Source organism: Lepidochelys olivacea, assembly GCF_965140295.1.
Source record: "Lepidochelys olivacea isolate rLepOli2 genome assembly, chromosome: 16".
NCBI classification, from domain to species: Eukaryota; Metazoa; Chordata; order Testudines; family Cheloniidae; genus Lepidochelys; species Lepidochelys olivacea.
This window is the reverse complement of record NC_140426.1, coordinates 4,984,819-5,046,313: the sequence shown is the minus strand read 5'-3', so window position 1 is coordinate 5,046,313 and position 61,495 is coordinate 4,984,819. Positions and strand designations below refer to the sequence as shown.

Genomic DNA, 61,495 nt, shown 5'->3' with positions numbered 1-61,495 from the left:
TGGAGGGTTTGAATTCCTCTTATGCGGGCTGGCAAGATTAATAGTGTTGCTCCCCTTCCCCCAGCAGCAGGCTCCAGGGGCTCCACCCCCATCTCCCCACCTGCAGTTCACATACCAGGTCTGTCTTGTCACTAGCAGCAACAACTGCCCCAGAGAGCAGGGAGTTTGTGTCTGCAAATGGTTTGGAAAACATGGATACTTCCCTTGGAGCTGTTTGACCATTAAGAAAACTAAATTCACTCCCCCAGTGTGGGGATTTTTTAAATAGCTGGGAGATTGTGTGAACCCTTCTCCTGCTTGCTGCATTGGGCTTAGTGCTGGCTCCACACTGCCTGGGCACGGCAAGGTGGTCTGTTTGTTCAGACATTCTGCTCTTCGCTGCAGAGTGGCTTTCTACTACACAGGATCCAAGCTCGAATCGTCAGACGGCCTCATCTTTAGATGAGGTACAAGCCCATGTTTGTAACTGCCCAAAACAACCCCCTCTAGCCAAGAACTCTAGTACAGAGGCAATACGCTAGGTGGGCCTGTCCTTAGGATCCAGCAAGGACTTGAACATTGCACTGCTGACTGGGGCAGTGCCTGGAATAAGGAGAGACCCTCCTGACCCCCCACTGTGAGTCACAAAGTGTGGGTGAGTGGCCTAGGTGCCATCTGCCCATTCAGCATAGAGAGAGGCCCACCTTAGACCAGCACAGTAGGCAGGGAGCTGAACCGGGGTCTCCCATATCCCAGCTGTGTCCTAACCAGGGCCTGAATGGTTAAAGTGGGCCATGATTGCTGCTGCTGTTCACGTAGCCAAGCCCCTCAGCATGCCATTTACCCTGGGCTGTGGGGCTTAGGCGGCAGCTAGGCATCTGGCTGCCTAGAGAAAGCCAACAGGGCCCAGGCCCCAACCTAGCAACTTTAAGCACTGAGTGAGTTTAAGCTTCTACAGCTTTTTGTGGGAGTTTCATAGATGGCTGTGGAGCCCAAATGGGGATTTAGGTACCATGGGTGGAGCTTGGTGTCAGTGGCCAATGTTAGGCTGGGGGGTGATGTGTGGAGGGCTGGAGAAATGAGCACGGTTGTGGGAGCTGAAAGTAGTATGCTGAGGCGCTGGGAGTCTGAGCTGTGTTCTTGCCACAGCCCCATGATGGTGATGGCTGCCTGTTTTCCCTTCCCTGAAATGGGGCAATACATGTATTTCACATAGGCCATGAGTGGCTGCTGGGGCAGTGCCAATGAGCCATGACTCACAGGGGCAGGTTTTTTCTTTTGAACAAAAGTTTACAGACTGGTGGGGCTTTAGGCAGGTAAGCCCCTTTCTTCCCAGTCCCACATGCACATGTTGCAAAGTAAACTTGCCAGGGTAGGGCCTGCATCTGAACAGCTCTCGGCACCTCCAGGACCCAGTATATGCTACCACAGTAAGGGGGTGGGGGGGAGGGTTATTTGTCCTGTTCTTTAGCAAAGGGAAGGGAAGGGAAGGAGGCCATGGCACACAAGGGGTCCCGCTTTCAAAGCCTCCAGCCCATCAGTTTCACAGGAACGGTTTCTAGTTCCCATTCTTGATGGTGCTGCATGTTGTCCCATTACTGTCCAACCTTCCCTTATGATACAATACTTTATTAATGGTCTCACTCATACAACAGCACAGAGGACACTTCATTTCACATTTAGAGCCTGTGCTGTTTGGACACATCCATGAAAGGTTGGAGCCTAGTGCTGGTTCTAGAGAAGGTGTTGCAAAGCTGCTAATGGAGGAAATATTGGTATGGCTAAGCTAGCACACCGCAATCACCAAGCAGCTCAGGCCCCTGGAAGATTCATCAGCTACATCAAACTAAAGACATTTCCACAAGTGCCAAACACCCACACTGAGTTCTGAACACAGTCATGCCTCAAAGGAGACACTCTGCAGAAGTAAAACCCCATCTGGGGGTGAGGAAATGCTATGATAATGAAGCCACTTCTGTATATGGCTGTGTAAAAAATGGAAGTGTGGGGCAACCTTAAAGCCAGGCCTCATTCCTGCTAGCTGTTTACACTGCTGCTGGCTGTTGGAAAGCAGTGTGCCCATCCTTGGGTGCGCTGCAAAGAGCTGTGTTAGCATCTCCAGGCGGAGAGCTCCCGCTCTGTCTACATAGTGCTAGTGCAGCTAAACAGGAGGACCCACACTTTTACAGCCCCTCTCACCAAACTTGTTCCTTCATCATAAGGCCGCCTCCTCTTACCCTCAGCCACTCACGGGCTGCCTGCAGGTGGCCTGGTTTCAGAGCTGCAAGAGCTCGGCCCCTGAGCTCCTCACACAGGAGCCTGGCCTACTGCACTTCTGTTTGATTAACTGTGGGTATGATTTGTTTGCTTTTGACTTTTGCTCCTGAGCAACCCTACCACAACAAGCCCTCAGCACTGATTTCTCTCCCCCGTGACTGGTGTACTAGCCTAAGGTTTCTTTCCCTCACAGGCTTGTGGGTAAAGAGGCTTGAATTTTACAAGAATCCTCCCCTGCATGGCTTAGCAAAAGACTCCTGGATTAAGTTTAGAACCATGAGCAACAAGGGTGATGTCGTGGTGGGAGTCTGCTATAGACCACCGGACCAGGGGGAATGAGGTGGATGAGGCTTTCTTCCGGCAACTCACGGAAGTTAGTAGATCACATGCCCTGGTTGTCATGGGAGACTTCAATCACCCTGATATCTGCTGGGAGAGCAATACAGCGGTGCACAGACAATCCAGGAAGTTTTTGGAAAATGTAGGGGACAATTTCCTGGTGCTAGTGCTGGAGGAACCAACTAGAGGCAGAGCTCTTCTTGACCTGCTGCTCACAATCTGGGAAGAATTAGTAGGGGAAGCAAAAGTGGATGGGAACCTGGGAGGTAGTGACCATGAGATGGTCGAGTTCAGGATCCTGACACAAGGAAGAAAGTAGAGCAGCAGAATACGGACCCTAGACTTCAGAAAAGCAGACACTGACTCCCTCAGAGAACTGATGGGCAGGATCCCCTGGGAGAATAACATGAGGGGGAAAGGAGTCCAGGAGAGCTGGCTGTATTTTAAAGAATCCCTATTGAGGTTACAGGGACAAACCATCCCAATGTGTAGAAAGAATAGTAAATATGGCAGGCGACCAGCTTGGCTAAACAGTGAAATCCTTGCTGATCTTAAACACAAAAAAGAAGCTTACAAGAAGTGGAAGATTGGACAAATGACCAGGGAAGAGTATAAAAATATTGCTCGGGGATGCAGGAGTGAAATCAGGAAGGCCAAATCACACCTGGAGTTGCAGCTAGCAAGAGATGTTAAGAGTAACAAGAAGGGTTTCTTCAGGTATGTTAACAAGAAGAAAGTCAAGGAAAGTGTGGGCCCCTTACTGAATGAGGGAGGCAACCTAGTGACAGAGGATGTGGAAAAAGCTAATGTACTCAGTGCTTTTTTTGCCTCTGTCTTCACAAACAAGGTCAGTTCCCAGACTCCTGCACTGGGCAGCACAGCATGGGGAGAAGGTAACCAGCCCTCTGTGGAGAAAGAAGTGGTTCGGGACTATTTAGAAAAGCTGGACGAGCACAAGTCCATGGGCCCAGATGCGCTGCATCCGAGAGTGCTAAAGGAGTTGGCAGATGTGATTGCAGAGTCATTGGCCATTATCTTTGAAAACTCATGGCAATCGGGGGAAGTCCCGGACGACTGGAAAAAGGCTATTATAGTGCCCATCTTTAAAAAAGGGAAGGAGGAGGATCCTGGGAACTACAGGCCAGTCAGCCTGAACTCAGTCCCTGGAAAAATCATGTAGCGGGTCCTCAAGGAATCAATTCTGAAGCACTTAGAGGAGAGGAAAGTGATCAGGAACAGTCAGCATGGATTCACCAAGGGAAAGTCATGCCCGACTAATCTAATTGCCTTCTATGATGAGATAACTGGCTCTGCGGATGAGGGGAAAGCAGTGGATGTGTTGTTCCTTGACTTTAGCAAAGCTTTTGACGCGGTCTCCCACAGTATTCTTGCCAGCAAGTTCAAGAAGTATGGGCTGGATGAACAGACTACACGGTGGATAGAAAGTTGGCTAGATTGTTGGGCTCAACAGGTAGTGATCAATGGCTCCATGTCTAGTTGGCAGCCGGTATCAAGTGGAGCGACCCAAGGACGGTCAGTCCTAGGGCCGGTTTTGTTCAATATCTTCATTAATGATCTGGAGGATGGTGTGGATTGCACCCTCAGCAAGTTTGTAGATGACACTAAACTGGGAGGAGAGGTAGATACGCTGGAGGGTAGGCATAGGATACAGAGGGCCCTAGACAAATTAGAGGATTGGGGCAAAAGAAATCTGAGGAGGTTCAACAAGGACAAGTGCAGAGTCCTGCACTTAGGACGGAAGAATCCCATGCACCACTACAGACTAGGGACCGAATGGCTCGGCAGCAGTTCTGCAGAAAAGGACCTAGGGGTTACAGTAGACGAGAAGCTGGATATGAGTCAACTGCATGCCGTTGTTGCCAAGAAGGCCAATGGCATTTTGGGATGTATAAGTAGGAGCATTGCCAGCAGATCGAGGGACGTGATCATTCCCCTCTATTTGGCATTGGTGAGATCTCATCTGGAGTACTGTATCCAGTTTTGGGCCCCACACTACAAGAAGGATGTGGAAAAATTGGAAAACGTCCAGCAAAGGGCAACAAAAATGATTAGGGGACTGGAACACATGACTTCTGAGGAGAGGCTGAGGGAACTGGGATTGTTTAGTCTGCGGAAGAGAAGAATGAGGAGGGATTTGATAGCTGCTTTCAACTACCTGAAAGGGGGTTCCAAAGAGGATGGATCTAGACTGTTCTCAGTGGTAGCAGATGACAGAACAAGGAGTAATGGTCTCAAGTTGCAGTGGGGGAGGTTTAGGTTGGATATTAAGATAAACTTTTTCACTAGGAGGGTGGTGAAATACTGGAATGCGTTACCTAGGGAGGCGGTGGAATCTCCTTCCTTTGAAGTTTTTAAGGTCAGGCTTGACAAAGCCCTGGCTGGGATGATTTAGTTGGGGATTGGTGCTGCTTTGAGCAGGGGGTTGGACTAGATGACCTCCCGAGGTCCCTTCCAACCCTGATATTCTATGACGATATGGTGATATGCTGCTGGCCAGGCAGATTTGCTAGTGTCTTTCAAGGCAGTTGTGTGAAATGGACAGCTGGAGCTGTGATACAGCTATCCCATTACTGACTGGACTCAGAGGGGAGGTTGTATGAGGCTAGGATCACAGGCCATCACTGGTCTGTTTCCCAGCTAAGAAGCAGGTATCCACAGCTGGCTCAGTGAAATACACATACAGCACATTTCAAGCTGGTAATTCTCAGTGCATCCATGCACAAAACAGCACCACGGCAGGAGCTTCAGTACAAGTCTCAGCTACCTTCCGCCTGCCTCGTCCATGCGTACTTTACATCCTCTGAACAGCAGCACTGGGGAGGGAACAGCTATGCCTCCATTGGCTTTCCAGCCCCCACCTTTTCACAAAGTGGGTGCTGCATGGCACAGGTGCCATTTAGCTTCTCAAGCACTCTGGAATTTTGTGGACACAGACCTTGCTGCAGCTGAATGCATCATAGCCACCAGCAGGGGGAAGCCAATCAATTCCACTGACAGTAATTGAAGGGAGGCAGTAAGCTGAAATAATTGGGGGGTGGGGGGAGGGTAGGCAGTCCTGCATGGAAAAGCCATCAACCTTAGCACAGCTGGTAAGCGATGGGGTGGGACTCTCAGCCCTCTAGAGAACAACATGAAAAGCAGGAAATCTTTCAAGTGACTTCCTCAGAAACTAGGACCCCTTCTCTCCCCCTCCACTCTGCCGTGCTTAAACAGGCAGCAGCCCAACTGTGCCCTCAGCTGGAACAGGCTTGCTCATGCAATAGGACCCTCTTCCAGGAGATGGATATAACAGGTGGTTCCTTCTGTGCCAGAGCCGGGCTCCTCTGGTCAATATTACAGCCTGGATGGAACCAGGGGGTCTTCTCCAGCATGGGAGCACTGGGGCTCTAGCAGGAAGCCAGAGCAGGCTTTTGGGTGAATTTATACTAGGAGGGAAGGTGCAGCAGTGACAGCGCAAGCATCCCCCAACACCTCATGTGTCACACAGGGATCAACGGGGCCACTAACAGCATCCAGGCCTGTGCAGCAGGGCGCAATCGCTTGCTGGAGCCACCACACTTTGCACAAAATGTGGTCTAACAAGCACAGCAGCAGCCATTTGCTGCACAGCAGGGGAGTCTGGATGCTGCTCTCTTTGGAGTCCTCTCCCCTCACTGTTTAGGATAGCAGCTCCTGGGGGCAGGGGCCCAGCACGTGTCTGTGAAGTCCCCAGCACGATGTGGAACAGGGCTGTTTCTGCAGTGCCAGTCCCAGCCATCCTAGGGAGGCTTTGAACCTTGGCAAAAAACTCATCCCAACACCTCTCCACAGGGAGGGAGAGCCAGAGAGCTCCAGCACAGCACCTTGGTCTCTCCTGCCACAAGCCCTATATAGAGCTGGCTTTGGGTTCCACCCCAGCCACCAGACTGAATCTTGGACAGAACCCACAGCAGATGCCAATATACAGTATGTGCCAGAGACGCCTTTCAAACCTCGGGGTCCCTGCTAGGGCTTTAGGCCAGAAATCTCCACTTGTCCCCTTACTGCCTGACTGCTCAACCCCCCAAAGGCAGCTGTACTCTAAATCCCCAGAGCTTGCTGTGGAGGGACAAGCCCAGCAGTGACACTGATGTTTCTCAAAAAGCAGGCCCCGGCCACTGAAGACAAAGCTAATACTTCCCAAAGCAGGGGAGAGCTCACCTCCCACTACCTTCTGCTGCAGCAGTTTAACTCTGCCATGGCCTTGTCAGTGGACCCTCCCAGGGCTGGAGGACGGTAGTACAAAGAGTCAGGCTGGCCCCTGCGAACAGCCAATCAGCTGCTCAGTCTACAGGAATGTGTGGTCTCCAGCCTCCTCAGGTAGGGAAAGCACTCTTAGCAAGTGCCCAAAGGCTCAGGAGAGTCACTGCAAGGGGGATTTGGAGAGTGCACGTAACAGAAAACAGGCTCCTGGCATAAAGGGGAACAGGCTGGAGAAACAGCTAGTTCCTGAGGGGTTGGGCCCCATCTGGGCAGTGTTCTGAAACTGAACAGCCCCCAGGCCTGTTGCCACTGGGCATGCAGCAGCACTGCCTCAGGGCAGGGAACAGTGGCTGGAGTCAATGCAGGGCTGGGAGAGCAGAGAGACCCAGACAGCTTGCTGTGGAGTACTGTACAGACTGGAAGCCTGGGGCAGTGCAGGCACTCAGACCCCAGCCTGCTCCAGTGACCCTCCAGTATCTAGAAGTTGGTCTTTAAACTGAGCTGATTTAATTCCCTTTGACTCCCATGGAGCGGCTGTTTTACATCTGTTTATTGGCAGCTGGAGATCATGGAATTGGCACCTCTTTGGATGGGGAGTTCTGCATACAGATAATCCTTCCCCTGCCCCCATCCCTAGAGAACCAGCCACTGCTCCTGGCCCAGAAATGAGAGATGTGTAAATAACGGCTCAATAATAGTGGCCTCTCAGCTGGGGAGCAGTGCAGTGCTGGAGACCCCTGCTGGCTTACTTCTCTGTGGGCACGAGCCAATATGCACCCCTTTAGTCCTGGCAGAAGCTTCCCGTCACCCTAGCCTAGAATCAAAACTCATCTCCACTGACTGATTTCTGACCTCAGCTGAGGTGTCAGGAAGGGCTGGGAGGCGTATGGGGCCAAGTGGACCGAAGCAGGCAGCTGCCTACGCTTGAGTGGTGGCCTACAGTGAGACAGCCTGTCACTGGTCCAAGCTAGGACAGCGTGAAGGCAGAAGTGTCTCAGCTCTGTAGACCAAGTGGGGAACACACAATTTCTCTCTTTAGAGGACACATCAGTGGGGCTATGGCCTTCCTCCACGGAGAGGGCCACAATCTCACAACCCTGGATTCCCTTGCATTTGCTAACTGGTGATCGTTCCACAGAGAATTCCTTCCCCTGCACACAGGCAGCGGATCACTGATGCTAACTGGAAGTGGGGCTGTTGCTCTCTGGGGGCTCCAGCCAACCACCGGGAGCACCTCTGACATGGGCAGCAAGGCCAGCCTCTTTGCCTGTCCTCCAGGCCAGAAGAGCAGGGGAAGGGTTGGACAGGGCTGGGACAACACCTGAAGGATGGTTCAAAAAACAGCTAGCTGGGTGCTTTGGCCAAAGAGAACCTGAAGGTTTGTATTGGTGGGAGAAAACAGGACCCATGGGGAGAGGAGACAGAAAACCACAAATAAGGCTCTGAAGTGACTAATGGCCACTCTGGAGTTACAGGTGACCACCACAGAGTAACTCTGAGGGGCCAATTAGCCACAATGGCAACACACTGAGGGGGACCCATTCTCCACGAAATAGAAAAACAACTGGGGCCACAGTGCAAGGAACTCAGGGAGGGAAGAGTACACAGGGAAAGCCCTAAGACAGTTTCTAACCAAGCAGTTGCAGACTGGCTGGCTGGAGAGAGCACACTGAGCTGGCCAGGCTGCTCTGGAGAGCGTGACCGCGAAGGAAGCCACCAGTCAGTGCTACTGAAAAGCTACACACAGCAATCAGGGCTGCAGTGGCTGTTAGTCCCCCAGCCTTGTAAACAACTAACCCCCCTTGACAGAGTGAAGAGCCCAAGAGTTCACATTCAAGATCTCCTGCCGCCTGGGGGAGGACACTCGGTGGGGGACCAACGACTCCAGGAGAGGGAACACCAGAAGGGGCCTGCCTGCAAAGGCAAATGGAGAGATGCGCTAAGAGCCAGGATGAGAGTGGTGGGGAAAGGAGCTAATGAGCTCACCCCAGGAATGAGGGTTTAGCTGAGGGGGTGCTAACCAGCTCACACACGGGGTACCAAGGCTGTCCTGCCCTAAGCCCAGCTCCCGGCGTTAACCATTAACAGGCAACAAATTAGATTCCAAGGCACCTCTCTGACTGGTCAAGAGCCGCTCCAGAGAGTTACAAGACTCATCTGTTTGGTCGTTAAAAACACAAGCTATGCCAAAGGCACCTGGAGCACCAGAGCAGTAGGTTCTATAGGACACCTACACTGAAAGAAAGGAGGAAAATATTCCGCAGGTGCTGTCCTCCCTCACTCTACACTTCCCCTCCCATCAGATCACTTACAGATAAAACCCAGGCAGGGGTTTGGGTCTCTGACATGGACACTGGGAACAGCTTCCTCTTGCCCTACCGACATATGGCCCCACTCAAAGTGCCTCTGCAGCTATGTCTGCCAAAGAGAGGCCAGTGAGACTCTGCTAAACGGCTTCCCTCTCCCGGAGAGCTAACAGCTATCTCTGCCGTGCCAAGCCCACATACCTCCTCTGCCTGCTCCTAGGCCACGTCTTCCCTCACACCCTCATGTCAAAGATCAAACCAACCAGCAACACAGAATTACAGAACCTTTAAGCAAAAACACCAGAGAGAAACCAGCTCCCTCTAACACGGAGCTCTCCTAGGAGAATGAGAGGGCCTGGCCAAAGGGAGATGTGCAGTGATGCTCTGGGCAAGCTGAATGCCTGTTCCATTGTAGGAGTTGTGCATTAAACAAGTACATAAGAGCTGCCTTCGTTTTAGCTTGAAATCTGGGTGCAGGGAGCCCTGGTAGCTGATTCCTGCAGGGGATCATCCAGTCCCCATTGATCATGGATCAAACTCAAACTAACTTCAACACAAGCCTCTTCTCAAGGAAGATCTGCACTACAGCAGCTGGTGTTTTGACACCAAGGGAGGGTTCCCATCAGACACTGCATTTCCACTCAGCGGAGCAGGTCCCTTCAGGGACGGGGCCAGGTCTGGACTTTGCCCCTGCTTTGGGGCATGCTGAGGGTACAGCACAGGGCGAGCCCTGGTCGGCTAGCACTGTGCTCAGTGCTCCTGGTGGGGAGGAGGCTTTAGAGGCCTGTGAGATCTACGATGGCTTTAATAAAGATGGCGTCGTCACGCACGTAAGAGTTCTTGGCCTCCATCTTGGAGACTGGGCAGAAGAGTGGGCAGCCACTGGCAACGTTCATCTCGGTGACGGGTCGCTGGAAGGACGACGACGTCACATCGGGTCGGAAAGCGTCGATAATGTGCTCCCGGTTATTCTGATCCAGCAGCATCAGGGTCACCTAGAGGTGAATACAAAAGAGAAAGAGCATGAAGCAATATAGCAAACATGCAGCCCCCTGTCTGTGACTCCCATTCATTTTAACCTTTGGAAAGCTGCAGACACACACACAACCTTACGCATTCATGTAGCGGCAAGCTGGGGTAATACCTGCGTTCAGGCTCAATTCCAAGCCCCAGCAAGATCTACACCCTGCAAGAAGGCTCCCTGCTTTCTCCCAGTCTCTGCTGTGCCACAAGGGAAATTCTACACTTGGTTCAGAGGGACTGACAACTAGGGACTTTGCTAAATTCAATCCGAAAATGAAGTCTGCGCAGCAGCCCGGGTAGCCAGCAGCTGCAGATTTTGATATTCAATTTGATCCTGTCCCATCGCATGCATGTCCCTTTGAGATAAGCAAGGCACATCACACTGCTCCAATGGGTCGTTTCAAGCACCGCATCAGTTTATACCTGGTTCTTATTTTTAAAGTTTTCTTCACAACTGCCAAGGTTTAGAAATTTAATTTAGAAAATAAAGATGACAGTTCAGATTAAGGGAGCACAATTCAGGGTCCCTAAATATCGGAGAACACAGAACGTGGTTACTATGAAAGTTCTGCTCATTCTCCAAACACATCCCACTCCTGACTGTATCTTTGTCCCTCTTCCCCTTCCCCTCTCCTCTGGGCCTCTCTTGTAGTACTCTGGGCTTTCATCATGACAGGAGCCTGCATTGAAGAGCTCCCCCAAAGGCAGTAATCCTCAAACTGTGGGTCGGGACCCCATTTTAATGGAGTCGCCAGGGCTGGCTTAGACTTGCTGGGTTCTGGGGTGGAAACTGAAGCCTGAGCCCCACCACCTCGGGTCAAAGCCGAAGCCCGAGGGCTTCAGCCCTGGACAGTGGGCCTCAGGTTACAGCCCCACCTCCCACCTCTCAGGGTGGCAGGGCTTGGGTCTCCCCTCCTGGGGTCATATAGTAATTTTTGTTGTCAGAAGGGGGTTGTGGTGCAATAAAGTTTGAGAACCTCTGGCCTAGTGTCAACGATTGCATTCTCTGCCTCTGCTTGCTGGAGTGCCAGCTCTCTGGTGTCTAGGAGAGCAGGCATCTGAGGGGCCGAGTGGGGCTAAAGCCAAGGGAAATACATCAAGAGGCCTGGCAGGCCTTTCAGGCACCAGGACTGGTTCTGCACTAACTCCCAGCACCTACCTTCTGATTGAAGGGCCATCGCAGAAGTGCATCGTTGGGTCCTTTCATCACCACAAAGAACAGAGACAAGTGGGTCCCACGTCCAGTGCCGTCCCCATTTAGGTACACACGCAGGCACATCCTATAGCCATATTTGCTTGTGTAGAAAGCTAAGTGATGCAAAACATTGAGAATAAACAGGGGTGCAGAACAAGGGTTAGGGCAGCAGGGGAGCCCAGATGGTTCCCAAACAGTTTCAACTGTCTATTGACTTTGGCTTTTGAAGCGTAAGTAGGAGCAGCTCCCTGAGCTGGGGTCCCACAGGAGCAGCTCCATTGGGTGCAGATAAAGGGGGTTAATAAATGATGGCACATGTATTTAAAAGCACCCAAGACACTGGGGACCCAGTACATGAGGCACTAGGCCCAGTTAACATGCGTCCACTGTTACAAGACAAGAACAAGGAGTTTGCTGACCTTTAAAGGATTTCCCTCCACTCTTCTGCTGCCCTGCAGAGACAACTCCACTCTGACAGATGGAGCTGGAGCCTATACCTGCTTAGGAAACAATCCCACTGCTGCCTATGTTCCAGTGACAGGGCCAGTCACACCTGTGCAACCCTGTTAAAGGGAACAAGGCTGAACAAGTGTCACTGAGGGCCTAGTCTGGCCTACTCCCCTTCATTATTAGCAATGAGTGTACAAGCAGGAAAGAACCCAAACTGTGTTTGAGATCTCAGGCTGGCAGACAGAACACTCGCTCAGGCATCTTTCTACTTGTAAACTAACTACCATTGACCTGGAGCTCAGATACTGAGCCCCACCGTGCCAGGAACACTCAAGTTACTTTAAAACAGTGCAGAGGTGTAGTTTTACATTCAGCCACCGCCTTTTGTTCCCTCTTTCTTTAAGCTATGCATCTCCTTTTCCACAAGGAAGGGGACAGCACACTGCGCGTAGCTGCGGCTATATTGCACAGTGTGCCTTTGAAGGAGTCATGCAGGGAACAGCCCGTTCATAACGATGCACCAATGTGGATACACCAGCGTGCTAACGCTGGCAGAATGTGAGGGGAATGGGTAGCTTGTGTGCACATGGAGGGTAATACGATCAGGCCCGTCTCTAAGGGACTGGGTGCACTGTTCTGACGGGATGCACAGGGGCAGTGTGGTCCAGTGGGTCAGACACCGAGCTGGGACTTAGGAGAGCTGGCTGCTACTGTTGGCTCTGGCACTGACAAGTCACTTCATCTCTGTTCCCCACTGCTCCGTCTGTCGGTGCAGACTGTAAGCTCCTGGGGACAAAGCCTGTCACTTCCACTATGGAGCTGTGCAGTACTCGGCACAATGGGGCCTGAGCTCAGCTGGGGCCTCCACGCATTACTGAGATGTTCATAATTCAAAAACAAACTGAGGGAAGAAGGGGAAGGACAGCTGAGCAAAGTACGAGGCAAGCTCAGGTGAAGACAGACCAACCAGCAAAGTACCGGAGATATGTATGCTAGAAATCTGCACCAAGTGTCCATTTAGCTCAGTAAGGAAAACTACGCACCTACAAGGCAATTTTTAACCAATCCTAACCTCTGTTTCTCTGCCTCATTTCTGCATTGCTAAAGCAACATCAGGACTGCAGCTTCCTGCCTGGTGGTGGGTCTAAGTAACATGCAGGAAACACAAACCTTTGAACTCAGGGCCTGGCAGGTAAGTTTTTCCTTCCCCATAAACATTCTCTTCTCAAGTGTTTTTCCATGAAAAAACCTCTCTCTCTCTTTCATTTCCAGTCCCTTTCAAACCAAGCACAACACATTGCTTTTCTGTGGGCCTTGGGGCTTGAACAAAAAGAAACCCAAACCCTGTTTGTAACAGGATCCACAAATGTCTATGCTCCCTTTGTTGCAGCAATTTTAAAAAAAACACTGTTCCCACAGCTGTGAGATCATCCTGGCTCATTAATAAAGATGTGACACAGGATGTACGAATTAATATCTTATATAAAAAGAAAAGGAGTACTTGTGGCACCTTAGAGACTAACCAATTTATTTGAGCATAAGCTTTCGTGAACTACAGCTCACTTCATCGGGTGCATACTGTGGAAAACACAGAAGATGTTCTTATACATACAAACCATGAAAAAATGGGTGTTTACCACTACAAAAGGTTTTCTCTCCCCCCACCGCACTCTCTTGCTGGTAACAGCTTATCTAAAGTGTGGCGGGAGAGAAAACCTTTTGTAGTGGTAAACACCCATTTTTTCATGGGTTGTATGTATAAGAACATCTTCTGTGTTTTCCACAGTATGCATCCGATGAAGTGAAGTCTCTAAGATGCCACAAGTACTCCTTTTCTTTTTGCGAATACAGACTAACACAGCTGTTACTCTGAAATATCTTATACAGCATCTCCCTCCAAAGTGTTTCCTACTAAAATGCAGCTACTTCTGGGGAAGAGTACAGGCATCAGCCAGCATATAGCATGTTACACAAGAAGGGAAGTGGGGGTGAGAGAGGAGACATTTAGGCCAAGGAAACTGGGTCAGACCCCTCCAGGGCTGTATGAGTTTAGTGCCCAGAGAGCAGACAGGATGTAAGATGTTCAGGTCTCATCTCAAAGGCGCACACCAAATGGCGTGGAACTCAGTGCGTCTGCTTCGGAAATACAAAGGGCAGAGTTGACCCTGCTAGAACGTGGAGTCTAGGGGGTTTCAAGGCTGATCACTGTTTTTAAGAGGAAGCCTTACTAGATCAAACACAGTTATGGGAAAGCTTCAGTTCACTGAAAAACTGGAGAAAAGGGATTTTCCAAGGGGCAAAAATGTTTTTGATAGAGAATAAAAAAGTCCCCATACAATATAAAAATAACCACAACTGGTGATGTAAAACAGTTCTTTAGATTGTCTGTTTAAACTAGTCTGTCTCTGGCTTATGTGCAATTCCAAGGACTGGCTGCTTTAAAAAGGAATCGTCCTGCTGCTTTAGAAACAGAGCTGTTCCTGTCGGCACAGACACAGATTCCATAACCCTCGCTAGGGCACTAGCAACGCCGGGGCTCATTTAGTACTGAGCCCCTCCAAAGAGATGGGGTCGGGAGTGCTGGGATGCTGCTGCTTTAGCAAGTTCACAGCTCAAGCAAGACCAACACGGGTAGTGATCTGCAGACTCTCTTTAGAAGACCTGGAATGCTGCATGGCTGGGGTGAGCATGCTGACTATCTGAAGAGCAGGCAGCTGCGCAAGCCTCGCTGGAGATATGCATGTTTCTCAATCCCTGTGCAGTAACACAGTTTAGTCTTTGGACACACTGTATATTGTCATGTTATGCTCTAGGTACCTCGATTCCTTCCCTTGCTTACCAGCTCCCTGATGGCCCTAATTTTGGTTGTGCTGTGTAAAAAGGGCTATTATTGCCGGACTATTTCCGGGCCTAAGAGGGCTATATTTCCTGATGGGAAAGAAAAGTCTTCTGTGTACAAGGAAAAAGGGATATCTTATAGCAATGCAATTTCACTTATCTCACTGTAACAAATCAGTCTCTAATGCATTCTTGGGGGTGAGGGAAAGAACTTGGGAGGAACAATCTCTGCATGCCACATGCCCCTTTCAACACTACTCAAATGACTGGGCACAGCTGGAGCATGGAAAGCCTCACAGTATTTTGCTAATGTCTAGGTAACAACCTGGAGAGAAGATGGCAGGACAGCGGCCAGCTATCGCCTCCTGACGTTTTCTGGCAAAGTCTGAAATCTTCCAGATGAAAACGCCATCATAGGTGGAAGCTTCCATGTCACGGATCTTTTGCTCCATGTCAGCCATGGCCAGATCTTTCAGTCCAGTGCTCCTTTCCAGCTGCCGGACCTGATCAGTGGAATACACAGTGCACCTTGTTTAGAAATATAAGTTGGTAAGGGACCCAGGAAAGTCAAGGGATCCTGTGAACCTCATTCAGGCCTGATCTTTGGGGGGGAATGTTCTCCAGATGTGATGGTGGCCAGGAGAGGGAAGAAATCCACCACTATTGGCGAACTCACTAAAAATAATTTGAGATTGCCCTGCTGCTCTTGAGCAAACAGTTAACCAACACCTCTCTTCACTGCCAGAGCAGGGCACTTTCTAGCTGTGATGGCAGAATCCGGTCAATGAAGGATGAGACGGCCTAGAGCCAGACAAAGATTGCAGAGCATACTGTAAGGGATCAGTTTTGTACTGGTAGGAGGATGACCTACGTAACAGGTCTTTTCCTGCTCTAATGTGTATGCGGTTTTGAAATGGCATCTAGATCAGTGGTTCCTACACTTTAACAGCCCGCGAACCCCTTTCACTAAATTGTGAAATCTCGTGAACCCCCTCCTAAAAATGAATATTTCCAGGGATTTAAATTTAAATGTCCTCCGCACTCCGTGGGGCTCCTGCTGCTGGACCCCGTTGACCGCCCTGGTCAACTGAGCTCCACTGAGCTCAGGTAGCAGGTCCTGCTGACCACCAGGGCTCAGGCTGTCAGCCCCAACTGCCTGGCCCCGCTCTTCCTAGGGCTCGGGCTGCAGCCCCAAGTGCAGTGCTGGGGTTTGGGCTGCCGGCTCCCCCGCTCACGGGGGCAGGGCTCAGGCTGCCAGCCCCAACTGCCTTGCCCTGCTCTCCCTGGGGCTCAGGCTGTCTGCCCTGCAACTGGGTCCCACCTGCTGCCTCCAATGCCCGGGGTCCTCTGGCCGCCATGAGTGAAATTTTTCTGGTGAACCACCCGTAATGTTCTGCGAACCCCAGTTTGGGAACCACTGATCTAGATACTAGGGTGATGGACACCCTGAAAAAGTCTAAGACTTAGTCTACACTCAAAACTTGTGTAACTATGTCAGTTGGAGATGTGAATTTTTACCAATATAGTTATACCAGTATAACTTCTAGTGTGGACACATGTACACCAGTATAAAGATGCCTTATTAGCTTATTTTGGTTCCCAAAGCAGAATAAGCTTTGACAGTATAACTGCTTCCACACTAGTGTGGGGCAGGGGGAGGTTTGCTGCTTTAACTACGCTGGAACGTTTCAAGCAGAAAACCTTTCTAGAGTAGACAAGCTGAGGATGCAGGTAAGACTGCAGAAATTGAGGTTCTCCCACTATAAGGGTGAGGAGCTGACCAGGCTCAGGGGTCATTACAAATACAGGAGGGATCTTTCAACATCCAGAAAGCTGAAATGCTGCCTCCTCTGTATACCTCACAGGAGTACGTGTCCAGAGAGCTTTTTCTCAGAACATCTCAAATATACTCATAGCTTGGCTCCTGATAGCCGTGAGGTCATATCACAGACCCCTGCACACATTACATTTGCACTAAAGCTAAAAACTTTAATTACTGGGACAATTGATTTGAAAGATGTTCATAGAACACAAAGAATCAGAAGCCCAAAGCCAGAGGTTACAGACCTTGTTACTGAGCATTTCAATTTTCTCCTGATCCAGCCGATGTTGCCGACTATACGCCTCCACTGTCAGAGACACCCTTTCCACTTCCCGATTCAGCACACACACAATATTTTCAAATGTGATCGTCTTCCTCTCTAGGGCCTCGCACCTCCCCTGCAGCTCCAAGGACTCAGAGAGCTCTGATTCAGAGCACAGCGAATTGGTTGTTAAGAGCATGGAGTTGTCCTGCATTGACCCACGGGTTGGGTGGTGCTTTAAGTCTCCAGACTCAGCCTTGAGGCGGAGCACAAAGCCCAGCAACATATACAGATGCTCCCCCACACATTTGCTTTCGTGCTCCAGCAGCTTTTCATTTTCCACCTGCAGAAAAAGAAATACTCATTCCCATTTGCAGCAAGTTAGCTTCCCACTATGGCACGAGATCCACAGGACCGATTCATCCCCTCCGATTTACAACTGTAACTAACATAAGCAAAGGGTAATGCAACGAAAGACACAGTTACAAACTTGTTGTTCAACAGCAAGCAGGTTTTTTTTTTTTAAAAGGAAAATTCTAATCTTACACAATGACAGATGTTGAACATTCACCCCACTGTAGATATGATAAAGCTTTGCCCCCCTTCTATAGCACCTTCAGTCCAAGGATCCCTCAGAAGCACTTTACAAACAGTAGTGAATGAACCCTCTCGAAACCTCTGGGACGGGATGTATTACTATTATTATCCCCAAACTGCAAAGAGAGAAAGTGATTTGCCAAAGTGAGAACCCATGTCGGCTGATACCCTGTCCTGTGCTTTACCCATAAGCTCAGCCATCACACAGAATCAGGAGTCATTTATTTATAAAATCACATCTGTAATAACACCATCCTCCCAGCTACTCAGGAATTACATGAAAACCGTCTAAGACCTACTCTTTGGCATGTTCTGAATGGAGGTGTTTACTACTCTCCAAATTCTCACTGTCTGAAGAGTCCACACTACGAAAGACTGCCCCATCCCTCCCACACACACGCACCCGAGCATGGCTTACTCCTCAGGCATTACCAACCTCCTTTGGCACTTGCCTGCAGCAGTGTGCTATGGCATGCTACTGCATAGCTGAAAGTACCACTCAGCTAAATTGCTGCAGGCAGATGCCAAAAGCATTCCTCTGGGTTCTGGCTCCAACACCAAAAGGATCTAATAAACCAATCCTGGTCCTGATCCAGGAAGGTTTCTTTATTGCACTCAGGCTGATTTGTACTTTCAGCTCCTAAAGGCTGCTGGGCTGCCTGGTCTTGGATCTAGTGAGTTACAGACAGGCTGAAATTATTTGCAATTGTGTAGGGTCAACAGGAGGGTCGTGTGCAAACTGCTTGCAGGTTAGGGCCCAGAATGAAAAATGTGTCCTATTCCCAGGGAGATAAGCCTCATTGGGCAGAGCCTCACAGTCTTTAAAGGTAGATTATCACCGTGGTTTGGTATCCAGGAGCGGCAGTCTGACTTTAAGCACAGGGAGTTTGCTATTCACCGCCCGGGAGAGCTTACTGAACGGCTTCTCTTCCATTCCCACAACACCCGGCTCCAGAGACAAGAGTGACTATTAGCCTTCATTGGCCAAGCTCAGAAGCCTGGACACACTTCCCCACAAAACAGTCTATAAGAAGATCCCTGAACCACGCTCCCAGGGAACAGGAGCGCCTGCTTTCTCTGAATATTAGCATTCTGCTATGAGGAATTTTTCTGCACTGAGGAAACAATCACTTCAAATCAATTAATTCTCTAGATACATCCAGCTCTGGATACTGGACAGAAAATCTTAGACATAAGTTGCGTTCCCACTGCTTAGCTAGAGCATCAGCAGCACTCAAATTTCAACCCCCCACCCCCACCATAGGCCAGCTACATTTCACTTCACTCCATCTAGAGCTCTGTGTGTGTGGATGCAAGATGAGCTGGGGCAACACTCAAGTTATACCAAAAACTAACACTGCAGTGAAGACAAGGCCCTAGACAAATATTAAGAAACTGGCCTTACCATCTCAGTGCAGCCGACAACGTGAAATCTGCAAGGCACTTTACATTTGCCACAAGTCTTCACATGGTCCTGAAACTACAGAAAAGGGAAAAACAACATGACAAATATAAGCCTAATTCTTCCATTTTACACACCCCAAGTAACTCCACGCCCTACACCCAAGACAAGACAGAAAGGTGAAGATGAACTAGAGGATAACTGACCCTTCTTTACTGATCATGACACAGTTGTGTTCCATGAAGCTGATCCAACAGTGCTTAAGGGCCAGAGAGTTGATTCACCCAATGGTATTGATCGGGCACTTCCTCTTTAGGTGCCCCAACAGCACAGGACACAATGCAGGGATTGGCAGGGCCCAGGGGGAGCAGGGATAATCCCACTTGCCACTTCTGCATTTGCTCCTTAGTGAAGATACAATTGACCATCGCCTGCATAATGAGATCTGTCTTCAGTGACTGTCCAAGGGAACAGACAAACATGGCAGCCTAGAATCTGGCCAAACAAAGCTGTACAGGAAGCTCTGGGATTACTTTGAAGTGGCCAGTTAAAACAAGATGCCACCTACTAAAGGTGGGGGCCTCATTGCAGCTCTCATCATAACTCAAACATTCCTTTGCAACTGAAATGAAGCTCCTTTAAAAAAAAAAAAAAAAAAAAAAAGGCTTCCCAGGAGCACATACAAAATGTGCCAGATCAATGGGGATTAGTGTGACCAATGACACACTCTTTCAAAGTGATGCCATATGGCAAGCCCATAAACTTTGTCAGGGGTGGAACAGCCATTTTGGACAGATGGACATTCATCCAACTTTGTGCAGGTTTCACAATCACGTAATTGAGCAAATAAAAAAGACAAGCCAACAAATGCAAGAAGGTTTCAAGAGTAAGAGTGACATTCCACCCTTAGCAGTCCTGCTGCTTCTTGCAAGCACTGCATGAAGCCATGGGAGTCCCAAAGCTTCCCCTCTCCCCCGCATATTTCCAGTTCACTCCTTTGGTGTAACTGTGCCTGCGGGCTGTTGGAGATGATGCACTGTATCAAATCCATGACTTTATACAATGATGGCTCCCAAGGCAGTGTGCTGAGATCACATCACAGCTTGATATTTTTATTTCCAGCTAAGCATAGAAGACCTAAGAACTAGGAGCATGCTCATGTTATTTCTTGTTTGAATCCCTACTGCAAACACTTTGCCACAAGCAGGTGCCCTCTTTCAGGGTCCACTAATCCTTTCATAGAATCATAGAATATCAGGGTTGGAAGGAACCTCAGGAGGTCATCTAGTCCAACCCCCTGCTCAAAGCAGGACCAACCACCAATTAAATCATCCCAGCCAGGGCTTTGTCAAGCCTGACCTTAAAAACTTCTAAGGAAGGAGATTCCACCACCTCCCTAGGTAACGCATTCCAGCGTTTCACCACCCTCCTAGTGAAAAAGTTTTTCCTAATATCCAACCTAAATCTCCCCCACTGCAATTTGAGACCATTACTCCTCGTTCTGTCATCTGCTACCACTGAGAACAGTCTAGAGCCATCCTCTTTAGAACTCCCTTTCAGGTAGTTGAAAGCAGCTATCAAATCCCCCCCCATTCTTCTTTTCCGTAGACTAAACATCCCCAGTTCCCTCAGCCTCTCCTCAGAAGTCATGTGTTCCAGACCCCTAATCATTTTTGTTGCCCTCCGCTGGACTCTTCCCAATTTTTCCACATCCTTCTTATAGTGTGGGGCCCAAAACTGGACACAGTACTCCAGATGAGGCCTCACCAGTGTTGAATAGAGGGGAACAATCACGTCCCTCGATCTGCTGGCAATGCCCCTACTCATACATCCCAAAATGCCATTGGCCTTCTTGGCAACAAGGGCACACTGTTGACTCATATCCAACTTCTTGTCCACTGTAACCCCTAGGTCCTTTTCTGCAGAACTGCTGCCGAGCCATTTGGTCCCTAGTCTGTAGCTGTGCATTGGATTCTTCTGTCCTAAGTGCAGGACTCTGCACTTGTCCTTGTTGAACCTCATCAGATTTCTTTTGGCCCAATCCTCCAATTTGTCTAGGTCCCTCTGTATCCTATCCCTACCCTCCAGCGTATCTACCACTCCTCCCAGTTTAGTATCATCCGCAAATTTGCTGAGAGTGCAATCCACACCATCCTCCAGATCATTTATGAAGATATTGAACAAAACCGGCCCCAGGACTGACCCTTGGGTCGCTCCACTTGATACCGGCTGCCAACTAGACATGGAGCCATTGATCACTACCCGTTGAGCCCGACAATTTAGCCAGCTTTCTATCCACCTTATTGTCCATTCATCCAGCCCATACTTCTTTAACTTGCTGGCAAGAATACTGTGGGAGACCGTGTCAAAAGCTTTGCTAAAGTCAAGGAACAACATGTCCACTGCTTTCCCCTCATCCACAGAACCAGTGGAGACAGGAAACACTGTACCTCAAACACAGCAAAATCTGCTACTTCTCAGCACGGCAATGGCTTTTTGGTAGCTGCCCTGCAGGACCATGCACACGCTTTGGAGAGAAGCACGAACAGCTACACTGGAGCATGGAGTTGTTAGTGCTAATCATAGCGCACATGGGAGCCCGAACAGCACTGACACACATCATCCTGTTTTTAAACCTTCCTTCTACCAGTTAGATATGCTGGACCTTTACCGGATGACAATTCACAGCCACATGCTTCACTATGTGGAAATGAAAAGGCGTTTGATTAATTTGACAAATACTCCCACACCCAGGTGACTCACTCACTTAGGGGGCTTGTCCACACTGGTGCATTGTGCACTAACTGGCTGTATGGACCCTACTGGTGCACACTAAAAGTTCCCTAGGTATTACACTATGACCTCGGGGGGAACTTTTAGTGTGCAACAGCAGGGACAACGTGGACCAGTTAGTGTGCAACATGCTAGTGCACACTAGAATTTACACCCCTCTAGTGCAGACTAACGTACCAGGTAGATAAACCCTTCGTGATTCAAGTTATTCTCTGAGTTATGCGCAGCAGCGTGGTTACGCTGGGACAATGTCTACTGTGGAGCAACAAAAAATTTGGAGAGAAAGGAAAGAGAAATGAACTTTAAACAACTGAAGGTCCCACTCCATATTGGTACAAGTCTGGGTCAGCTGTAATGGCTTCAGATTTCAGACTCAGGCAGATTGGCGTCCAATGATCACAATGCCAGGGCTATAGGATAGAGGTGGGCAAACTACAGCCCACAGGCCACATCTGGCCTGTGGGACTGTCCTGCCTGGCCCCTGAGCTCCCAGCCGGGGAGGCTAGACCCCGGCCACTCCCCCGCAGTCCCCCCTCCCTCGCAGCCACGCGGACAGCGTGGCTTGCACCCGCCCACCTCCCAGGCTTTCCAATAAACCTGTCCTGCCGCTCTGAGAGGCACGGTAAGGGGGCAGGGGAAGAGGGGGTTGGATAAGGGGCAGGAGGTCTCAGGGGGTAGTCAGGGGGCAGTTGGATGGGACGGAGGTTCGGGGGATGGCAGTCAGGAGAAGGGGGGGGGGTTGGATAGGGGTTGAGGTCCCGGAAGGTCAGGGGGTCCCAGAGGGGGGCGGGACAGGGAGCGGGGGGTTGGATAGGGGGTGGAGTCTTGGGGGGGCAGTTAGGGATGGGGGTCCTGGGAGAGGGCGGTCAGAGGACAAGGGGGGGTTGGATGGGTCAGGGGTGTGGATAGGGGTTAGGGCAGTCAGGGGACAGGGAGCAGGGGGGGTTGAATAGGGGGTGGGGTGGTTAGGGGCAGGGGGTTCCGGGGGGGGGAGGGGGCTGGTCAGGGGACAAGGAGTGGGGGGGGTTGGATGGGTCAGGGTTCTGAGGGGGGCAGTCAGGGGGCAGGAACTGGGAGGCAGTAGATAGGGGACGGGGGCCAGGGTGTTTGCGGAGGTACAGCCTTCCCTACCCGGCCCTCTATACCATTTTGCAACCCCAATGTGGCCCTCGGACCAAAAAGTTTGCCCTCCCCTGCTATAGGTGTTGAGGCCTCTACTAGTGTCCACTTTGAAACCTTCTTTACCCAACTTTTCAGACTCTCTCCTGTTCCCAGTGGGAAGCCCATCCATTTCAGCTGCCTCAAGGCAGCTTTCAGTTATTAGATGGGAGAGTGACCGAGGAGTTCACTTTTCCAAAGTGACTCACAATCAAGGTTTTAGAACTTCAGTGCCTCATCACTTGTCCCAAGAGTCACTCCTTGGGCAATCGCTGTGGAGTCCAATGCTAGGTCTGAAGGGTTGTAGGTCTTTCATTTAGTGGAATAGCGGTGTTCCTTCCCTACTAACTACAGCAGTTAACGTAACTCTATCATCTAGGATACGTGTTGCTGTGGCCATGTTGGTCCTAGGATATTAGAGAGACAAGATGGGTGAGCTAATATCTTTTATCAGGCCAACTTCTCTTGGTGAGAGAGACAAGTTCTGAACTCTGTGTAAGCTTGAAAGCTTGTCTCTCTCTCCAACAGAAGTTGGTCCAATAAAAGATGTTTACCTAAGATAAGTTACCCACTATGCAAGGATGAAAGAGTCTCTCTGGTCATTGTGGTTAGCACCCAAATACAGCATTAATCAGAGTCTGATTTAGGTGGAGTTACTCACTACTCATGAAAAAACATCAAGTAATTATAGTGCATCACAAATTGAGATAACACCAGTGCTAAGAGCCTTATGGAAAATTGTAACTGGGTGTGAATGGCAGCTGCCTCTCAAAATTAAATGTGTTCAATTGTTTTCCTTCACTCCTCAATACAGACTGAACACTCTCATGAGCTAGCTCAAGGGTCCCTCTTCTATGCTCACAGAATTCAAGTCACATTCTGTCAGAACTCAAACCACATGCAGCGTGTGCTATGAAACAAGAATGTTCAAATACCTTCTCTCTTGGAATCTTCTTTTTCCCACAGCCCTCACAACTCAGTGGAAATTTAGGGCAGATCTCATCGTGAGCCTGTAAAAGAAGTGACAAGGGGCCATTTGTACACCTAAAACAGCTTTGATAAAGCCACTGTGAAGAATGCAACTCAATGAACCCAATACTTTATTACGAATACATTTTACTAGCAAAAGGCCTGTCATGTGACAGCACATAAATCAAATCCTGGCCTAATCGTGGTGTTTCTTTATGTCAAGTCATGTTTCTACATTGCAGTTTCCAGGCTGTTATGGTGTTTGAGTGCCTTTGTGCCTTTCCAAGTACTCAGCATTGATTTAAGAGTGTTAGTTTCAGCTCATACTAATTGTGAGAAAAATCAAATTACTTCTTTGATTACTTCTTCTACTACTTTGATGGAATAACATAATCAAGAGGAAACTACAGTTGTAGCTTTGCCTGGAACTCACATGTTCAGGAGATTTATGTGAAAAAAACCACCCTCCTGATAAGAAGTTTCCATGATCTGCCAATCCTAACGGACATCAGTTGGCTGAATTAAAACCCCAAAGCCACACTTGACAGCTACAGATCATGAGCTTTCCAATGTTGCCTCCCATGTCCAGATCAGTTCACCAAGCAAGTGCTTCTCAACCAACCAGACAGACAATCATATTTTAAAGATAAAAATTTTTTAAAACCCTACATTTGTTCTGCAGTAAGAACTTTGTTTTAGGACGGAAAAGAGAATACACAAAAATGACCCTAGAAACCTGATTTTTTGACCCCTCAACAGATAAAAGTAAAAATTAAGATGGGAACTCTAAACATCCTCTCATCTTTTCATATCTTTCCTGTAGTGCTGAAACCCTCTCTTCCTACATTAGTTCTGTGATAAGCAAAATGTCTAATCACTCGATCTTGTGTAAGTTAAAATCTCCTACCCAAAAGGGAAATTTAGACAACGTGTTTTAGTACTCTTCTTATGTGCCAGATAGGTTATGCCATCTTTCTGATATTCTATTGGAGTTCTATTGCCTATACGTATATTGCAAGTCAGATTAAAACAGATTAAATATATAGAATTGTTCACTTAGTACTAGAAACTCATTCATTTTAATGAACTTCCTTTTATTAATACACAGTTCTTTCTGTTGTCTAAAATCTGAACTATTTGGGAACCTTGCAGGTCATGTTCATACTGTACAAAACTCATACCTCTTAAAGACTTGTTTTGTTTTTTAAACCACTAGCTACATTTCTACCACCACATCAGAAACGGAAAAGAGAAATCCATTTGCTAACTCATATTAATGTTTTACTAATTACTCTTTTTCTTCCATAGATTAAAAGAACAGTATTTGAGCCAAGAGAGCAGCTGCAATGTCTTTGGAGATGTGAATGCTACAATCTACTGACAGTTCAAACAGGCTGGATTAACTGTGTACGTCAATACCAAGGATTAGTAGAATTCTGTAAAAGTTGGTGTGGGGTGTGTGACTTCAAACCACTCAAAACAGAGGGGTTGATTCCCTCCCTACCCAGCAATTGCTCCTATCCTAAGAGGGCTCCAGACAATTTCTTCATTCCCTTCCTTATCCCATAAAATCTTGATAACAGCACCACTTCACTTCAGTAAAGGGAGGAAGGTTTGACCTCAAATGCAACTATTTCAAAAAGGACAGCATATACAATAGATGATCTGACGAGGTGGAGCTGTAGACTCCCTCAAGTCTGCCATTTACAAACAGGTCTCATTTCTACCCCTCTTCCCTCCAGCCACTCTCCTTTCCTAGCCCTCTCATTCAATCCCCACCCAGCTCCCAACCAGTCTAAGACTGCTGCACAGCATTTATCTTCCATGAAGGAAAGAACATTTATGTTCTAAGTAGCAGCCGCAGATAGTGCATGTTCAGTAGAGTCTATCTGAGAGATACACTCTGTTCATGCCAGCAGGAAGGGAAGTACTGATTGAGCACAAATCTGCTGTTATGGTGTAAATGAAACTGCACTGTGCTGTATCTCTCTAAGACATCTACAAATATTAGCTTTAACAGGCACATTTCAAAAAAATTCCATACAAATATCTGAATTTTTTTCTGGATTCTCCACTGGTTTTCCCTGCACCATATCCTTCTCCGCTCGCAGCACAGGTACCATGGAAAGCTGTTCAAAGCAAAGCTATTTTTTTACTTCCTATAAAAGGAAGCCACCCCACCCTTGGGCCAATGAGGCAGAGGGATATCATTCAAGAATGATGCATTACAATCTAACCCCACCGGGATGGAGCAATCATTTACAGCCCCCGCCAGCTGGCAAGGTATGCTGCCACAAGGGCAAATCTCTCTTTTTAACTTGAATGTTCAAGGTTTCATCTCCATCACTTTTAGGCAGCTTGCCATTACTCTCAGAGTGGGCTGTATAACAACAAAGTCTCCTTTCCCATTACATTATCGCCCTGCAAGCAGATTGGAAAAACCCAAGAGAACAGAGGGGAGTGGAAAGGCTTTAGTCTTGCTTAAACACTAAGGGGCTGATCTTGCAGCTATCGAATTCCAATCAGTCAGTGGCAAAATGGCACACATCGTGGTTTCATATCAGACCCTAAGAATGCAACTGAACCAACAGTACAATGACAATCCTGGGTAAAGTTAGCATCTTGCAAAGCAACATCTAGCTTCTCTCATTCAAGTAAAGCTTGAAGTATTCATTAGTTTGCAAATAACTTCCTTTCCCTAAAAGCGACAGTGAAACAGCCCAGTGATTGCTCCATTGTACAAGCCACTTCGAGGATCTCTACACTGGAGTTTGTGGTCTTCTTTTAGCTTAACTGATTGCCAAGTCACTCAGGATAACTAAGACCCTTGGAAGTGCCAATCTAGACACTTTATGAACATTTGTTCAGGACACAAATGATTGTGATTTACCCTAGCAGCTAGTTAAAACAGGACCATAAATTTCAGACTAGACAGATCCTTGCTTCTCTCAAGAAGTGCTAATACAATGATCTACCTCTAATGGAGAGTACTCACACTTGCTCACTTGCCTCAGGGTGCTTGTCTAGATGGGTCTCAAGGTAAGGATACCTGAAGTGTGCTTATGCTGGGACTCTCATACCTTAATGTCTGGAAAGTAGAAAAGTGATTTGCAGTATTTGCAGTTGAGGCTTCTCTCGGGGCATTCCCGCTCCGAATGGCGCTCCTTTTCATTCAGTTTGATCATTCCCTTACATGCCAGGCACTCAATCAACATGAACGGGCAGTCCCCTTCATGGCAGCTCTGTGACAACAAGAGCAGCACATTTCAATACAACCATACAAAAAACCCCACAAATGCAGGTGCTTTGAGATGCGTAAAGCCCATTTCCTAATGGCTCTCAGGATGAAAAGGCCTTCTGAACCTGCACAAAGAGGGCAAAGGAAACTAACAACTTAATTCTATTTTCACTAAGACTATGTCTACACTATGCACCTTTTGGCAACACATCTGTGCCACTACAGCTGTGCCACTAAAAGGCACACAGTGTAGCTGCGGTTTGATGGCAGGAGAGAGGTCTCCTGCTGGCAAAATCATCCACCCCCAATGAGCGGCAGTAGCTTTGTCAAAGTGCTGTTCACACCGGCACTTTTCATCGGCAAAACTTGTGTCATTCGGGGAGTGTGGTTTTTTCACGCTCCCGAATGACAAAATTTGTCATTCAGGTTCCAGTGTAGACAAAGCCTTAGTGTCTTATCCGAGTGTTATCCAGAATGGGGGATAGGGGGGCTGCCAGAGACACACGGGACACAGCAGAGTAGTGGGGGTGGAGTAGGTTGCATAACCCCCAACACCACTGCAAATGTTCTCCCCCACTGCAGGTTGCTCCTTGAAGGCCATACTATGCTGCCCTTGGAGTGCCCTACTGTAGCTGTTCACAGGAACAGCCTGCATACAAAAAGCTGCAGGCTCTGCCAGCAGCCCGATGGCCCAAGCTTCTCTTCTCTGCTCTCATGGCCCTCAGCTCAGCCATGAGATTACTAGAGACCACGTGGCCTTCTGGAGAGACTGGGGAATGCCATCAGGAGCAGAAGCCACCATGGGAGGGAAAAAGGGAAAGCAATAAAAGAGGAAAGAAAATGAACAGAGAGATTGCAGCCGATATTCTGTATAGTCACCCCTTTGGCAGAACTGTGCTCCAGAATCTCAGCTTTTATTTTAGAAGTTTCTAGTCCATATAACTGTGGAGAAAAATCTTGAAGAGGTGCCCAGTACAATCTGCAGATAGATGTCTGCCTTCATTTGTAGAGAGGCTGAAGCAATAGCTCTATGAGGTGGGACCAGCCTCATTTATCACAATCAGGGCTCCAGGGACTCCAAGATTCTCTGGCTCTGGAATGTGGCATTTTTCCCAAGATGCCAAAAAAATTCAGCATTTTTGCCATGGAATTTGTCACTCCGCTACAGCCAGATGACTGATATTTTGTTTTCTGTCTCCCTCCTTGCTGTGGCTCTCTCTCCCACTTTCCTCATAAGTGGGTATTAACTGGCTTACAGTGCATACTCCTGACACTGCTGCATGGTGCCTGGCAGCAGGCGGTTGGCAAGCTGGAGCCCAGCTTGCAGCCAGAAGTGTCAGCTGGTGAATGCGGCTACCTAGAGAACAGCAGCACAGCAGCTGATACCAGTAACAAGCTCTCCTTTTTCTGGGGCACTTAGGGGAAGGAGACTGTGGGCCAAGCCACTTGGAGGGCATGACAAATAAACCATCCTCGGAACGAATCACTGTCAAAAAGAACTGAAGATTAATTTTATGTTGTGTTTTCTACTGTGAGCTTTGGCTGTGTGTGGTAGGGGGATGGAAATGGGTCTCTGCCTATCAGAGGATTTTACACTGCCTCCTATCACTGTAGGATCTGAATGCCTTCCATGTAACATCCATAGCAACAACCAAGTTCATAGTTGATTTCATGAAGTCTCTGGCTCTCCCTTTTCAGGGTATACACTCTGATTGGGGAGGATTTGGATTTTAATTTTTTTAGATTTTATTGATTTATTTTTAGATTGACTTTTGGTATAGGGGGCTTTTAGGTTGGTTCGGGTTTATTGGACACAAAGGAGTTTCAGCACTTTAGCGTCGTTCTCACATGGAAAAGGCCTTTTTGAAGAGGATGGGTTTTGCAGCATTTCCCAAAGTCTGTCAGACTCTGGATTTGCCTAATCTCCACTGGAAGTTTGTTCAAAACTAGGATCCCCTTGACAGAGAATGCTTTGTCCCTAGCTCTCATGTCCTTTGTCCTGGGTTTTATGATCTACATTGTCCCAGAGGAATGCAGCTGTTGCAGTGGTTCATATATCAAAACATGGTCTTGAACTCGCTGGAGTTTGATCCATGAATTGCTTTGAAGCTTAGGACCAAAATCTTAAACTGAAGCTGATTAGGAGCCAGTGAAAGGACTTGAGCATGGGCCTGATGTGCACACGGTGGCCTAAATGAAGAAGGTAGGCAGCTGCATTCCGTACCAGCTGGAGCCTATGCATTGTCTTCACATTCAGCTTCATATACAGTGAATTTCATTTCATGGCAAAAGATTAAATTAACCTTGATAAGGAAATTGGGAATCAAAGCCATGGAGTACACAAGGCCCTGGATATAGGGCATAGTAGATAGCACCCATCCATCACCTGACGCGGCGCTCCAACCAAAGATATTGGGAACTACTGGTCTGAAGGTACCTGTTCTGCAAACCATCACCTTGGTTACATTTAACAGCTACAGATCACAGTTCTTTGGAAACCACCATCTCAGTCTCTCCTTTGTTGCTAATGAGGACACTCCATTCCCAAGATTCTTCTGACAGCACTGAGATTTCTCACACTGCCACTTTCTGGTTTTAGCTCAGTATTCAATGGTTATCTCCACCAGCCAAACAGTATAGCTTAAAAGCACCCAAATACCGCAACTCTGAGGGGTATATGGTCAACTTGCTGAAAGCCATACAGCCCTGCCTGCTTTGAATAAAGAAGCAACCCTCCTCTTTTAAACACAGAGGATACTTCAGGTCCCAGCACGCAATGCTTCATCTTGATTGAAGCTGCTCAGTCACTTGAATTGGAGTATTCCATGCTGGCACTTTTCATCTCTATTGGTCTGGCCTCCATACGAAAGATGAGGTCACCAACAAGTCATAAATTAGAACTCTGTGGACATCATCTGGCCAGCCCTGACAGGACACAGCTCCCACCTCCCTTCCAATTTTTAGGGAAGGATGTGGGCAAGGTGAATCAGACAAATCTGTGTCCCAAAAGTATGGGAGTTTGGACATTAAATATTAATTTTGTTCTTACTTTAGTCTGAGGAGGGAGGCGGCTTTCAGGAAAGGAAATGTGTGAGGGAAGAAAATGCAAACATAGTCAGGACCAGTGCCCTTTACGCACTGGAAAATCCGCACCAAACCAGGTTTCCCCCAAACAGGGTTTACTTTAGATTTCGATCTTTTGAGTTTCTTAAACATGAACCAAAAGCACCAATTAAATTCCATCAGCTTTTACACAAAAGAAAGAGTGTGATAACAGCCTTGGCATTTCTCTGAAGAAAGTCTCTGAGAGTGCAAAAATGTCAATTCCCAACTGACTGTTAAATGTTGCCTGAAAACTTAAACAGAACTGTGCTCAAACTAAGGCTGCAAGGTGGGGTTTCATCAAGGCTTTAGAAGGGACATGTGACTGATCTGAATGTCCAGGATACTGAATTACAGCATTACATTTTCAGAGAGCCAGATGCTAGAAGTATTAATCAGCAAAGCCACCACAATATCACTGAGTTGTTTTGAGAAGTAAACACTGACATATCAGGCCCTTTCAGATGGGGCTTTCCAATCCCCTCCCACACACATTTTCTGGCACTCCCTGTAGCTTACCTCCCACAGAGCAGGTTGGACAGGAAACAAAGTACATCTAGGCAATCAGCTATGCAACCTTTACCTCTAGGACTTTAAGGGAGGCCAGTTTTCAAGTCTGTGGATTTCAACCCTAGCTCTAGAGTAGAGGTATCAAATCACTAGACCAGGGGTGGCCAACCTGTGGCTGCGGAGCCACATGCGGCTCTTCAGAAGCTAATATGCGGCTCCTTGTCTAGGCACCGACTCCGGGGCTGGATCTACAGGCACCAACTTTCCAATGGGCCAGGGGGTGCTCACTGCTCAACCCCTGGCTCTGCCACAGGCCCTGCCCCCAACTCCACCCCTTCCCGCCCCCTCCCCTGAGCCTGCCGTGCCCTCTTCCCCGCGCCCCCGCTCCCCGAGCCTCCTGCATGCACGAACTGCTGATCAGGAGGTGCAGTAAGGGAGGAGGAGGCACTGATCGGTGGGACTGGGAGCCGTGGGAGGCTCTGGGAGTGGAGGGGGGCTGCTGACACATTACTGTGGCTCTTTGGAAATGTACATTGGTAAATTCTGGCTCCTTCTCAGGCTCAGGTTGGCCACCGCTGCACTAGACCTTCTCTCCAAAATAGGACTTCCTCGAGCCATCTCTAACTACAAGTACAGGGCACTGCAACAAACATTTCCACTCAGGAAAGTGGGATCTGACTCCCTTGCACACAACTTTGATCACCATTTTCAGCCTATGAACTGGCGGAAAATGGTGCCCCAATGCTATAATCCAACTTGGAACCAGAAGCTTCCAACAGGGAAATACAACAGAAGTTTCTTCCTAATTTCAAAGACAGAACTCTGGTGTCCTGCCCAGCATCACAGAGTGCTCCAACCACAAAGCTTTAGTTGCAATATCTTACTATAACAAACACAGACAGTGCTGCAAACCCTTTAATATTAATTCCCAAGGAGGAAAGAAAAGGAGGGGAAGCAATTCCAAGGGCCCGCAGGTCTGTACTACATTCCAAGGAAAGCCCATTGAACTAAGACTCCACCAAGAGCACTGAAATCTCTCTAACAGAAAGACTACTCTGGCCAGCCACAAAACTTCAAGAAGTAACTCTGAAGCCTGAACCCTGTGGGATGGGACGTTAGCTTCCCCTCTACCGACCGAATTAAATTCTGGAAGGGGAGCCTTTACTACTCACACAGATATTCAACTGGATGTTCTTATTCTCTTACACAGGCTCAGCTGAGCTCTGATGAAAGGCTCTAGGCCTACAAAACTGTTTGCAAAGTCCATGGTATTAACATGTGGAATTTGAATCTGGACCAGGACAGGTTAAGATCCAAACAGACAAGAAAGCTCATCTATACTTATTAGCTGAACTCAACTCACAAGGAAGGTTGAGTCTCTTTTAGACCAATTTACTGGCTTCTCCCTCCTGGCCTTTATTTTATCTGAAAACAGACCAGCAAGTCACAGAACTACCTGGCAGACTAATCCAACCTCTCATTTAGTCTATTTAAATATTGCTCTCAGGATTAGAAGGGCAGATCCTGATGCTCCACTCAGGTCTCCCTAGCCTTCAAATGACCCTGTGTTCCCCAAGATGGAGTCTAAATTAAAGCAAGCCCTTATGTCCCTGTCAATTTATTTTAAAATCCTGCTGATGATTAAGAAAGTCTCTCTCAGAAGCTGAAGGACATTCACTTCCCTCATCCCTCTGTTGCAAGGTGGGAGAGAAGTGACATTTCATGTATTTTTAAAGTACCATTTTATTGCTGTGTGAAGAGTTGAGGACTTAGATGATCCTTAGGAGTCTGTCTGTACCTACTCTAGGTACATATTTGGCTCCCAGCACCATCATATCTCAGCACCTGGAAGTCACAAGGATATATTTTCTTGGTTATTTCTCATGCTCCAACTGCCTAACTTCACAGTCTTTGCATCTCTCATCTGTGATTTTTTCCCCTTTCTGCAAAGCACCCGTTTTTAAAAACCCTTTACCATAGCACACTTTCTATCTACACACACATATTGATCAGTGAGCTTTCATGTGGAAACAGCTTTTAGTGCACAAAAGAAAAAATCTCTTCTGAGGCAGTGTCCACATGTTCCAAGCATTTACCAGCATATTCAAAACACAGTAAGAAGAAAATTGTATTTAAAAATTCAGCTCTCTTCTGACAGTGCTGAATATTTTAATACTTTTCACAATAGGAAGAGTTGAAAGAGACGGCATGAACTTTGCCCACACACTCAGTTTTAAAAACATGCTGCATTTGAAACATGACCTTTGGTAGCTTAAACAGGAAACAAAACTTGGAGAGCTGAGGAAGGACTTTAAGGGCAAAGGGCTGAAAATTTTCAGCTGCAGAAGCTGGTCCTCTTCCTCTCCCACCCCTGTGAAATTACTAAAATGCCAGTGACACAATCTCCTAATTTATAATCAGAGGGCAGTCAAATGAGTTTCTCTTGATGCTAGTGGCTGCGAGCTTTTAAAATGAACAAACAGTGAATTATCTTTTAGGTACTTTCCATGGTCTGTCTGAAATAGCACAGCAAGGGGCTTTCCATGGTGGGAGTGTTGCTGCTGCTGAAGGCAGCAACACACATTGCTGCTTTCAGATGACACAGCACGGCTTTAGGCACGCTATACAGAAGAGCTCTGACACCACAGCACCCTTCTGCAACCCCTGCTCACCTAATCACTGTATCTGTACTAGCCAGAAAGGTACACAGGTATGTAGGAGGCTGGTTAGACCCTGCATTGACATATTTGTTGGGCTCTTCCCTTCACTCTCAGTACCACTCAATCCAACACCTTGCCACAATGGGGAAGAGATATGAGGTATCAGATAAATCAACTACTACAGTTGCCATAATCCCTCTCCAGCTCCCTCCAGACACAACAGTCACTACTACCATGCCCACAATCCTTGCTTTACTCCTGGGGGAATTCTGAGCCATGCCGAAAACATGCCCACCTGCAGATTTCTTTGCTTCCTTGCAGAAAGTGATGGAGAAGCCAAGGGAAGCCAGGGGGGATGGGAGGGGCAGGGGATGCCCATGGGCGTAGTTTGGGGAGCCATTGCCCCCCAAACAGAGGCGAGGCGTGGGGCGGCACACAGAGTCACGTGCCACTGCCCCCCCCCTCCGTTTCTGCGAGCACAGAGCTGTCTGGCTGAAAGAGGCTGCCACTCGGTTCAGCTGACTTTGCAGCTGGTTGCCGCCTCCTGAGTCCCAGTGCCAGCTTGCCTTCTGTGTGCTGGGAGACGTCCTGTTTTCGGTATAACCGTGAGTGCCTGTGGTGGGGCAGGGAAAAGGGGCTGGTGTGTGGGAAAGGAGCAGTGGGGAAGGAAGGGGGATGAGATGGGGGGGGCAGGGTGATAGGATGGGGAAGAGAAGGAGATAGGGGAAGCAGGAGCCCAGCATGCGGCATCCCCTTGGCAGCAGCTGAAGTAGGGGCTCCCCTGTTAAGCAGGCCCATCAAACTCCCATCCCAATGAGTCCCACCGCCCCTGTACGTGACCACCCCACTGAGCCCCAACCAGCTATACCCAGACCCTCACCCTGACGAGCCCCTCCTCCCTTGCACCTGGACACCCCTCTGAGCCTCAACCACCTTCGCCTGGACCCCCCTGCAGAGTCCCATTGCCCCTGCACCTGGACCCCCCCAACAAGCCCCTGTGCATTCAGATCCCCCACTGAGCCATCCACACCCAGACTGCCCCACACAGAACCCTCTTCCCCACATCTGGATCCCCCACACTAAACCCTTCTACACGCAGATCCTGCTAGGCTCAGCTTGCCTGCTCACCCACACCTGGTGTGCCTGGTGCAGAGCCCAAGTTGTTTATGGGGCAGGCTTGGCCCTTGCGCTGTGTCAGGGTTGGGTGCAGCCTCACTGCTGAGTCCCTGTCCGGCGGGAGGGGGAGCAGAGTGTTGGAGGTGGGAGATCACCCTGCATGCAGCTAGTTACCTGCGCTCCCCACTGCCATGCTGGAGCCTCCACATTTATGTATTGACAAATACCATTTTCAGAATGTTGAAGAATTTTAAAATATTGTGCATAAAATTTTTATTTTTTGGCGCAGAATTTAATTTTTTGGTGCAGAGCTCCCTCAAGAGTATTGCTTGTCGCTCAGGATAGAGTTCCAGGCTCAGAGCTGCACAGCATGGCAGCCCAAGATGCTTCCACTGGACTGCCTCAGATGGACTTAACTTTATTTTAGCAAAATAATCTTCAATGTTTTCTGATCGTTAAGAGCAGATTAAAGGAGAAGGCTAGTGCTTGTCAACTAATAACTCACATGCATACAGCACATTCCATTCAGAAGGATCCCAAAGTGCCCCCTCTGCTTCCCCACCCATGAATAGCTTCTCTCACTACTGGAGCACAGACACCTCTCGGGTGAAGTGGGGTAGTGATATACAGTCCACAGCAATACTACAGAATAGTTTGGGATGGGAGGTGAAGAAGAATCCTGTATCCCTCTTTACATGCAAGAAGGAATTAAGAAAGTAGAACGTAATTACCCAACTTGGAATTTAACCAGGACACCAAGGCTAACACCCCTAATCTTGCAAGAATGCTATATGATTTTTAAATGGCTACCGGAGGTCAGCTCTTCAATTGAATGTCTTATCCAAAAGAAGAAAAGGAGTACTTGTGGCACCTTAGAGACTAACCAATTTATTAGAGCATAAGCTTTCGTGAGCGAAAGCTTATGCTCTAATAAATTGGTTAGTCTCTAAGGTGCCACAAGTACTCCTTTTCTTTTTGCGAATACAGACTAACACGGCTGTTACTCTGAAACTTATCCAAAAGAAGTTACTTCCAACAGCAAATACTCCTTATCATGCTAGGTTTTGGTGCAGCACTGACTGGCAAGGAAAAAAGCTCTCTCATGAATAACCAACAACATGGCATGTGGCACCTTTTCCTTGGAGGTGTCTCGTCCAAGTAGTGACCAAGCCCAACCCTGTCTAACTTGTGAAATCTTACAAGATCACACAGACATATGGCTACAGAGGATACCTCTTTGGCCCTACAGAAACTGCCCTCATGCCCTTTTTTGGAAATAAAATAGAATTAAAGTTCTCAAACAGTCTCTCAAACCTATTTCCAAACTAGTCAGTAGCTGTTTAAAGTGAGGGGGCTGAATACCTTCCTGCCAGACGTAGCTCCATTTACCTTAATTGAGCTGGGCTCACTTATGCCACAGTTGAATTTGGTCCCACATGTTAAATTGGGGCACAAAATTTCATGCTAACAACTGCCAGTCATACAGCACATAATTGAACTCGGAACCCAGCAATGCTAAACTGAATCCTCAGTAAACACACTGGTATCCTGAAGCTGTATCTCTAATCTCCTCCCTATAAATTAGAAACGCTACCAACAAGCACTAGGGTTAGATCTTGAATTTGACATTTATTTCAGTCAATTGCATAAATACCCCATGACACTCATAGATCTAGGGGTGAGATTTTCAAAACAGTCTAAGGGAGCTCAGCACCCAACTCCCACTAAATTTCTAGGCTGAAATCCAAGCCTAGAAGTATTAGAGTATTGGCCAATTAGAGCCCAAAGTGCAGATAAAGTTCTCTACTAGTGGCCACTAAAGGCAAACCAGAGGACTCAGACAAAATCAGAAGTAAACGTAGTTCTTCTTGCCTCCCTGTAATGGCATTGCTAATAGAATCAAGATGTCACATTACACAGATTGATCTTAAATGCTTTGTCAGGAGTAAAACATCACTTCCTCACCCCAACTCCTCAGGAGTCACCTGCTATTATCTCAGTCCCTTCACTCAGTGGTTCTCACGGTCTGGGTTATGATTCCAGTGTTTCCAGAGGGTTGTAAAAATTTCCCAACAGACCAAGTTTTCTTTTATATTTATTTTTTTAAATTGTTCCTAACCCATCTGATTGCAAATAAATCCTTACAATGCAAATTACTGCAGTAGACTCTATTCACTACAGAGTGCTGGGAAACGTGCCATTCATGAAATTTTCAATGGGAATGTATCTTTCCAATGAGATCAGTATCATATGTATGTATATGTGCTAATGGTCACATTCACTGGGCCATAAAAACTGCAGATGGCATTGAACACAGAATTGGTGAGGTTCTGATGCTAAGGGAAAGAGGGGGTACAGAGGACATTTTGTCCAGCAAGCTGATGGAAGAGGTTATTTTGGGGCACACCCACTGAATCCATGACTCTATGGACCTCTTGACCAGGCCTCCTGTGTGTTGGGGGATGGCCCCACCTTCCCAATTACTATAGTCCCTGGATGTAAAAGAGCAGTGGGCAGGACAAGAACTATATCCACTCCACCATCCCCAAAACAAATTCATTTATTCAGGCCTGAAGGTAAATGCCTATTTTGGCCATAATATATGGCAGAGACAAACTGGAAAGAATCCAGAGAGCAACACAAATGATAAAGGATTTAGAAAGCCTGCCCTCTGAGGAAAGGTTAAAAAACCTGGGTATATTTAGTCTTGAGAAATGGAGGCCAAGGGGGGACCTGATAACAGTTTCTAAATATGTTAAGGTCCATTATAAAGAGGACAGTGATCCATTGTTCTTTGTGTCCACCAAAGGTAGGACAAGAAGGAATCAGCATAGTTTGAAGCAAGGGAGATTTACGTTAGATATTAAGAAAAACTTTCTAACTCTAAGGAGAGTTAAACTCTGGGAATAAGCTTCCAAGGGAGATTGAGGAATCCCTACCATTGGAGGTTTTTAAGAACAGGGGGACAAACACCTGGCAGGGATGTCTAGGTTTACTTGGGCCAGACTCAGCACAGGTGGCTCAACTAGATGGCCACTGGAGATCCCTTCCAGCCTGATATTTCTATGATTACAGTTTTTTGAGGAGTTTTTTTTAGGCTGATGCAGCAAGAAGGATTCTGGGATATGGTGTCTTGGAAGTAAGAAGCGAGTGATTTTGGAGGTCATAGAAGGAAAAAATGGTTGGTTTGAGGGATCATACAAAGTATTTGAAAACTTCTCCAATCAGTCTACACCCTCACTAGGATACACAACCACCTAGGTTAGATTGGAAATCTCTGAAAGCTCCAGGAGGCCAGAGCTTATCTAGGATTGAATTAGAGCAGCTGAAAGCTCAGAGGCTGAAGGCTAATGCCAGCAGGAACTCATTTAATTCCCAGTGTCTTGCCCATCACCACTCACATGCAAAAGAAAGGAGAAAGCAGAATGAAGAGATACATGGAGAGACTCTAGTCTTTACCTCATACTCTTTAATAGTCCCTTTCCATGGGCAGCCATCGTTAATACAGACAGCCGGCAGACTTTCCACCTCCCGACGAGCTGCGTTATCTGAGAAAGCCTCAAATGGGAAAAAGCAAAGACAAGTTACTCTGGGATTGCAGCTTTGATCTAGTCTCCTGATTCTTCACATGCCATTGCTAAGAAACAGTCTTCCCAAACTTGTTGTCCCACAGTACCCTTAGAGATGCATCTTGTAAACCAGTTCCAGCCAAGGCCGTAGGAGTTAGCTAAGATAAACTCATAGCTGGAAACCAAACCAGCTCACCTGTATGTTAGTGTTGTTCAAAACAGGTATTAGTATCATAAGAATGTATTTAGTGTTTAGACTCTATGAAATGCTTGTAAATTGCTGCATGTACTAATCTCATGTATGATGTCTGTATTCCAGGCTATAAGGAAATATGTACATTTTGCTTCATAATTTTGAAAATGTTTGCTCTGAACTTGTGAACCCACACACAGGAATCATGCCCCCAATCCATTAAAGAGGCCTATCAAGATTAAAAGGGCCATTAAGGAACATCACAATGCACAGGATTGGTGAACAGCCCTATCACCCCTTGGAAACGTACATGCAAGGGAGTTTGTCTCATGGACTGGAAGGCTATAAGGCCGTGTCTACACTAGCAAGTTTACACCGGCACAGCTGTACCAATGGAGAGAGGTCTCCCGTTGACATAATAAAACCACCTCCACAAGTGGTTATGTCCGCAGAAGAAGCTCTCCCAGGGCCACAGATGCCGGTGAAACTTATGTTGCTCAGAAGGGGTTGTTTGTTTTTTTTTCACACGCCTGAGCAACGTAAGTTTTGCTGACAAGTTTTGCTGGTAATGTAGATATGCCCTAAATGTAAAAGACAAAACAGGGTCACAATTCATTTCTTTGCTGTTTGAACTCTCACACTAAACTAAGGCTATGGCTACAGAGCTGACATTGGTGCAGCTGTGCCGCTGCTAATGCAGATGCTCTAAGCCGACAGGAGAGCTCTCCCATCAACTTAATTATTCCAGCCGCCACGCGTGGCCGGGGCTGTGCCAGTGGAAGAAGCTGTCCCGCTGACATAGCGCTGCCCACGCCAGCACTTAGGTTGTTGTAACTTACTTTGCTCAGGGAGGTGGCTTATTCACCCTAACTTATACCAATCTAAGCTGTAGCGTGTACATAGCCTGGGGATGTGTGCCTAAGAGGTTACCCCTTGGCCTCTCCTGAATGACATTTTGAATTGACAGATTACTACATCTCTGTCACCTTTAGGAACCATAGATGGTAACTCATTTATGTGTATATGCTTGCTTGCTTGAACCTATAAATAACTCTGTTATTTCTTTTTCCTAATTAATAAACCTTTAGTTAGTTTACTGCAAGATTGGCTACAGGTGTTGTCTTTGGTGTGAGAGCTAAGACACCCCAGATCAATTTGTAAGTGACTGGTCACAACCTGAGTATTTTGTGATTTCTGAAGTAAGTGGCCATTTATCACTAAGTCCAGCTTGCCTGGGTGGCAAGATAAACTGGAGAGCCCAAGGGGACTGTCTGTGACTCCACAGTAAGATTGTTACAGTGATCCAGGAGTTCACATTTCTTACTGGGTTGGTGAAATCTAATTATAAAACATACCACCAGTATGGGGTAAGTACCCTGGTTTTACCAGTCTGCCCTCAGGCAGGCACTCATGTTCGTGAGCCACTCCAGACTGTGTGACAGCATCTATGACAAATCTTTATTGCAGAGTTTAAACAAGTAAACTGTGTTGTAAGATGTCCTGAATTTTAGAAGTTGGGGAATCAATTGCAGCACTATCATAACACTTGGGATACTGAATTCACACCTGTTAGATAATGGATTCCATCATTCTTAGGTACCAGTCTCTGGCCTCTCACTCTAAACAAAAACAGGAAATGTTTATGAATGACTTCAATGTTCTCTGCTTTGGAGAGATCTTACTTACCGAATTTGTTTCTAAAATAGAAACTCCTTCTTCATATATTCCTTCCTGAATACAGGCTGCACACTTCTGAGGCCCAGAGCTAATGGGGTGGGGGAAAAAATCAGCCACAAAATAAAAAGATTCATGCTGAATTTGTGATTCAGAGACAATAGAGGCTTCTCAAGAGAGCCTTCAGAGCCAAAGAAGGTTTATTTACACAAGTATATTTTTAAAACAGCAAATGGAGCCATTTACTAACATACATTTTGCATTCGATTGATCCTTTTTAATGGATATACATTTCTGCTCTATTTTAGTTATTTCTTCCTTGTAGTGATCTTTATTCTAGTTTTCTTCCCCTCATGATTAACTGTTCTTATATTTAAACTTTCCCCCATGCCCTTAAAAGTGAAGACAGAGAAATTAAGAAGGCCAATTGAAACTTCTTTTGCGATCATAAAACGTATTTTTACATTTCACACAGGTGGCATTATTGCCAAGCAGGGACCTCCAAGGAACAAATTCTTTATACGGCCCCGATAGTCACTTACAACAGTACTTAATTAGAGTGGATCAACCTAGATGGACCACCTGGTCTTTGTCACACCCAATAATCTCCTGGGTTTCGGCTTGACCATACCACCTGAAGAACACAACTCACTCAGGAAACTCTGGGTATGACTACATAGCGTTTTGGAGCCCACGGGAAAGAGCCCTCCAGCTCAGACCCACAGACTTGGGTTAGCGGGCCTTGTGCTATCGCTCTAAAAACAGCTGTGTAGACAGTGCTTTGAAATGACAGCTGGGACCGAAGCTCAAGCTCTGAAGCCTGGAGAGAGCAGGCTTCAGAGCCCAAGCTCCAGCCTGAGCTGCAACTTGAAAGAGCTGTCTACACGCTGTTTTAGAGCACTAGAGCAAGCCTTGCTAACCTGAGCTGGTTGACCGGGGCTGGGAGGCTCCTTCCCGAGAATGGCAAAATGCTGTGTAGACATACCCTCTAGGGCAGTGGTCACCAACCCCTCTACCATGATCAGCTGGTCGATCCTGGAGCCTCTGCCAGTCGATTGCAATCTCCAGGTCACTAAAAGTCTGGCGGTGCAGCAGGCCTCAGGCAGGCTGCCTGCCTGCCCTGGCCCCACGCCACTCCCAGAAGCGGCTGGCTGCTAGCTCGTCTCTGCGACCCCTGGGTTGGTGCGGGGGAGGCAGCTCCGCACGCTGCCTCCCCCCCCAGCAGTGTCCCCACAACTCCAGTTGGCTGGGAACCAGGGCCGCAGAGATGTGCCAGCAGCCAGCCACTTCAGGGAGCACCATGGGGCTATGGCAGGCAGACAGCCTGCCTGAGACCTGCTGCGCTACCGGCTGGGAGCCGCCTATGGTAAGCGCCTCCTGGCCAGAGCCTACATCCCTCACCCTCTCCTGCACCCCAACACTCTACACCAGCCCACAGGCCCATCCTACACCAAACTCCCTCCAAGAGCCCTCACCCCCTCATGCACCACAACCCCCTGCCCCAGCTGCACCAAACTCCCTCCCAGAGCCCACATCCCTCACCCTCTCCTGCACCCTAACACTCTGCCCCAGCCTGGAGCCCCTTTCTGCACCCAAACTCCCTCCCAGAGATTGCACCCCTCACTCCTGCACTCCAAATCCCTGCCCCAGGCTCAGCCCGGAGCCCTCTTCCACACTCTGAACCCCTCAGCCCCAGCCCAGAACCTGCACCTTCTCCCACACCTCAACCCTCTGCCCCACCGCGGTGAAAGTGAATGAGGGTGGGGGAAAGCAAGCGATAGGAAGCGGGGAATGGAGTGAGCGGGGTGGGGCCTCAGGGAAGGGGCAGGGTAGATCCTGGGTTGATCTTAAATTCAAAAAGTGATCTTGTGTGTAACAAGGTTGGAGACCACTGCTCTAATGCCTGAAGAGAACCAGATGCTGAAATTAAGAGACAGACATAAAACGTGGCCCTCACTCACAACCCACTGAAAATAAGGCTGTATTTCCTTTTTTGCTTTCCTTTGCTTCTAATCATTTTGTTTCAGACTGGAGAGGGATAAATTACCTTATAAGTTTCTTCAGACAGTAAGAACAATAGCGGTGTCCACACTGAGCTTGAAATGGCCTCCTCAGAATATTCTTGCACTCGGAGCAGAGGTATTTGCCCTCCAATTTAGTCCCCAGTATCTCCTTTGAAAATCCAGGCTGGTTTAAATCCAAAGAACCAGGTGGAGTCGAGTTTGCTGCTGCCATGTGAACCAAAAACCCCAGATGTGCCTCAAGAGCCTGAAAAAAGAAAAATGTTTTGTCCCATTTGATTATCTTGTTCTCAGTTGGACACGGTTCACCTTTCACTACCTTCACTGCATTGATCACCTGGAAGCCACCGCAATAGCTGAGCTTGTTATTCCTAAGCACAGGTCTGCAGTGTATTATACACAATGAAACAGCCAACTAGGCAGATTGTGTCTTCTGGCACTTGCCAGGGGCAGGGGCTCTAAAGTTAAATCCGAAACAAGGAAATGGGGTGGGGTATCCTTGCCTAGTTCCCCACCCACCTTAATTATGGGAAAACAAACTTTGGACAAATTGCTGCCTCCAGTCCAAAACAAGAGAGACCCGAGAGGAGACCACTTGCCCAATGTCAAACTGATCAAGAGAATAAACAAAGAGCCTCCTGAAAACTTCCTACATGTCAAGTGACACAGCCATGATCCAGTGCCACACACTTCCATTTCTGGCAGTTGTCAAAATTCACTGTGATCCTATATAAGGCCAGCGGCTCACTTGAGTCACAGGTGGAACCTGTTTGAACAGCCGAGAGCCAAGATTTACAACATCCAGTCAGGTGTCTGAGGGTTCCAGGTTTCTTTGAAGGTTTACAAAATGAAAAGGCAAAAATGGTATAACCTAACAAAAGGAGTAATATACTGGGAATAAAAGGCAGTTTAGCGATTTATTTTTACTGTGTGCGCCATTCAGAAAACCGCCCTCCCAATGCTCCCATGTACAGACTAGACCAAAAGGTGTGTTAACTACATGTATGTTATCTTTGTATCAAAACAGCCAAACAAGCTATAATCCGGGGTTAGACCGAGTTCCAAGCATTTAGCATTTAAATCTGATGTATTCTGAGACCATATTTACACTACAGCCACTACATCGACACAGGTATAGTGCTGCAGCTGTACTGTCGTAGCAAAAATGCTTCCTAGTTAATGAGAGGCGGTAGCTAGGTTGATGGAAGAATTCTTCTGGCAACCTAGTCGTGTCTACACTGGGGACTAGATCGACCTAACTACAGCCCTCAGGGTATAAACATTTTCAGCCCTGAGCAACATAGCTAAGTCGATCTAACTTTTAAACATAGACCAGGGCTTAATGTCATTGTGTTGCCTGATGACTGACTTTAACCAGATGTTTTTAATGTAGTCTAAATTTATTAAGAGAAGTAACTTGGTGTAAATGTTGGCTATCGACCATCGACCAAGACTGTAAAAATGCCTCCCTGAAATATAAATTAACAGTTCTAGAAAAATTGAGGGCATCTTGCAGGATCTCTCCCTCCACAAGTGTCCAATGGCACAAAAGCAATTAAGTGTAGCTGGACCATGGAGAAGATACGAAGGGGCATGGGGTGGGGAGTGTATCCAGAACACTGGGAACAAGCTACGTAAAAAAGAACACATGTTGCATAATTGAATCATTGTGTGACCCAGCCAGTCTTTAGACCAGTGGTTCTCAACCTGCGGCCCAATCAGCACACAGCTCCAGCCCATGTGACATCTTCAGGGCCATACAGGTAGTATTGGATGTGGCCCACATAACACATTGAGAACCACTGCTTTAGAGGAAACCAATTTAGGTCAAAATCCTGCTTCTTCTGAGGCAGTGGTGCCTTGGGGAAGATAAGGAGTTACAACCAGCAATGCCAGGAGGCATAACTCCTCCACAGGTAATAAGCGGAAGATTGCTGGATATTGCCTCTCACCAGCTTAAGACCCTGTCCTTGTTCCAATCAGAAATCCTCCCACTTTGGGGAGGGTGAACACTGCCAACAACGGCAGCCACAGCAAATTATGGATGAGTGCGGGGGGGCAGGGAGGAGGAAGGAAGGGGGATAGAACAAGAGGAAGGCTCCTTCTGATTGCATGCAATTATGTAGGGCCAGAAGAAGGGTAAAGCTGTGCATGTAATGCCCTAACCTCAGAGCCAATATTCACTGACAAGAGAGCCGACATCAGGGCAGGTGACAATGCTCTTGGTTCACAGACTGCATTATACGTTTGCAGCCAGACTTGAATAATCAGAGTCTCTCTGGAGAAAAAGTAAAATTTCAGCGGGAATGTTCCCAACGGAGAGGAACCAGTGTATGAAAAATTAAGCACACTGATCTCAGAACAATATATTCTTAAGGGTATCTAAAGGGTTCCAAACGGCCACAATTTGACCTAGAGGTTTGTATACATGACTGGAAATCAGCAAGTCTAACTAGGTTATATTCCTGGCTCTGCCACAGACTGAAAGCCTCACCTTGAACATATAAATCCCCCTCTACACCTCATATAATGACAGGTTTCAGAGTAGCAGCCATGTTAGACTGTATCTGCAAAAAGATAAGGAGTACTTGTGGCACCTTAGAGACTAACAAATTTATTTGAGCATAAGATTTCGTGAGCATCCGATGAAGTGAGCTGCAGCTCACGAAAGCTTATGCTCAAATAAATTTGTTAGTCTCTAAGGTGCCACAGGTACTCCTTTTCTTTTTGCCTCTACACCTCAGCTGTCAAATAGAGTTACCAATACTTTGCTACTACACAGGAGAGTCCTGAGGATTAATTTATCAATGTTTATAAAGTGCCCCGAGGGCCATTGCTGGATGGCACTCTATAATAATAATATATTTATTACCCTGTCCAAGTGGGCTAACAAACCGCCGGTTTCCTTCCCTCTACTCCCAGTAAAACTACCATAACCAAAAGCAAGGCGAATTGTTTTGGACCTGGCCTAGATACAGTAGCTCCCGTAACTACCATCATTTCTGGGGAGATGAGGCATAACTTATAACCAATCACTTTTAGTTCTGTATTGCTGCCTTTTTCCCCCCTGCAAGACAAACTCAATGGCACAGCCTGTTAAAAAGCTTTCCGGATTGGCTAGGCATTACTTTGATGGAGTAGTTCATGTAAATTCCACATAACCCAGAATCACTAGGTACGACCAATTCAGAAGTCAGTCTGATACAAGAGCAATAAGCCACTCCACTGCTGGCTGCATTTAATTTCGCCAAGAATTTCGACATTCACCTTCAGTAAAAACCCTGGCTGTTTCAGGAAGGGAAAAAAAATATGTTCTGGCTCAATCACAAGATATGGGCTTGATGGAGGAATTATTGGGTGATATCTTTTGGCCTATGTCATACAGGACGTCAGACCAGATTCTCTTAATGATCCCTTCTTCTGGTCTTAAAGTATAGGAATAGAGGGTGCTAATGAGTCTGCACTTCCCTCTAAGGGAATACTTAGCCAGGAATTAGAGGTAGTTAGGGACTTTTCTACAAAATGGTTTTTCATCAGAAATGCCAATCTATCAAAACGAAAACTTTGTGTGGTAACAGATCAGTTTCAATGAAACTTTCTTCTGAAAGGTTTCTCGTGTCCAGGACAGAATTTCTGGTCAGACAGAAGCTACCCACCAGAATAGCTTGATAGTCAGAGTAACGTCCCTGCTCCAAATTAGGTAAAACAGAGACTTGAACTTCGGTATCCCACATCCCAAGCAAGTGTCATAAACACCAGGCTTTTCTGGAGTGAGTTCTCTCTGACTCTCCATGAAATATTTCAAAAGGTTTTGGGTTTGTCCCAGTAAAGAACAGAAAAACTTTTCAATTCTCAAAACCGTTTGACAGCCATTTCCTGTGCAGCTCTACCAGTGACCTAGAGCAGGGATAGGCAACTGGTGGCCCAAAGGACAAATCTGGCCTGCTAGATCATTGTAAGGGCCAGGAAAGGCACAGGGCTTTGCAGGGGGCAGGTCCTGCCTGCCCACAAATGTACACATCAGATAACGCTGTGACAGGAGTCAGCAAGCCGGAGCAGTGAGCCAGACCCAATTCCATGGGACAAGAACTGTTGCTGTGGGGTAAGCACAGGATGGGCTCTTTTGCCAGTCCTGCACCAGGACCAGATTTCCCCCTCCCCACAACCTCTCAGGGCAAGACCCAATTCTCCACCACATCACACACCCCTGCTAGCTAAAAGATTTTAGTGGATTTTGTAGCCTTCTACTACCTTAAAGTTACCCATCCCTGACCTAGAGAGATGCTAGAGCACACCATGCTGCACTTTACATATCAGCTGAGATCTAAAAAATGGTCATTGCCTGTGGTCATCAAAAGATCACAAGGCGAGCTTAAATAGCAGGTGGGTGAAAGTGTTCTCATGTGTTCAATTTAAATAAGTACAGGGGCACCTGTGGGACATTGTAACCATAAATAAATGGACCTGTACATTTTATCCTTTATTCATGTTATGCTTATCTAAACATTTGTACTATGCTCATCACTACAGTAGCCATCTTTCTTCTACACCCCACTCATTTATCATCATGGAAAGACCAGATCAGCAAAGCAGTTTTTACATTCTGATCAGAAGACTGAAAGAAGTGCATTAATTCTAACTCTTCTAAGAGCAAGTTCCCACAACTATGGGCCAATTACTGAGAAAACTGAATCTCACACTTGAATCTGACTCTGCTGGCATTATTAACCACTTCCATTCTTTCAGTGGAATATACCTAGAATGGAAGGTCATAGCCTCAGAGAGCAAAGTGATCTCTTAGGTACCTTGGGTCAATCCCATGAAAAGCTTTGAAGACAAGGACTGAGCGACACACACTTTAATGTTCAAGTCTAGTTTAATATAAATGTAGTGCCCTTTATAGACAGAGTAACTCACAAAAATGTTATTTTTGCTAAAAGTACCAGTCATGTTAACGACAGTAGTTAAATACATTATACAACAGCTGCATAGAAAACAAAAAATTAGTGGGTCTGGCAAGTGAGGGAGAGAATGTATAGGTCTGCCGCACTGCAAGAAAAGCTCTCATTAATAAGAGTGTAGTCCTATTACACCAACATATTCATGTGCCTACAGTTGTTGAACAAGAGTAATGTGAGAATATGGACTCTAAAATCCATACAGAAAGATTATTTTTAACTGTTTTCCTCTTTTTCTAATTTTCAGGTGAATTTCATACTTGAAAACTCTGAGGGCTGAATGCCCCCAGGCATCCACAGGACAGCAGTACTTCAGGATCCCCATCCTTGTGTTTAACCACTGACACAATGTAACCCATGGTTTCAGAGTTGCAGCCCTGTTACTCTGTATCCACAACAAGAACAGGAGGACTTGTGGCACCTCAGTACTCTAGGTGCCACAAGTCCTCCTGATCTTTTAATGTAACCCATGACCATTCTGATGAGCATGCCAGCCAGGTGTCAGTAAATGTTTTCCACAAAGGTTTCTGCAAGGCCATCTCCTCCTATCTGCTGGGAACTAGACTGACATTCACCCGCTACGTTTAAAAAGCCCTTTAAGGTTGTCAGGGACCGTGTGGAGGCCACCTTTTTGACACGTATAGGTCTGTATATTTCCCACAGTCCTATTTCCCAGCATTTTGGGCAATGTTAAGTAGGATGTGAGGCAAGCGTGAATCATGCAGAAGTGGCGAAGTTTCAGCTTTTCTTGCTGAGACCACACTATTGTGCCTACTGGGCGGCATTTAGGTTAAACGGCTCTGCGGCAGCCAGGGATCTCCCGCTAGGGAGTCTCTTTGACTAACGAGGAGCGGCTTAACGAAAGCAAGCCCTGACTCGAGCCATTCAGTCTGATCACCAAAGCCCAATTCAATTCGAAACAGAAACAAACCCGGAGCAAAGGCCAGCAGCAAAGAGCTTTCCCACGGGCTGACAGGCGCCACGGCACCAGGCGCCCGGAGCGACCCACCCGCCAGGCGCGCACGGGGCTTCCCACGCGCGCCAGCGCCCGGGGCCGCCGCCGCTGGAATTCCCCTCAGCACTTCCCGTCCCGAGTTCCCCGCGCCAACGGCTCCCGCTCGAACACCCCGGCCGCCCGCGAGGCCCCCGGCCGCGCTTCCCGCGCCGGGCCCCGCCCACGCACGGACCCGAGCCCAGCCTCCCGCGGGACAGGGGCCGCTCCCGCGCCGCCCCCCCCGCCCGCTCGCTCGCTCGCTCGCTCGCTGCCAGGCGCAGCCGCCGGCCCGGGCCCCACACGCTGCGCGCGCCCGCCCCGCCCCGCCCCGCCAGGCGCCCTGGGGCCCGCAGCCCGCCCCGGGCCGGACCGGACACTGGCCGGGCGCCGACCGCCCTGAGCCCGCGGGCGGCCGGGGAACCGCCCCGCTTACCGGCAGCCTCGCTCCGCTCCCCGCCAGCCACACCGGAAGCACCGCCATAAGCCACGCCCAGCGGACACGTCCCCCGGGCCACGCCCCCGAGGGCTAAGCCCCGCCCCCGCCCGGTGGCGCTGCCAGAAGTGGCCGTTGGCGGCGGTTGAGGGGCAGGTTGGGGGACGGGCGGCGGCGGCCCCCTCCCCCTCGGCCCGACCCACGGGGCCCCGCGCCTCCGTCACCCCCGCCCCCGACCCCGCGACTCCGTCACCCCCTGCCCCACCGCCCCCCGGCCCGCGCCTCCGTCACCCCCTGCCCCACCGCCCCCTGCCCGCGCCTCCGTCACCCCCAGCCCTACCGCCCCCTGCCCCCGACCCCGCGCCTCCGTCACCCCCTGCCCCACCGCCCCCTGCCCCCCGGCCCGCGCCTCCGTCACCCCCTGCCCCACCGCCCCCTGCCCCCCGGCCCGCGCCTCCGTCACTCCCTGCCCCACCGCCCCCTGCCCCCCGGCCCGCGCCTCCGTCACTCCCTGCCCCACCGCCCCCTGCCCCCCGGCCCGCGCCTCCGTCACCCCCTGCCCCACCGCCCCCTGCCCCCCGGCCCGCGCCTCCGTCACTCCCTGCCCCACCGCCCCCTGCCCCCGACCCCGCGCCTCCGTCACTCCCTGCCCCCGACCCCGCGCCTCCGTCACCCCCTGCCCCACCGCACCCTGCCCCCGACCCCGCGCCTCCGTCACCCCCAGCCCCACCGCACCCTGCCCCCCGACCCCGCGCCTCCGTCACCCCCTGCCCCCGACCCCGCGCCTCCGTCACCCCCAGCCCCACCGCCCCCTGCCCCCCGGCCCGCGCCTCCGTCACCCCCTGCCCCACCGCACCCTGCCCCCCCAGCCCCGCACCTCCGTCACCCCCTGCCCCACCGCCCCCTGCCCCCGACCCCGCGCCTCCGTCACTCCCTGCCCCACCGCCCCCTGCCCCCCGGCCCGCGCCTCCGTCACCCCCTGCCCCACCGCCCCCTGCCCCCCGGCCCGCGCCTCCGTCACCCCCTGCCCCACCGCACCCTGCCCCCGACCCGCGCCTCCGTCACTCCCTGCCCCACCGCCCCCTGCCCCCCGGCCCGCGCCTCCGTCACCCCCTGCCCCACCGCCCCCTGCCCCCCGGCCCGCGCCTCCGTCACCCCCTGCCCCACCGCACCCTGCCCCCGACCCGCGCCTCCGTCACCCCCTGCCCCACCGCCCCCTGCCCCCCGGCCCGCGCCTCCGTCACTCCCTGCCCCACCGCCCCCTGCCCCCCGGCCCGCGCCTCCGTCACTCCCTGCCCCACCGCCCCCTGCCCCCGACCCCGCGCCTCCGTCACTCCCTGCCCCCGACCCCGCGCCTCCGTCACCCCCTGCCCCACCGCCCCCTGCCCCCCGGCCCGCGCCTCCGTCACCCCCTGCCCCACCGCACCCTGCCCCCGACCCGCGCCTCCGTCACTCCCTGCCCCCGACCCCGCGCCTCCGTCACCCCCAGCCCCACCGCACCCTGCCCCCCGGCCCACGCCTCCGTCACTCCCTGCCCCACCGCCCCCTGCCCCCGACCCCGCGCCTCCATCACTCCCTGCCCCCCCTGCCCCCCAGCCCGCGCCTCCGTCACTCCCTGCCCCCGACCCCGCGCCTCCGTCACCCCCTGCCCCACCGCACCCTGCCCCCACGCCCTGTGCCTCCGTCACCCCCTGACCCACGACACCCTGCCTCCCAGTCCCACGCCTCCGTCACCCCCTGCCCCTCCGCACCCTGCCCCCCCAGCCCGTGCCTCCGTCACCCCCTGACCCACCGCCCCCTCCTCCCCTCGCCTGTGCCTCTGTCACCCTCCTCCCCTCGCCTGTGCCTATGTCACCCCCAGACCACGGCACCCTGGCCCCGTCCCCCTGCCTACGTTACCCCTGACTCACGGCACCCTGCCCTCCTTGCCTGTGCCTATGTCACCTCCAGATCCACGGCAACCTGCCCACTCTGGCCCTGTACTTGGGTCACCCTCTGACCCATCCCCTCATGCCCATGGTACCCTGCCCCTCCCCTCACCAGGTCCTTTGCCTGTGACACTCCTAACCCCCCAGACCTGTCCCTGTCACCACCTGTCCCCTTCTCTCGGCCCTGTGTCTGTCTCACCCCCATCCCAGCACCCTGCACCCTCCCCCCAAACCCACAACACAACACAGTCCGCCTGCACCTCATGTGTATCCGTCCCTGTGTTAAGGCTATCTTGGATGCAGATCATAGTTCTCTCCCCAGATCTCCCAGGAAGCATGTTCTCTACTCCTTCCTCAGAACAACTAGGGGGTTCTTAAGAGGATGATCTAAATCCCCCTTCTAACCTGCCGCTCCCACACACAGATCTCCAGCCTCATCGAGGGCCCCTCTAGAATGGAGGAGAGGGGAGAGCTGTGTGCAGAGTCCACCACTTCCCGCACACATCCAGAGATGATCCTCCAATCTCCACACACAGTTTGTAAGCTCCTCAGGGTTGTCTCCTTTCATTTTGCTGAGCTGTAAATGCCAGGCACATCCATTGCGCCACAGAAGTAGACAATACTAAGACATTAATAAAGCTTCTCAAAAGTCCCAAGTGTCATAGCTTTCCCCCCACTCTCCACCCCCTTGCTTTAAGTTAATAAAGAATCACAGAAATTCCGCTCCCTGCACTTTCCGTAATCAGACACCTCATGCAAAACACTGCTTTGCCTGACTTGGGGCAGCTGAGGCAGCCACAGCTCTTCCCAGCATCGTTCAAAAGAGAACCCCTTACTAGACAGAATGAAAGTGAGTGCTGAGGTCTCTGTTTCATTTCTCAATTCCCTGGTGGATGCTAGTTTGGGGAATGAGGTGCTGTTATCTGAGACAGCCAGACTCAGAAGAACATCTGGGTACTACTACTTGCGTTCATCCCAACCTCAGCATGATGGGATCCCAACACCTTACAAAGCTACAGAAATGAAAGTACTTCTCAACAGCGTGCGATCTTACAGAAACCGAGGTGCCCAATAGCACAGAGTCAACAGCAGAGCTGAGACTATAACTTACATCTTGTGTCCCCCAGTCCCGTTCTGTAATCACTAAACATACTGCCTCCACCCTGCAGAGGCCCACAGCTTTTATCCTGTGCTTGAGAACAGCAGGCCCTTATTGAAAGCCCATTGAAGTCAATGGAGACTCACACAGACTTTGGATCAGGCTCATTCTATAATCCCCCAGGGCGAAATCCTGACCCCCACGGACTTCAATGGAGCCAGGATGGCATCCATACAGTACATGTGTGTAATCCTTCAAATGAATTCTTTTCAAATGAATTCTTCAGACTGCTAGAAAACCTTAGTCCAAGCCTTTCAGCCCAAGGTGCCTAGGTCAAATCCAGCCCAGTGTGGCAGTGGTTCAAAATCAGTGATTCCTGTCAGATGAGTTGCTGATCTCGGTCAAATCCTTAGTGGACAGGTCGGTGCCTGCACCACCATGGGAGGCTGGTATCAAAGGTCAAGGCAGGCTAAGCCTCCACTAACCCAGGCCTTGCCTCCCTCCCCCTCTCCCCTGAAGCCAGCAGAGACTTAGCTCCAGCTGGCAGCCTGGAGCTGGGCCCCGCCAGGGGCAGCCCGGGGCTGGGCCAGCAGGGCAAGGCCTCCACCAGCCGTGAGGGGAGGGTGCTCCTCCTGCTGTGGGGGGAGCATCCAAAGGTGGGGTTCATACCACCACCATCAACTAGCCCCTGTTGGCAGCCTCAGCAGAGGGGTCCATGGACTGCATGGGCACTGGAAAGTACTCACCCCCCTGAGGTGGTCTTTAGAAGTCAAGCTGATTAGCAGGGCAGTTTAGCTTCTATCCAATCTATCTGTGTAGGCATCTGTCTTGCATCAATAATGCTGCAGCCCGTTGGCTGGGTACATGATGAATTTCACTCCTCGTAAGACAATCTATCCCCCACTTGAGGTTCCCCACTAAGAACTCTAGGCAATGCACATCTTCTCCATGCCATACAGAACACCTGCAGACCACTCTGAGGCATGTGGGCTAAACCCCAGGATGAAGACTGGCCTCCAAAGGCTCTTTAACACACTTGATTACCCTAAACAAAGCAGCAGAGCTCCCTTACCTTTGAGAAGAGTGACATTGCTCATTCCAGCTCTGAGAATCAGCTCTTGGCTGAGCGGTGGTTGCTTAGAACAGAAAGTGGAAGTGAGATGCATGCCTAGAGGAGAGTCAGCAGGGGGCTGGCTTTGTTTTAATAAGAACTGAGGAGAAGGGAATTGAAAACCAGAACCCTGTGTGACGTTCCAGGCCATCAATAGCCCCCCATAGGTGCTTTCACAGGGGGAACTTGGCTTTGCTAAAGGTCAGGCCAAAAGACCTGTGACTTTTACAAACACAGGTGTACATTTCAAAGCAGATCATTCTATTCTGCCTCCCTAACCACCCCATAGAGATCATTTGATACTTAGCTTAGCAAATCTAAGTCCTTTTTGGGCAGTGCAAGGGCTCTTGGGTCTCTTCATTGTGTCCCCACCATCAAGAATACCATGTCTCAGTGCCACAGGGCTGAGGTCTTCAGTGCTCTTTACACTAGCCGGGTGTGAAGTAGTCAGATTGTCCTCTTCCCAGGAAGCTCAGTTCACCTGGAGCAAGGAGAGTCCCCAGCAGGCACAGAGCTGGCATATTCAGGTCTGCACCACTGCCCTCATGGAAGCCGCTGGGGCAGGGGGATCTATGCCACAGCTATTCCCAGGTGTTAGATTGGCTCAATGGAAGGGGTGGGGGGAGGGGGCATTGCAGCTAGAGTGCAAGTTATGGCAGTCCCTGAGGCAGCTATAACCTACACACTAAGGACTGAATCGGTCCCTGGCAAGCCCTGGGACAGCGCTGCTGGTCCCCACACTGGGGCTTAGTCCAGAGCGGGAGTCACATACACACACCCCAGCTCCTTCAGCATCCAAAGGGGACTGTGGGCTACTCTGGAGCTTGTCAAGAAAAGCTGCTTCTTGTAGGGCTGGCCCAAGCAATTCTGGGGCCTCCCACAAAGCCCCTAGCTGCAATGCTCCAGGTTCAGTGTGCAACCTGCTCCCCAGCTGGTGACAGGAGCAGGTACCAGGCCTGCAGTTGAGGGAGCTGATAGATGACAGGGAGAGTGATTAGCCAGATTTGGGGGGTGTTTGTGCAGTGAATTGGGGGACTAGTGGATGGAAGTATTCTGTAAATGGGGAGAGCCTCAACCAGGGCTCCTTGCCTCCACCACCCCACACTGGCTGGACTGACCCCGCTGTGGATGCACTTGTAGGGTTCCCACTCTCAAGTCCCAGGCAGCTGGCTTTACAGCAAAGCTTGGCCAGCCTCCTTTGGGGCCCTCTGTGTAGAGGAGGCAGGGGGCTTTTGCTGCTATAACCTGCTTCCTTGCCTCAGCTGTTCTTCTCCCACTGCCGGGTGGGGGTGCAGCCTCACCTGGAGCAAGGGGTGTAATGCCCAGCTAGGCAGACGTCCTCTCGCTAGAGCGCTAAAAGCAGGCAGCAGCGAGGGGCAGCACCCTGAGCACAAACCCACTTGGGCTCTGTGAGTACATACTCAGGGGGGCTAGCTCGTGCCACTACTTGCAGCTGCCCAGGCTACTGTGGCTACACAACTATTCTTAGCGCACAAGGTTGGTGAAAGTTAGTGTGAGTCTGTCTGTGTGAGCCAGGAATCACCCTGTGATGGGTTAGAACCCTGGGGAAGTCACCTGATGTGCTGAGATACCACTGAGTCTACCTGTTCTGCCAGCCTGGGCCCCCTTTCACCTGTCTTGCTAAGCCAGGCTCTTAAAACATCCTCTAACACACACAGGCAGGGCCATACCCAGCTGCAGATCAGCTCTGGGAAGACTCAGCTTAAGGGATTTGCTCCAGCACTCAGATATCCACCTCCCTTGGAGTACAGACCCAAAGATATATTATATTTGCCTCTTCCCTCAATATGGAAGAGGGTATGCACAATTTCTCACACTCCTTCCTCCCCGATAGAAATCACATAACCCGGGTTCTATTATAAACCAGACATAAATGTATTAACTATAACAGGTGTATTTTAAGTAGTTAAGGAGGTAGCAGACAGAACAAGGCAGATTACTAAGAAAATAAAACAGAGCATGCAAACTAAGCTTAATACATTAAAGAAACTGGTGACATGTGAGTTCTCACCCTAAATGTGGTTCTAATAATCTTCTTCACAGGCCAGATGCCCTTCCAGTCTGGGCTTAGTTCTTTCCCCCCGTTCAGTCTTAGTTGTTTCCAGACATCATCTTGGGTGGAGTAGCAGGAGAGAACTGACCACCAGGATTACCACACTTCCCACCATTAAATAGGATTGGCATAAGGTGGGAGTCCTGTGTTTCCTAGTGTGACACCCCCCCCTTCCCTTACAGTGGAAAGTTCCAAGTCGTCTCAGGCAATGTTTTAGACAACACAAGACCACCTGACTCTGTGGGGCCCTTGTAGCCATTCTTCACAGGCTGACCCCCATGTTTATAGGGAAACTAAACTTTTTTTACAGTCAATTGTCCTTGTTGATGGGCCATCCGCCCTGTCTGGCTTTTCCATTGTTGTACCTGAAGTGTTGGCAATGGGCGTCACCCAAAGTAGCATAGTTGAAATACAGAGATATAGTCAGTATACCTAACTTCAGATACAGAAATGATACAGGGACACAAATAGGATAATCACATTCAGTAAATCTTAACCTTTCCAATGATATCTCACATGAGCCATCTTGCATACAATATATTTCAGTTGTCATATTCATAATCATATTTTCATAAAGCATAGGGAATGCCACATCACACACACCCCTCAGCTCCAAGGGTCTAGGTAACTTGAGATCGCAGATTGGGGCAGAGGCAGGGAGAGTAATCAGAGAACAGGCAGAAGCTGCCCCTCTGCTGTCTAGTGATCAGTGGAGCTGGGAGGGCCCATGCCTTGGAGGGACAGTTATGCACACACACCAGGGCAACTGGGGACTTGGGGAGCTGGACTGGAAGCAGCTCAGGGCAGGTCTACCTTGAAACACTGCAGTGGCGCAGTTCCATAGAGCTTCAGTGAAGATGGTGCTCAGGGCATAACCTTACTCTCTGTGGGTCTGCAGCGTCTTTTAACGGCGAAAAAGCCTTACATGGAAATATTCTACTTTACCTCTTGTGGTGAAGTGGGGTTTCCCCCTTGTTATGTTGCATGTGAATGCTACTGTCCTGTATTAATACTGTATGTGCCTCGGCGTCCCTGTGTACTGTACCAATGGCTAGGTGGTAGGAATAAGGGTGTGTGGCTTTTGCTAAGACCCTTGGGGGCAAGTGAGGCTGCCCAGCTGCCTGCACATAAGCTATGGCCGATGCCCTTCGTAACCAAAGCATCAGGAGGGGGATGCAACCAGGTGACATTTTGCCTAGGAAGCAGGACAAAGCCTCGGGGAGGAGCAACGTGTTTTTTCGGAGGCCAGGCAAGGGGGTCTAACTCAGGCTGCTATGAGGGACTTGAAGAGGCGGAAGACCAAGGAGTCTGGCCTGAGGTTCCCCCCAGGATGGACTTGGCTGAAAGTCACTGGTCAACTAATAAACCTTCCGGTTTACACCCTGCCTAAGAGTCACGACTGACTGCGGCGCTGGGGTGCAGGGCCCTTTGGCTTCCTCAAGAGCCCCGCTTAGCCAGACTCGCTGCGGAAAGTGTATGGTGAACCAGGGTGCTGAATGCTCTGAGGTCAGATCCAGGAAGGCTAAAGCTGTGGTGGCTTCTTGCCCTGGCAACACACACCACTCCCAATAAGGCAGATGAACTTTTCTTGATGGCCAGTCAGAATCAGGTCATCTGGGGAACTCCAACTTCTGCATGGTGTCATTAGCAAAGTGTTGACGTCTGGCAGTTTTGATCATGGGGCTGGGGCCTGGAGTTGGTTCCCAAGAATTTCCTTTTGGACCCCAATTTATATAGTGAAATTTGAGTCTTGCTTAGTTGTACCTTAACCCACCATTTTACTAAATTACTAAACAATTTTCTAACCAATTCTAACATATTGTAAAACCATTCTTCAACCAATCCTATCCCACCACTTTAATTGATTTATACCTAGCAAAATTAGTTATGCAACAGACAAACAATTAGAGAACCAGGCAGAGACCCTACAGATAAACAATAGAGAAACTGGGATCATTAAGACAAAACAATAAAGAAGTAGGGATTTCACAACCACAACTTGTTGATAAGTGATTTCTCACCAGACAGAATGCCAGCAAACAAAATTTTCTTTAAGACATCTTAAGATTTGTTTCTTTATCTGGTGATGATGGGTAATATGAGGACAGGAGCCTTCTTAGCAGCTCAATACTACATTGTTTTAATGGTATTTAGATGTAATATGAGGATGTAACATTCTGCTTTTTAGCTCATGGCTGCTGCGCTCCTAATATGGCTGCAGACAAGGCCTCAGACCTTACAAATGGCTACAGGAAAAGGCCTTATCCTTACAGTCCCGTCCTTAATGATATTTTTACCAAAGCGGTCATTACTCAGACCGCTGAGCTTGGGCTTGCCTCCTTGGTATAATTAACAAGGGCTTTATTTGACTTTGCATGCCAGCTTCCTGTATTCTCCGAACCATTCCCTTCATCCAGCAAGTCAAACCAATTATGCTTACTAACAAAACCAACTGGATTCTAATCACCACCACAATGGAGTGAACCATTATATTTAGCATACCACTTGTAGAAGGTGACCACCCTAATAGTGTTTCCCACCAAGGTAATGTCTTGCATCTGTCATAGTTTTCAGTTCATGAGTGATTTCTGTATCATCATGCTGTACTTCAATATGTATATGTTCTGTTTGCGCAATATATTGTAAATGCAAATGTATCATAGGATGGATTAACAATTTTCTTAACATGGTCATATACATGCCCAAGGTTACAGGCATTCATCACAATGTAAGTTTAAACCACAATTGTATCACAACTTTTAGTCCTTGTAATATTGCAAAAACATCTGTTAATTAAATAAGTGTAACCCCCAAGGAGATGACCTACATTCCTGGGGCTCTGTCTTCCGGCAGCTCAGGGCGAGGCACGCTGTCCCTGGTAGGGCGGGGGAGCCATGGCAAACTCAGAGTCTGCCCGGCAACCAATAGGGAGTAAGATGCCCTCCCAGGCAACTCAGGAAAGGGGCAAAGCCATTTTGGAGTCATTCTGGAGCCAGCCAGGGCAAGGGCAGGACTGGCTGTGTGGGGAGCTGGGGAGTCCCAGGCCAGCATGCAGGGTTCCCCCGAGAACTGGCCTCTAGGGACCTGAAAGCAAAATCCCTCAGCTGGGCTTTTCCTTCTCCACTGATGACTCCTTGTTTGTAGAGTTTTGCTGGGAAACCTCCCCAGCCAGAGTGAGTTTGCCCTCCAGCTCCCCAGGTGAGACCCGTCACCACACGGTCAGCTCTGCTCTGGCTGCTTGTTTTAAGCCATGAGGACACATTTTCAGCCTCGTAACTATATACATGGAATTACAACCTATAACATCACTGTAACAACAGTTACTACAACAACAATGCTCAGTGCATCATGAGCCTTCCGAAGACACCTGACATGACGAACTTTGCATTGCACACAATCATATTATAATGATGAACATGGAGGTGTAGAGTGTTCCCAGATGTGAAAGTAAGCCGGTATGGTCCGGCGTACCGGCAAGAGCCGGTACGCTGTGCCGCACCAGATTGGCTTCCCCGGTGGTGATTTAAAGGGCCTGGGGCTCCTGCCACTGCGGGGAGCCCCGGACCCTTTAAACCACCTCCAGAGCTCCGGCAGCGGGGCTTGGGCTGGGGCTCCCCGCAGTGGCCAGAGCACCGAGCCCTTTAAATCCCCACCTGAGCCTGGCTGCCAGAGCCCCAAGGCTCTGGCAGCCGGCCCCAGCAGGGATTTAAAATGCCTAGAGTTCTGCGGCAGCCGGAACTCCAGGCCCTTTAATTCACCCTTAAGCCCAGGGGCTCCCAGCCACCTCTGCAGCTGGTAGCTCTGGGGTGATTTAAAGGGTCCGGGGCTCCCAGCCAGAGCCTCGGGGCCTTTAAATCGCCTCTTCCAGTTGAGGCCATGCCTCTTCTGGTTGAGGCCATGCCCCCACTCAGGACTCCAGCGTACCGGTAAGTCCTTTAAATTACTTTCACCCCTGGGGTGTTCCCCCAAGGTACAGAGTGTCACACCTGGCCCAACTCCAGAGCCCTCATCCTCAGCTGGAGCCCTAACCCCCCACATGCCCATACCCCCTGCCACAACCCTGATCCCTCTCCCACCCTCCGAACTCCTTGCTCCCAGCCCAGAGCACCCTCCTTTACCCCAAACCCCTCATCCCCAGCTCTACACCAGAGTCTGCACCCCCATGTGGAGCCCTCACACCCCCCTGCACCCCAATCTCATGCCCCAGCCTGGAGCCCACTCCCGTACTCCGAACCCCTGAGCACCAGCCCGGAGCTCCTCTCCTGCACCCCTCATCCCTCATCTCCGGCCCAACACCAGAGTCCGCAGCTGGAGCCCTCACCCCTCTGCACCCCAACCCACTGCCTCAACCCTGATCCCCCTCCTGCCCTCCGAACCCTTCAATCCCAGCCCAGTTTACCCTCCTGCACTCCACACCTCTCATCCCCAGCACCACCCCAGAGTCCGCAGCCCCAGCCCAGAGCCCCTCCCACACTCTGAACCCCTGAGCCTGAAGCACCCTCCTGCACCCCTCATCCCCAGCCCCACACCAGAGTCTGCACCACCATCTGAAGCCCTCACCCCCCCACACACCCCAACCCCTTTCCCCAGCCCAGAGCTCCCTCCCTCACTCTGAACCCTTGAGCCCCAGCCTGGAGCCCCCTCTTGCACCCCAAATCCCTCATCTCTGGCCCAACACCAGAGTCCACACCCCTAGCTGGAGCCATCAGCCCCCTGCACCTCAACCCCTACTCCAGCCCGCAGCCCCCTCCCACATCCTGAGCCTCTCATTTCTGGCCCTGCCACAGAACCTGCACCCCCAGCCCAGAGCCCATACCCCCCCACACACCCCAACTCCCTGCCTCATCCCAGAGCCCCCTCCCATACTCTGAATCCTTTGGCTCCACCCCAGAGCCCCCTCCTGTACCCCAAACCCTGTGGCTCCATCCCAGAGCCCACCCCCCCAGTGACAGCCCTCACCCCCTCCCGCATCCCAACTCACTGCCTCAGCCCAGAGCCCCCTCCCACACCCTGACACCCTCATTTCTGGCCCCACCCCAGAACCTGCACCTCCAGCCAGAGCCTGAACCTCCTCCTAAACCTCAACCCCCTGAGCCTAACCCGGTAAAAATGAGCAAGTGAGCGAGGGAATGGGGGATGCAGTGAGCGGGTGGGTGGGGCTCAGAGAAGGGACGGGGCCTGAGAGGATGGGCAGGGATGGGGCAAGGGTGTTTGGTTTTGTGTGAATAGAAGGTTGGCAACCTTAGCAGAGACCCCTGCCCGTTCCCGCCCCAGCCTCAGGGGCGTGCTGGCCACTTTCAGGAGCGGCGTGGGGCTGGGGCAGGCAGGGAGCCTGCCTTAGCCCTGCTGCACCTCTGGACTTTTAGCAGCCGCAGATCATGATTGATTGACGGAGGCTCCAGGATCTATAAAAAGATATTGAACTTTATAAAGCATTGAGGTATCTTAAGGGTTAAATGCTAAATACCAAAGCCAAACAAGACTTGTTACCTGTGTCTGGCAAAACGTGTCTGTCAGTTTTGCAACTTTGAATGAAAGATTCAAATGGATTTTTAGTGGCATTATTTAAAAAAAATCAAAACAAAACTAATTCATCTTAATCTGGGAGTGTTGGTTTAGGTCCTTAAAACCTTACATATTTACACACACACAGATACATACATTCTCTTTTCATTAACATCCCTTGCACTGCTTTAATTTTTACTCAGCTCTACATTGATTACATATTTTATACATTTGGAGGCAGTTAAGTTCAATAGAAACCCCTTATGTTCTTTTAGCCCTGGTCTACACTACGAGTTTAGGTCAAATTTAGCAGTGTTAGATCGATGTAACCTGCACCCGTTGACATGACGAAGCCATTTTTTTCAACTTAAAGGGCTCTTAAAATTGATTTCTGTACTCCTCCCCCGACGAGGGGATTAGCGCTGAAATCGACTTTGCCGGATTGAATTTGGAGTAGTGTGGTCGCAATTCAACGGTATTGGCCTCCGGGAGCTATCCCAAAGTGCTCCATTGTGACTGCTCTGGACAGCGCTCTCAACTCAGATGCACTGGCCAGGTAGACAGGAAAAGGCCTACAAATCTCACTTCCTGTTTGGCCAGCATGGCAAGCTGCAGGTGAGTGCAGATCTCATCAGCAGAGGTGACCATGATGGAGTCCCAGAATCGCAAAGGAGCTCCCGCATGGACCAAACAGGAGGTATGGGATCTGATTGCTGTATGGGAGACAAATATGTGCTATCAGAACTCCATTCCAAAAGATGAAATGCCCAAACATTTGAAAGAATCTCCAAGGGCATGAAGGACAGAGGCTATAACAGGGACCCGCAGCAGTGCCACGTGAAACTTAAGGCGCTCAGGCAAGCCTACCGAAAAACCAGAGAGGCAAATGGCCGCTTGGGGTCAAAGCCCCAGACATGCCGCTTCTATGATGAGCTCCATGCCATTCTAGGGGGTGCAGCCACCACTATCCCATCCCTGTGCTTTGATTCCATCAACGGATGATCATGCAGCAGGGATGCGCATTTTGGGAACGAGGAAGATGATAGCGCACAATAAGCAAGCAGATAAACAGTTTTCCCTGAGAGCCAGGAACTTTCTCACCCTGGACCTGGAGCCAGTACCCCCCAAAGCCACCCAAGGAGGGCTTCCAGACCCGCCAGGGGGAGAAGGAATCTCTGGTGAGTGTAAATATAATACATGAGTTAGAAGCCAGCGTGTTTAATAATTAATTTGCCCTGAAGACTTGGGATGCATTTGCGTCCAGTACAGCTGCTGGAAAAGTCTGTTAACGTGTCTGGGGATGGAGCGGAAATCCTCCAGGGACATCTCCATAAAGCTCTCCTGGATGGTCACTCCTCATGGTCACCTGGTTGAAATAGGGTAATTTTATTAAGGGGACATTCAGAGGTGCCCATTCCTGCTCGGCTGTGTGCCTGTGGCTGAACAAAAAGAAAAGGAGGACTTGTGGCACCTTAGAGACTAACCAATTTATTTGAGCATGAGCTTTTGTGAGCTACAGCTCACTTCATCGGATGCATCACGAAAGCTCATGCTCAAATAAATTGGTTAGTCTCTAAGGTGCCACAAGTACTCCTTTTCTTTTTGCGAATACAGACTAACACGGCTGTTACTCTGAAACCTGTGGCTGAACAGAAATC

At 49.4% G+C, this 61,495-nt stretch overlaps 1 protein-coding gene across 2 annotated transcripts; it reads right to left on the bottom strand.

Annotated features, from left to right (window-relative positions):
* Positions 1-1,587: 1,587 nt before the first annotated feature.
* On the bottom strand, positions 1,588-48,177 carry TRAF2 (TNF receptor associated factor 2). 2 transcript variants are annotated; one of them, XM_084650356.1, is made up of 11 exons: positions 48,121-48,177; positions 41,762-41,982; positions 39,727-39,805; positions 37,738-37,836; positions 26,733-26,894; positions 23,619-23,693; positions 18,736-18,810; positions 16,717-17,076; positions 14,975-15,152; positions 11,326-11,474; positions 1,588-10,138 (listed from the first exon to the last, which is right to left on the bottom strand). In XM_084650356.1, the coding sequence occupies exons 1-11, from the start codon at positions 48,166-48,168 to the stop codon at positions 9,920-9,922; spliced, it is 1,665 nt and encodes a 554-aa protein (XP_084506482.1). In that variant the 5' UTR covers positions 48,169-48,177; the 3' UTR covers positions 1,588-9,919. The 2 variants fall into 2 exon arrangements, with proteins under 2 accessions (XP_084506482.1, XP_084506483.1); XM_084650357.1 differs by lacking the exon at positions 26,733-26,894.
* Positions 48,178-61,495: the final 13,318 nt, after the last annotated feature.

Bases quoted from the DNA above. Each gene is read 5' to 3' on its own strand.
- TRAF2 (XM_084650356.1), bottom strand. From the start codon at position 48,168: ATGGCGGTGCTTCCGGTGTGGCTGGCGGGGAGCGGAGCGAGGCTGCCG. The intron at 26,895-37,737 runs GTAAAGACTAGA...TTGTTGTCACAG, and splicing joins GGACTATTAAAGAGTATGAG to AGCTGCCATGAAGGGGACTG. The intron at 23,694-26,732 runs GTATGAGAGTCC...CTTCTTTTACAG, and splicing joins TCTACTTTCCAGACATTAAG to GCTCACGATGAGATCTGCCC.